The following is a 72,089-nucleotide window of genomic DNA, read 5'->3' as shown; positions in this document are numbered from 1 at the left end:
CTACCTACAAACATGTTATATTTCAGTTATCGATGGAAAAATCATTTGAAGAATTCAGTGAGGATATATATGCTAGGAAAACTTGATTAACAAATTTGATGTATTGGACATATATGTACACAACAACAAACAATGTATATATATATAAATTTAATTAAATATATACTTTTTATCAATTTTTCTCAGATTGGAATTCAGCTAGAATTCAACAACAAAAAAAGATATGTAGAAAATCCCCATGTGTTTTGAAGTTCAGCAAATACTTCTAAGTAACTCATGAGTCAAAAAGAACGCACAATGCAAATTAGAAATTTTGGAATACATAATAAAATAAGACAAAACATCTGTGGAAACCAGGTAAATCTTTGTTTAGAGAATAATTTAGAGTTGTAAATGGAAGTATTTAAAAAGAAGAAAGGCTGTTGGGAGCCACACAAAGACAACAAGATGGCCACAGTTCATGAGGTTCCTGCTTCACTTCCTGGAGATTAGCTGCGAGCCCGCGCGCGCCAACAAGAAAGCCCGCGCGCGCCAAGAGATACTCTTCTCCCCCTCCTTCCCCATTATCATATGCCAATCAGAATAACTCGCTGCGCCATCCCTGCTGTGCAGCCAATCCCCTGCTTACAAGTATCCTATGGCCCACTCTGCCCCTGAACATTAGTATATATGTACCCCCGTCTTACAATAAAATTTGAAGGCTTGATCAGAATACTGTCTTGCCTTCGCTCTTCTCTCGCCCCCATTTTCTTTCAGGTCGGATCCCCCTCGTCCCCACAAATAACTAGGTCCCGCTGGACGGGACAAGTGGCGCCCAACGTGGGGCTCGAGGCGCGGATCCTTCGCAGGCGGACCCCCGAGTAAGATATCGTCTGGCCAGACCCCTTCTTGATGAAACAATAGGAGACGCCTTTCGCCGCTCACGGAGGTCGTCGTCCCTGGTGAGTACCGGCCGCCTTACAAGAAAATGGGAACTAAATTAAGTAAAGAAGCGGTCTTCATAAGAGACCTAAAAAGTTCACTTAGGGAGAGAGGAGTTCGAGTTAAAAAGAAAGACTTGGTAAAGTTTTTTATTTTTGTTGATGAAGTCTGTCCGTGGTTTATCATTAATGGCCCCGAAATTCATCCTAAAAAATGGCAGAAAGTAGGTAGAGATTTAAATGATTATCTTATCAAAAACGGCCCTGACTCTGTTCCTGTTTCAGTATTTTCCTATTGGGGTCTTATCAGAGATATTGTTGAAAATACTGACCCTGATAAACGTCAACTCTTGTCAGTGGCAGAATATTGCCTCCGCCCCCTATCTCGGGCGGCCTCAAAATCGTCTCTTTCGAGTGATCCCCCTGCCCCAAAATCAGCTAAATCCCCCTCCCCTAGCCCGACACCATCTTTGCTCGGTGCCCTCCATGATACCCCTCCCAAATGTTGCATTTATCCGCCTCTCCCTCGAGATTCGGACTTTGTCGATACACAAAAGGTTTTTCCAGTCGTGACTAAGAGCCAAAATGGCGAGCCTTTAGATCCGGGAGACGCGGCTGAACTAGAAGACGAAGCGGCCAAGTATCACAACCCAGATTGGCCTCTTGCCGCCCCGTCGCTTAACCCCCCTTCTTACACACCCCCAGTTTTGAAAAGAGCCTCTTACACTCCCTCTATTCAGCCTCCCAATGTTTGCGCCCCGGCCTTTTTGCCCCCGTCGGCCCCTCCGCTACCCCCTCCGGCTCCCGGTCCTGTTAGCCCCCCTACCAGCACTGAAGACCTAATAGCACAGATAGTAGAACAAAGAATAACTTGCCATCTCCAAAAATTAGTTGTCTCCCAACCAGTTCGTCCCGCATTATATTCGCAAAGGGGCCTCTCTAAGAAACCGCTTACAGCCACAAAACCTAAAAAACAACCTAAAAAACTGCTCTTTCCTGTTCTTACCCGGGCCTCCGCCCGCTCTGGCCCCACCTCCACAACACATAGCCCGGAGGAGGGCGATCTTGAAAGCGACGGCGAAGACGCCCCTGCTGCTCAGGAAATAGAAAGTGAGGGAGAGGAGCAGGCTGAGCCAGAGCCGGCCGAGCCTGCTGATGGCCCTAGAGAATTTCACAAAATCCATTTCAAAAGCTTAAAAGAGCTGAACGCGGCCGTTAAAGCTTATGGCCCCAATGCCCCTTTTACCCTTTCTGTTCTTGATTCGCTGTCTCGAAGAGGACATTTACTCCCAGGTGAATGGCTGCGTATAGTCCAGGCTGTGCTTACCCGTGGTCAGTTTTTAACTTGGAAGGCAGATTTTGCTGACCGCTGTCAGACCATCGCTGCTGCCAATGTAAAAGACCCTCATTCCCCAACAGCGTCCTAGACTTTTGATAAGCTTACGGGACAGGGCAGATATATCTCTGAAACCAGGCAGCAGCGCCTTCCCCTTGGTCTTTTATCTCAAGTGAAAGATGCCGCTTTGGGCGCTTGGATATCACTCCCTGCTTCCGGGACTGCTAACACTCCTCTAACTAAGATCACTCAAAGCTCGCAAGAAGACTATAGCGAATTTGTTAGCAGACTGTTAGAGGCCGCCGAAAGGACCCTTGGTTCCGCGGCTGCCAATGATAAGATTGTAAAACAGCTAGCCTATGAAAACGCCAATTCGGCATGTCGAGCCGTCCTCCGCGGTAAGACTCGAGACAAAACTCTTGATGAAATGCTGAGAATGTGTAGAGATGTCGATCCTTTTACATCTAAAGTCCAAGCCCTTTTAGCTGTAGGTGCCGCTGTTCAAACTCCCCCGGTTTCTTATCCTCCTTCCTTCCCCAGGGGCGCACCGCCTATGCGTAACTGCTTTAAATGTGGACAGCCAGGCCATTTCGCTCGCCAATGCCCTACCACAGCTCCTCCTCCTAGAGTTGGGTCAGTCCCCGGTATTTGCCCTCGCTGCCATAAGGGGCGGCACTGGGCCAAAGAGTGCCGTAACAATCCAACAAATCCTTTTTACAGTACCACAAATCCTTTCACCCCCCCTTTTCAGGGAAACGAGCTGAGGGGCCAGCCCCGGGCCCCCCAGCCAATTCCATTTCAGCCGGCCTCGGGGAACAGCCTAGCTGTAGCACTCCCGCCCTCTATCGGGCCACACCCGGGAGTGCAGGACTTGACCTCTGTGCCTCCTCCTCAACAATATTAACGCCTGAAGAGGGAATTACAATTATTTCCACAGGAATTTATGGCCCACCTCCCAAAGATACTTATTTTCTAATTTTAGGGCGAGCTTCCACCACAATAAACGGCCTTATTGTCCACCCTTCCTTAGTTGACAATGACTATACTGGAGAAATAAAAATTCTTGCTAGTGCCCCCCAGTGCCCTGTCAGCATTATGAAAGGTCAGCGCCTTGCGCAGGCGCTCCCCCTCCCTTTAAGTACATCTCACCCTGCTATTCATAAGCAGCGAGGCTCCTCTACCCCAGGTTCTTCAGACTTATATTGGATCCAAGCTATTACTAAAGAACGCCCCACTCTTAAACTTAAGATCCAAGGAAAAGTATTTGAAGGAATTTTAGATTCGGGGGCCGACTCTACGGTCATATCTCAGGCTTCATGGCCCTCCAGCTGGCCCTTACACGCTTCCTTGACCCATCTACAAGGAATTGGGCAGTCAAGAAACACCTTACAGAGCTCACAGTTATTAAACTGGGAAGATGAAGAAGGAAATACCGGATTCATTCAACCCTTCGTAGTTCCTGGGTTGCCGGTAAATCTTTGGGGAAGAGATATCCTCTCTCAAATGAAGGTCATCATGTGTAGCCCTAATGAAGTTGTAACACAGCAGATGCTTTCACAGGGTTACCTCCCTGGTCAGGGGTTGGGCAAACTAAAACAGGGAGATCCCAACCCGATACTGGCCACGCCTAAGATAGACCGCTCAGGTTTAGGGTTTGAAAAACATTTTTCGTAAGGGCCGTTGCTCCTCCTGCACTCCAGGCAGACAAGATTACTTGGAAAAGTGATGTTCCTGTCTGGATCGATCAATGGCCCCTTACCACTACAAAATTAAATGCAGCCATAGAGTTAGTGCAGGAACAGCTGGCTGCTGGACATATTGAACCTTCTACATCCCCTTGGAACACCCCAATCTTTGTAATCCAAAAGAAATCAGGCAAGTGGAGGCTCCTACAAGACCTCAGGGCGGTTAATAAGACTATGGTCTCTATGGGCGCATTACAACCGGGAATTCCCTCTCCAATAGCCATCCCTAAAGGGTATGTCAAATTAGTAATTGATCTAAAAGATTGCTTTTTCTCCATACCTTTGCATCCTGATGATTGCAAACGTTTTGCCTTTAGTATACCCATTACCAATTGTGTAGGGCCTTCTCCCCGGTTTCAGTGGAGAGTTCTCCCACAAGGAATGGCCAACAGCCCCACTCTTTGCCAAAAGTTTGTAGCCCAGACTATAGACCCCTTTAGGTTGCTCTTCCCCACTTTGTATATTATCCATTATATAGATGATATTCTTCTTGCCGGTCCTGACCAGCAACAGCTCTATGCGGCCAGTCAACAGCTAGTCACTGCCCTCCGAGATCGAGGACTACAAATTTCCCCAGAAAAAGTCCAGGTCCACCCCCCCCAACTTTTTTTAGGCTTTGAATTATTTTCTAATAAAATCCTCACTCAAAAAATTCAGTTAAAGAGAAGCTCCTTAAACACTCTTAATGATTTTCAGCGTCTGCTAGGAGACATCAACTGGCTCAGGCCTTATCTAAAGCTGACCACCGGAGAGTTAAAGCCCTTGTTTGATGTCCTACGTGGAGACCCTGATCCTTCCTCCCCCCGCTCGCTTTCATCAGAAGCACAAAGGGCATTAACCATTGTAGAGCGGGCTATTTCTGAACAGACCATTAGCTACTTCTCTCCACATCTAAGTTTGTGGCTGCTCATTTTCCCTACCCCCTTCTCCCCTACAGGAGTCCTTTGGCAAAACCATCCACTATTTTGGGTTCATTTGCCAGCCTCCCCCCCTAGAGTCTTAGCTACCTATCCTCAATTAGTTGCTGCCCTCTTACGTTTAGGCCGAGAGGCAGCTCTCAAGTTGTTTAGGAGAGACCCTGAAGTTATAACCCTCCCATACAATACATCTCAATTACAATGGCTTATTCAACATGATGATGATTGGGCAATTAGCTGCACCTCCTTCCAGGGGACAATAGACAATCATTACCCTGCAGACAGATTAGTCCAGTTCCTTCAAAAGACCCCAGTTGTCTTTCCCAAGAGGACTAAAACCACGCCAATTGCTGGGGCCGTAATGGTGTTCTCTGATGGGTCCTCCTCCGGTATAGCCGCTTTCAGTATTAATGGGCAAGTTACTCGAATACAGACAGACCTCTCTTCTGCACAACTTGTTGAACTAACTGCAATAATCAAAGTTTTTGAGCTTTTAATAGATGCCCCCTTTAACCTTTACACTGACAGTGCCTATGTAGCAACCTCTGTTCCCCTATTAGAGACAGTGCCTTACATACGTCCCTCTACAAATGCTTCCCCCCTATTCGCAAAATTGCAAAAATTAATTCTAAACCGCGATGCCCCTTTTTTCATCGGGCACATACGCGCTCACACTGGCCTTCCAGGGCCGCTTGCCAAAGGCAATGACAGAGTTGATCTGGCGACTCAATTAGTAGCCTCTGTCACGTCAGACTCACCCTTGGCTGCAGCCCAACGGGCTCATGAACTACATCATCTCAATGCTCATACTCTTAGACTCAAATTTTCAATCACCCGAGAACAGGCCCGCCAAATAGTTCGGCAATGTCAAGGATGTCTAACTCTCCTCCCAGAGCCTCATAACGGAATCAACCCCCAGGGGTTAGTTCCAGGAGAGATATGGCAAATGGATGTCACTCATTACCCTCCCTTTGGTAAATTAAAATATATCCATGTGTCTATTGACACATGTAGTGGTTTCCTATGTGCATCCTTGCAAACGGGAGAGGCAACTAAAAATGTTATTACCCATGTTCTCTCATGCCTGGCATATCTACCACCACCTAAAATCTTAAAAACTGACAATGGGCCTGGATACGCCAGCTCTAGCTTTAAACAGTTCTGTGCGCAGTTAGGTATTAAGCACATAACAGGAATTCCCTATAATCCCCAAGGCCAAGGCATTGTTGAAAGAGCCCACTTAACCCTTAAAAACATGTTATTCAAACTTCAGTCGGGGGGAGAAGTACTCTATCCGAAAACAGGTAATGCAAAGACACTCCTAAATCATGCACTGTTTGTTCTTAATTTCCTTACTTATGACTCCGCGGGTAAAACCGCTGCTGATCGCCTTTGGCATCCCTCCACGGCAGATAATTATGCACAGGCTATGTGGAGAGATCCGATGACCAACACATGGCACGGGCCTGACCCTGTGCTCATATGGGGGAAAGGACATGCTTGTATATATGATGCTAAGGCACAAAATGCCCGATGGCTCCCAGATAGGCTCATTAAACTCCTAGACACAAATAGAGGCAAAAACAATAATAATTCCAGTCCAGGGCATATTAACCCCTGAGAAGCCTTCCCTTTCTGTTTAATTTCAGGAAGCAAGGCCAAAAGACCTCTCAGTGTCTCACCAGTTCCAAGCAAGAGACCTAGTCTCTGTGAAGAAGCACCAGGCAAGAAACCTTGAGCCACAGTAGAAGAGACCTTTCACTATCCTCCTGACCACTCCCACAGATATAGAAGAAAACGACATCTCTTCCTAGAGATACGCTCCACATCTAGAGGAAAAACCCCCCGTCAGACGCAGACTGGCGATTAACTCAGACTAATAATCCTCTTAAAGGTTCGCTTGTATAGTATTGATCATGTCACTAACAATTCTCATTCTCCTGACCCAGTTACGTCCCACCTTCCAGAACCCTAACCCCCATGAACCCAAAGTGCTGACATGGCAAGTTTTTTCTCAGACAGGAGAGGCAGTGTGGTCTGTTTCTAAGACTGCCCCCCCCAAGACCTGGTGGCCGTCCCTGCACCCTGATGTTTGCGCCCTAGTTGCTGGATTAGAGACCTGGGACATACCTAATATACCTTGGAGACAGGCCCACATAATTCGACCACCCGACCACGATTATTCTGCAGCCCAGAGCCAAGTTTCCTATGGTGACAGCGGGTGTAGTTATCCTCGAGCACGCAATAGAATAAAAACCACTACCTTCTATGTCTGCCCCCGTGACGGACGAACCCGTCAACAAGCCCGGCAGTGTGGGGGCTTAGAATCCTTTTACTGTAGCTCTTGGGGCTGTGAAACTACGGGTAATGTTTATTGGAACCCCGTGTCCAGTTGGGACCTCCTTACCGTAGTCCGGAACCACACATCCCCCAACTGTGAGCAGACAGGGCTATGTAACCCCTTAAATATCACATTCAGTGATAAAGGGCGCCAATATGATTGGGGGGCTTGGGTCACCGGACGACAGTGGGGGCTCAGATACTATCAATATGGATATGATAAAGGCCTCATATTTACTATCAAGCTCAAAGTCGAGACCCTTCCAGCTGCCCCAGTAGGACCCAACGCTGTCTTGCGAGACCAGCCGCGTCTCCCAGCCCCACCTGCGCCGACCCTAGCCCCACCTGCAGACGCTGCCACCCCTTCCCTCGTCTCCACTCTTAACCAAACCGCCTTCCTTCCTAGCACCGGACAGCGCCTTCTCAACCTCCTTGAAGGAGCTTTCCGAGTTCTAAATACCACCAACCCAAATACTACCAAATCCTGTTGGTTATGCTTTTCCTCTTCACCTCCTTACTATGAAGGACTAGGATTGTTAGGCAATTTTAACAATACGACCAGCCACGAAGCCTGTAGCTGGGGCATGCAGAAGTTAACCCTGACTGAGGTAACTGGAAAAGCTACATGTTTAGGAACAATTCCCTCAACCCATAAGAGTCTGTGTAATAACACCATACCCATAGTTACCTCGAGTGAATCTAGATATCTAGTCCCTCCCCGTCAAGGATGGTGGGCTTGTAACACTGGACTAACACCGTGTGTTTCCACCTCTGTTTTCAATTTCTCCCATGATTTCTGTGTTATGGTTCAACTAGTGCCGAGACTTATATATCATGATGATCCCTCATTTGTCACTGAGTTCGACCCTAAAAATAGGTACAAGAGAGAATTAGTCTCGTTGACCCTAGCCACATTAGTGGGAGTAGGAATTGCAGCAGGAGTAGGAACAGGGACAGCTGCCATCATCCAGGGGAACCAAAACTATGAAGGGCTGAGAACCGCCATTGACGACGATCTAAAAACCATAGAACAATCTATTACCAAACTTGAAGAATCTCTGACTTCCCTTTCTGAAGTCGTCTTGCAGAATAGACGGGGGCTAGATCTACTGCTCCTAAAAGATGGAGGACTGTGTGCAGCTTTAAGAGAAGAATGCTGTTTTTATGCAGACCACTCCGGAATAATAAGAGATTCAATGTCAAAGCTTAGAGAAAAGCTAGACCAGAGAGAGAGCGAGAAGCTAGCCAAGGTCCCTTTGAGTCCTGGTTCACTAAGTCCCCATGGCTCACAACTCTGATCCCCACCATCCTTGGACCCTTGGCAGGACTCCTCCTTTTAGTGTCTCTTGGCCCTTGGGCCTTAAGAAAACTAACAGCCTTTATTCGAGAGCAGGTTGACCAGCTCGTCAAGCCAGCGGTTGCTGTTCATTATCACAGACTTACAGCCTGTGATGAAGAGTCTGACACCGAACCAACCAGTGCTCCCGGCCTCCAGTTCTCAACCTTACAGACGCCTCAACCATGGTACCATCAATTCTGGCATCGTAATTAATGTGGCCCATATGCTGGTCGGCCAGAACCAGACAGACCCCTAACTATGAGGGTATGGGCATCGAGATGAGTGCGAGACAAAGTACCGCAAGGGAGGGTTCTTCCTAGAACCTCTCTGGTCCTCCCTGAGAATATGCCTGGCTTGCATAGAGGTTGGTATCCATATGTACATAAAGCCTTGATACATTAAGATCAATTTGGCTTTCAGCTCTGCCTCTCCTCCCTAAAAGATACCGAGAGCATTTGCGAAATGTTACCCTGCTGGAGGAGCCAGGCCTCTATTCCCTCACTCGATTAAGGCCCACCTTTCTGAAATAAATAGAAAGGGAGGAGATGTTGGGAGCCACACAAAGACAACAAGATGGCCACAGTTCATGAGGTTCCTGCTTCACTTCCTGGAGATTAGCTGCGAGCCCGCGCGCGCCAACAAGAAAGCCCGCGCGCGCCAAGAGATACTCTTCTCCCCCTCCTTCCCCATTATCATATGCCAATCAGAATAACTCGCTGCGCCATCCCTGCTGTGCAGCCAATCCCCTGCTTACAAGTATCCTATGGCCCACTCTGCCCCTGAACATTAGTATATATGTACCCCCGTCTTACAATAAAATTTGAAGGCTTGATCAGAATACTGTCTTGCCTTCGCTCTTCTCTCGCCCCCATTTTCTTTCAGGTCGGATCCCCCTCGTCCCCACAAATAACTAGGTCCCGCTGGACGGGACAAAAGGCAATATTCTAAGTAAAAATGTCAGTCAAAAAAGGAAAGTAATGCATAAGGAAAAAATCAATGCTTCAAAATACCTATTTCAAGAAATTGGAAAAAAGGAGGGAATTCAGAAGAGAATGAAGGAAAATGAAAGAAACAACAAAATTAAGAGCAAACAAATGCAAAATAGATAAAATCAGTAAACCAATATAGGCAATTCTTTCAATAGATTAATGAAAACAATAGAATTTTAGCAAGGATGATCAAGAAAAAAAAGAGGAAATGCAAGATTTCTAGTATCAAAAATGAAACAGAAATCACTATACAGATTTCCCAAATCTTACAAATATAATAGGTGGACACCATGAAAATTTTTATTTCAATACATTTGAAAATTTAGGTGAAGTGGACAGATTTCTAGAAAAACAACTTCCTGAAACAAATACAATAATACATAAAAAATATTAATATACATATTAAAGAAAGGGAATCTATAATATTGAAATCCTTTCCACAAAGAATTCTTCAGGTGTAGATGACTTCTTGTTAGGTGAATTTTATCAAACGTTTAAGGAAGAAATAATATCATTTTTACATACAATATTCCAGATGGGAGACTTTCAACACATTATATGAAGCCAGCATAAGTAGGATACCAAACTCTGCAAATCAAGGAAAAGAAAAGTTTCACCCAATGTATACATAGATGCAAAAATCTTTAAAATCCTAAAAACATTAGTATATTTTAATGCAGTGATATATATGTATATATAATGGTAATACATCATGAGCTAATTTGGTTTATTTTTTTAATGAAAGTTTGATTTTACATTTGAAAATCAATGTAATTCACCACATTTATAAAATAAAGGAAAACTGATATGTCAATACATGCAGCAAATGATTTTGGTAATAGTTAATATCCATTCATTATACATATATTTAAAAGCTTTGCTAGTTAGAAATAGAAATGAAGTTACTTAATCTAATAAGTGCTATCTGTAAATGTTGAAATCTTTCTGAGGTCAAAAATTCATTTTGGACATTGTACTGGAGATCATATAACAATAAGCCTGTGCAACAAGGCAAAAAATAATCATAAATAAATAAAACCTGACATTGTTGTCAAAGAAAACTTGCACCAGGAAGAGCTAAACAGACAAGGAAAACTATTCAGCTCAGAAGGCAGGAAGATCTTAGACTCTGGGTGAGTTGGTGGAAGAGCAGTGGAGGACTCTAGGGGGCATGGTCAGTGTGATTAGGCTACTGGGTTTGTCACTTGCTGCTTATTGAGGCTGGGCTCCTACCCTCTCACAGAGACTGAGAGGCAGGGCTTCTCTCTGGCTCGGTGATCACATTTCAAAGGGACAGCTCCCAGGTCCTTGAGAAAGACTTTCCTTGGTTATAAAGCTGGCAAGAGGCAAGGAGATTTACATCGCAAAGGTGTGGATAAATAACTTAAAATTGCAAGTTTTCTCAAGTGAATGCAGTAAGAAAAGGAGGCCAGGGGCCTGTAGTCAGGAAGAAACCTGTCTGCAGTTTAATCAAGCTCAGGGGAACAGGAAGGCCATCTTGGTCATTACGCATAGTGCGGCAGCATGCACAGAAAACAGCAAAGCATTCACACGTTAGAATGAAATATACATGTATCAAGGCCACAGATACAAGGGTTCAGTCTCGTGAGGGGTAATATATTTCTAGCTTGCCTTTACTTCTAATGTGAGTCATTGGGGAATCAACTAAAGCCTGATGTTTACCAGTCCCCCTTTCTTCTTGGCAAGCTCTGAACTCCCACAGCTTCAGCCTCTCAGTTTCTTAGCCATCACATTCACTTTCACAATCTGCAAATGCCTGGAGGGGATGTGTGTCCCAAATACCAGATTCATCCGTTTGACTTGTTTCCATTTCCATAGCTTGGCAGCACATGTTCTCACTGCCTTGGGGTAGGTCTAATTAAGTTTAAATTTCAGATAAATAAAGTGCTTTTTTTTAGGATGGCCTTTTGCTAACAACTGATTGACATGGTATAGGTCCCTTTCTCTATTTGAGACAAATTCTGAGAATAAAAAATCCAGACTCCAGAGTTCCCCCTACAGCTGCAGCTGCAGCTAATTTCCAGGGGACTTTGTATCATGTGAAAGAAGAGAGGGGATGCGAACTCAACAGTCCAAGCAGGTTTATTCCTGAACTGTCCTGGCCAGCAGAACAAAGGAAAGAGTCTCTAATGGGTCAAGAGGCTTTTTCTGGCCAGGGTATGTGGCGGGCTCTTTGAGGGGAAGGGTCAGGAAAGGGGGACTTGTGGCTTGCTGATGTGTCCTCTGGAAAATGCTTGTAGCGCAGGTAAGATGACACCTAGGTCTCTCTGAGATGGCGGGTGGGCTTTTCCAAAAGGCGGTACTCCTGTCCAGATTCTACCACTCCTGGCTCTAAAGGGTATAGGGAGAAGGGTCGCCATTCTTTTCTTGGCTACTTACTGCTGAGAGGGGGCAATGAAGGGGGTTTTCTGATATTTTGAAGCAGAAAAACCATTTGGAGGTGTTCTTGAGTAGTTGCCCAGGAGATGGCTGCCATTTGATCCTGTAAAAATCTTTGGAATAGGTTACTTAAGCAGGGAAGGAAAAGAAAGAGGAGGGTGATTAAGGTGAGTGGGGCCAGGAGGGGTAGAAGGTAAAGGCTGTAGAAGCTGAGAATGTAATACTTGGATTCAGGCCAAGGAGAGAAGGGTTAGAGCCCAGTGGCTGAGAAGGTCACAGAGGTTGTGTGAGGAGTGTACTTATAGGGGCTGGTGCAAGGCAATTTTTGACCTTCACGGATAAAGAGTGCAGCTGATGCTAGAACCTGTAAGAGAGCCAGCCTTTTATCATAAGGTCGAGTTGTTTGGACAGAGGGGCAACATGCTGGAGGGAGTCTCCAGCTGATTGTGCAAGAAGCCCTAATGTTTTTCCCTTTTTGCTGGTTAAGAACAGAAAGGTTTGTTAGGGTTACATCATGATGCTTATTCCATGTCTCTGCCCCACCTCATTCACCCCTCAAGGAATGTGGACCCTTGACATCTTTCAGGGAAAAGTGGTTGTCAGTCCCTCTTCTGTAACTGCTCTCTGCTGAGTAGGGGCATTGTCCCTGCCTGTGGGTCCAGCAGTTCCTTGCTGTCTGTCAGAGAGAGGAGGGTTCATGGAGCCATAGTAGTGAGACAGGGACCATGGGCTTAGACAGAGCAGGGTGATGGCCCCCAGAAAAAGCAAGGCAAGATATTTACAGTCAAAGCAACGTAACAGTGTAAAGTCCCTATCAAAACTCTGTGTTCTGCATTATGCAAAGTCAAGGTCACACTAAATCTCTAGGGTAAAGATACTAGACTAGGAATATAGATCTTCAGTGAGATCAGTTAAAGGTCAAAAGGCCAGGAGCAACTTGGTCTGGAATGTTTGAGTGTTCCACAAGAGTATCTCAGCATAACCCGTGACTTCACTGTAAACAGCCCTGGCACACAGACAATAGCCCAGCCCTCTTGAGGGTAGGGCAGGTGGTACAAGTCCACACCCTAAGCCCTCAATTCCCCCAAATCCTGTACTGCCTATAAATCCTCTAGACAACCCACCACCCTGGGGCCCTCTTGTTCCCTCCTGGCATGAGCCTGGAGCTCTGTCCTCTCACTTTATTTCTAAATAAAAGCCTGAACCTTGCTCTCGTACCTTGAGTGTTTGTGAAGCTCATTCTTCAGCATCGTGAACAAGAATCCTGGCATGAGTAGCAGAGGCAGACATGGACAAGGGAACATGCAAGAAGGATGCAGCTAAGTTGCAGAGCAGCGTTAGGGTGGGCTGAAATTCTCTTTTGCATCTTCTTCAGTTTACTTACTTGATGTAACTAATTTTTGCTCTGCTTGAAACTGGTTCTTTACTGGTTCAGGAGTAAAACAGTAACTATCAATGACAAAAGACTTAGAAATGACAGTGGTTGAAGATTTGATGAGAGCTTTAACACAATTGACATAAGGATGTTTGGGTATTTCTGTAACACCAACTTAGCTTTTAGCTCTTTTAATATTAAGATTTCATTTTCTTAAGTACTTAGACAACTCATTGAGACCTTAAGCATGAGAAGTCATTAGAAAAACCCTTCACAGTTTTTCAATATTAGAAGCAGACTAATAGTTCAAGAAAACTTTGTCCTTTTAACAAACAGAAAACAAAATTCTAATTTCACTGCTTACTTCATATCAAGACTCTTTTGCTTAAATCTCACACAGCATGACCACACCAAATTCTTCACAAACTTTCTACAACGTTTCTTTTACATTAAGTGTTCTCCCTCTTTAAATAAACAGCTGTACTTTAGAAGTTACCTTCTTTTACCCACAATAAAATGAATTTCCATTCCTCACACCTTCTCTTAACCAAAACACACGTCTTTTCTGTCATGCAGAGATGTTTTCTTTATTATTTTAAGTAGTTTTAATTAGAACTTAAAACCATCAGGAACTTAAATTTTTACTGAACACTGAGAAGTAAACTATTGTAAACTTACACTAGCATTCTTTAGATTGGCAATCAGCAATGAATGTTTCATTATTTTATCTTACTTGGGAGTGACTTAATTAACATAGCAAAATTTTAAGCTTTCAGGTTACTACAAAGATTCTTAAGCTGTTTTTAGGTATACATAACACAATTATTATTAAGAAGTTTACTTACTTCACTTATTTAGTTCACTCGTTCCTAACAAGCATGCTAGATTACTCACAAACCTTCATCAAGCATTAGACAAAGTCGTCTCCCTTTAAGCATTTTTTTCGAAAGATTTAACAGATAACATCAACTTAAATACTAGGTAAACCTAGGCAGCTGATAACTGACTGGAAGGACATGCCTTTTTTACTTAAATGTAAAGTAGCATTAATGCTGAGTAACTTTTATCAGAATTTCTGGAAGTTTTGGAATGCCCAGTTTTTATAAGTGCTTGTGTTTAAGTCAATTAATTTTTAGCAGTATTATCTGGAGGTAGAAACGTATCTTATCAGTCCTCTGGGTAATTCTGCAAAATTAGCATAAGAATTTTACTACTCTGGTCCCCTCCCAGGATAGCAGCTTCCCTCTGGGAGCATATCAGTCAAGGCCGGCCACCGTGCCCCCATGCAGTGGGGGCTATCTCCTCCCAGAAGTGGGGTGGGGCAGTGGGGGATTACTAGAAAGGAGTGAAGCAAAGCAATATCTACCAAGGAACAATATAGAGGAGGGGTTTGGGCTGGTGTTTGTTTCTGTTAAGCCTTTCATTCCAACAACCAAGATAGAGGAAGGGAGCAAAGGTCCCTTTGTATTTAGTAAGCACAGATGGGCTGGCCCCATGTTGACCCAGAAGGAAACCTGACTTCCTGCCACCACCATTGTTACCCGGGATCCGCTGGTGTCGTTGTGGAGGGGGCCTTGGTATCCAGGCCACCTCAATCGGTCTGTGAAGACAAGGCCATGAGTGCCAGGTCCTCTCTAGATGTGTCTGGTCTCCAGGAGGAGAGAGAACTCAAGGGAGGGGCTGACTTCCCTAGAGGGCAATCCACTCTCCAGTGACCCCACTGTGTGCAGTGTGGACACCGCTTTGTAGGAGGCCTGGAATTAGGGCAAGCTTTTGCCCAGTGGCCCTGACTGCCACAATGGGAAGAGTTGCTAGGCGGGTGTGGGGTGGTACCTTTTGCAGGTTTGTCAGCGGGTGGTCAAACTAGGGAGGCCAGGATCTGATATTTGGCTTTAGACTGTTTTTCTGAGGTTTTGTTTCTTATCCCTGTTGTTAAAAACTTTAAAGGCAAGGTCTACAAGCTCTTTCTGGGGTGTTTGGGTTCCATTTTTAAATTTTTGGAGCTTTTTACAAATATTTGGATAAGACTGGGAAATGAAGTGGAGGTGTAGGGGAGTAAGGCCCTCAGGGGAGTTAGGGCTGGTGTTTGTGTACCTCTGAATGGCGATTTAAAAAGAGGGCTGGGTTTTCGTGTGCCCTCTGGGTAATTTCCCTGAGGCGCTCATAGCTGAGTTTATCAGGGTTTTTTGAAAAGGGCCCATCTTTTGTTTTATATGCTCCAGATCATTAATTGAAAAGGAGATAGGAACACAAATGGGCCTTTCAGTGCCTGTTACCTCACAAAGAGGTAGGATAGGGCGAGACGTGGTCTGGGGAGGTATTGGGTGGGAAGCGAGAGTGCAAGGGCATGTTTGAGGCTGGCGGGGTGGGATTGGGTTAGAAGAGGCACACGTGTGGGCGGACATCCGCGAGGAGGCGGAGGGGTGGTCAGAGGAAGCCAACAATACGGAAGGGATTTGGATTTTGCTGAGGCTGTTGGGGAGGAAGAGGATGATAAGGTGGAGGGTGAAAGAGGAGGGAAGAGGGGGAGAAAGGTGAGATGCTGTCAGGGTATGGGTAAGGAATTTTTGTTCGGCGAGGAGAACTGTAGAGGGTTTTTGTTCAGCTCTCACCTGCGTTCTTAGAATCAGGAAAAGGCATAGAGTATGCGAAAGGCATGAGGGAGTGTTTTGGCTTGGCAAGTCTCCCAGAGATCCGGGGACAATAGGAAGTTAAGGTACCTGGGAGACTACTAACTAGTTAGGAGAGTTGCGTGGGCTGAGGCAGGCAGCTGTGACAAAAAAAGAAGAGAAGAAACAAAAGGAAGGTTGCTTAGGGAGGGGGTAGTCTTGGATTTAGGAACCTCTGACCTTTGCCAGTCCTCTAGAGGAAGTTACTAAGATTTTGGTCTGTGTGACCCATTATTAAGTTTATGTTGAGGCCACATGGAAAAAGAGTCAAAGACCAGTTTTTTGGTTTAATGTCTCCTTTTAATCCCAATTGGGAAAGATTACGTAGGAGAGAGCTGAGGAGGTGTCTCCCAATGTTTTTGAGGCAGAATTGTCCTTTGTGGGAGGGTGGCCAGGCTTTGGGGAGCATGCCGCTGGGACATCTCCCTGCAATCAGTTTCCCACCCGGAGGCTCCTGGAGCTGGACTGTCCTGCACACTGAAAGGAAGCATCCCCCCCAGTGAGAGTGCAGAAGGTCCCCCCTTGTGGTGTTCTCAACCGGAGAACAGATTGGAAGGGAAAGGACCAACTTTCCCTCAGCGCCAAGAGAGAGCCGATGAGAAGCCAAAACATTACCCTCCTGGGAATTGTGAAGGATTGATAGCCTGTGGTGGGTGTGTAGATTGAGGTCTGGCAAGATGGTCCCTGGACTGGAGTTTGCAAGGTGTGTGTTGGGTGAGGGATGGAAGGGAAACGGGGTGAGACACAGAAGGCTCTCAGGATCTAGGCTTAAGCTCATGATGAACTGTCGTTGCCCACTTCTTCCTAGGCTGCAAAAGAGCTCCTGCTCTCGGCTCCCGCCCCTGGGATTTGGCACCATATGAAAGAAGAGAGGGGATGTGAACTCAACAGTCCAAGCAGGTTTATTGCTGAACTTGAGAGGGCCCCCATCTATTCTGGCCAGCAGAACAAAGGAAAGAGAGTCTCTAATAGGTCAAGAGGCTTTTTCTGGCCAGGGTTTTTGGTGGGCTCTTTGAAGGGAGGGGTCGGGAAAGGGGGGGCCTGTGGCTTGCTGACGTGTCCTCTGGAGAATGCTTATAGAGCAGGTAAGATGACACCCAGGTCTCTCTGAGATGGTGGGTGGGCTTTTTCAAAAGGCGGTACTCCTGTCCGGATTCTATCATCACGTGTGGCCTCCTTCTCTTCCTAGTCTTGTTGGGAGGGGGCATTGTGTATTTTCCTCAGTCGTTATCCCAGCTGCAATAAGAATTGAAGGGCAGAGATTGCAGTGAAGCAGAGTAAAAGTTTTATTTAAAGTTACTTAAAGAAGGAAAAAGTACAGGCCACCTCAGCAAGGAGAGGTGCCCTGAAAAGTTGGAGAGAGAGTTTAAGATTAAAAGTTTACACACTTAAATAGTGTGGGCAACCTCAGAGAGAGGAGTGCCCCCAAAAGTTGGGTGTTCCCCCTTTTCAGAATTTGTCAGGAATGTAACAAATGGCTGGGGGTGCAGACTCATTAAGTGGTCCCTGAATATTTAAAAGAGGCTTAACACAAGGAATTTACTCTGATTTCTCCATGAGATAACCAGCATCCTGGTCTGGGAGCATATCAAGCAAGGCCGCCTGCCCAGCCCCCAGGGTGGGCTGAGTTATTGTCTGTTTGCTAAAAAGTAAGTTAAGAATCTTACTTCTTAACTTCCTGGGTATTACAGTGCAGTCTTTAAGATGGAATCCTTTCTGCTTTTACAATGTTGCTTACAGCTGGGCCTGAATGCTAAATTAGTTGCCTAGGTTACAAACTACTTGATTAAGGCTGAAGGAGAAAACAAAACAGCATATAGGTAAAGTTAAAAAATAAGCTGGACCTGCATGATTAACACAATAAAGACATGGGCTATATTGAGGTACCCTCCTTTTCTGGGGAATATGTGAACATTCCAGGCCAACTTACTCATGGCTTTTGAGTTTTAATTGATTAACTCTGGGTCTTTTTAGTGGAATTACTCTCTTTCCACTCTGATCATATCTATTTACCTGCCTAACAGTCTTGCTTTCCCCACTCCCTTCCAAGTTTCTTTTGAGAGTCCTGCCTGAAATGTCACTAGCACAGAAATTCTTGTCTTCAGGTATGCTCAGGGGAATCCCATCCAACACCATGCTCATACTGAGTGAATTTTATCAGCATGGTGCCATACTCTTTCAAGTGTTCCATCAGAATTATTCTAACAATTCTTGGATAGTATGGAGGAGAAGGAGGAAGGATAATTCTGATAATAATGGAGAGGAAGGAGGAAGGAGGCTCTTCACAGCCCACGGAGAGTATGAGCATGGGCCCGAAGGCAGCTGTCTGCAATGTGCTCCCTAGGAGCAGAGTGGGGATGTCAGGGGTATTTCCTGGGTCATGGGCTATGTGAGGAAAAATAATCCAATCTCCCTGTATTCCCATAATTTAAAGTTGTTTTATTTTGAGCACAAATTATTTTTACACTGTTAAAACTGATGAAAAGAAAACCTAAATGGAGGTTTTATTTGTTGGGTAAGCCCACAGGCAGCGGGCCACCCACTTAGTTCAGGAGGTGAACAGAGGCTGTAGCTGTTGGCCGTGAGGATGAGGGGGAGCAGACAACTGCATTGTATGCAGAGCTACTTGGTTATCAGGGTCTCTGTTCACTTTGAGTCTAGAATTTTCCCCTGAAAGATTCTTCTCAGCCTGACACTAAGGAGAATTGTCCTTGTCTCCATGCTGGTGCTTGAGCAACCTTTTCCCACATTCTCCTGCATCATGGGGCCCTGGTCCCTGAGGATGAAACTGGGGAAGGAAACACTGAGAGACTCTGGTCGGGTCCTGGGGGTTGCAGTCTTCTAACAATTTATCTTCACCTTTCATCTGTTCTAGGCCCGAGTAAGCAGAGAAGGCAATGGGGACGATGGCCCTAAGTTACGGCCTCCTGTGGGAGGCCTGGTTGCCTACATGGAAGCAGAATATTGGCCCACCCTCCTGGCCCAGTCCCTATGGCAACCCAGACCACTTTTCACAAGAAGACAGCAGAAGAACAACAGCTAACACTTACACAGGCTTCATTTGAGGATAGACACTGCTCTTAGCACATTACATATATTAGCCCTTTTGTCAGGGGAGCACTGTATATTTTCCTCAGTTCTTGTCCATACCGCAACAAAGATCTGAAGGGAAGAGACACAGTAGTGAAGCAGAGTAAAAGTTATTATTTAAGGTTGCATACTTAGTGAAGGTTTGAGCTTAAATCCAGAGGATTAGATTGACAAAGAAAAGTAACAAAAACATTTACACTGGAAAGGCACAGAGACAAAACGTTGTAAGTTGAGCAGTGAGGAGTTTACTTAAAGCAAAAAGGTGCACACTTGGAGAAAGGGGAGGGTGGGTTACCTGAGAGAAGAGGCACTGAAAGATTGGGGAAAAGCTGTGCACTTAGAAAGTACTGGCGACCTCAGAGAAAGGAGTGTGCCTGAGGGTTTACGGTCTGGGGATAATTTATAGGTGGTTAAGGATTTTCAGGAAAGCGACAAAGTGCCAGGTGCAGACTGGTCAAATTGTCCCTGAATGCTCATCTCTGATAAGATGTTTATTTTTCTAACTTAACACAAGAAACTTCCTGTTTGATTCCTTTCCAGGATATCAGTTTCTGTCTGGAAGCATATCAATCAAGACTGCCTGCCATGCCTGCAACGTGGGCTGAGCTAATTGTCTGTTTGATTAAAATGCTATTTTAGCTTTAAGATTGAATCTTCCTGAATAAGCTGGGCCTTTTAGCAGGCTAAAGTAAATCTTACATTGGTATGTTCTAATTGACACAGTGAAAACATAGGCTATGCTGAGATACTTTTCTTAATCTGGGGAGTATTGAACATTCTAGGTCAAGTAGCTCCTGGCCTTCTGAGCTTTATATTTTTAACCGGTTAACTCTTTGAGTCCTTTCTAGTGGGCTTTACTGGCCTTATTCACACAGCTAGTAAGTGGCAGAGCTGTACTTAACCCAGAGGTTTGGTCCTGAGTCTATGCTCTTAACCATCAGGCGATGTGCCAGGCTCTGCAAAGACATGTAAGCATCTGGCTCAACTCTTTACTGGTCCACTTTGTGTGGTCCAACCTGATATTGTGTACTTACTTGTTCAACAAGGATTTAGAAGAGAGAATGAGTTCTATGTTAGGGGAGTGTTTAAGAAAAAGGATGAATCATAATTCATTAAAGTAAACCTCTACAGTTAACTAGGAGTACATTCAGGACAACGTAGTGTGATCAAACAGCTCATTCTCAGTTTTACCTGCTTCCCCATTTCTCTCAGCAACTTAGACTCAGTCCTTTCTTCCAGACATACTCCAGTAGGTACATTTTCCTCTTTCATTACACTCCTGGTGATGTTTTTCTGCATCTTACCCAATGAAGCCCTAGGGAATTGCCCCACTTACCCACCCTCAGACACACCCTGCTTGTGCCCAGGGCTCCCCAGAGAAGGGCTGGCTGTGGAAGAGATGAGGGAGTGGCCAGGGCACCTTCCGAGTAGGAAATAGAAACTTCATTTTTTGCGAAGGTAATGGAGGAGAAGCAGAAATTTGTATATCTAGAAGGGCCGGAGTTAGCTTAAGACCTGTCAGCACCAGAACGCCAGTATGCCCGAGACAGGGAGCAGGAGTGGAAGAAGCAAACAATCCAGAGCCCTGGCTTCAGCTGCCCCTCAGGGCTCGCTCTCACAGTGGCCAGGCTCTGGGGGTGGCACTGGTGGAAGACGCGGGGCTGTGGGGCTCAGGCAGCCCCTGCCTCCCCCAGAGCTGCACAGCCCCACAACCAGGACACAGCAGGATGACAGGAGGGCACCTTGGGGGGCATTTAGGGGCAGGACACTTGGGTGTGTGCTTGGAAGGGGCTGGCCCTGCTGCTGGTTCTGCTGGCAGGACATATTGGCAGGAGTTCAACCAACCCGAAGAGAAATATCTGTTTTCGGTAAGTTAAATTGAGGGTTGATTTTTACCTCCTGTAGAATCAATCCATGGCATAAAGTATCTAGAACACGTGGGGCAAAGTGTGCAGAAAGAAACAGTATAAATCCTCCCTATAAAGATGGCAGCATGAGAGGAGAGACAGAGGCTTCCTCCTAAAACTGGATACAATTAGAAAATTTAACGGGCACAACTAATCCTTAGCAACAGGAAAGAGGACAGCATCAGACTGCACACATCTGGAGAAAAGAACAGACTTCAGTGAACGGGGTAACGTACCAGAGCTGTGGCTCCGTGGGACCCGAGCCCCTCCCCCACCCCAGCTCACTGGAGGGAGGAGGAGAAATGGAGCAGGGAGGGAGTGGAAGGCTTGGGACTGCTGAATACCTAGCTCTGGAGATCTGCTCTGGGAGCACAAACCTACATTTCATGGTGCTTTCATGAGACTCGCATGACTACCAGGTAGGAAAGTTAATACAGACAGAGATCCTGGGGACACTGGGATTCTGGCTGCTTGTGGAAAGCAGGGATTCATATCTGGCTGCTCTGGGACAAAAGCCTACCTGTGTGCCCGGCCCACTGGCTCAGGCAGTGGAGACAGGCACAGCAGCCAGGAGGCAGGGAACAGCCCTTTCCTCCACCCAAGCACCAGTACCACTCCCCTGAGACCCCCAACATTGTTTCAGGGGCTGAGCAGCTCCAGAATAGATCTTCTGGACACTAGAGGGCACCATATACAAACATGAAATGCCAAAGAAACCTTGTCCAGAGTAAAATTGTTAATACAACTCCCGAGAAAGTTTTAAGTGATATGGACCTAGTGACTCTTCCTGAAAGGGAGTCCAAAATAAAAATCATCAACATTCTAAGGAGGTACGGAAAGACATCCAAGAACTCAGGAATGAATTCAGGTCAGACATCCAATCGTTGAAGAACACGATGGAGGGTATTGAACGCAGGTTGGATACGGTGGAGGGGACAATAAATGAAATAGGAACTAGAGAAGAGGAATACAAAGAAGCTGAGGCACAGAGAAAAAAGGATCTCTAGAAATGACAGAATATTGAGAGAACTGTGTGACCAATCCAAGCGGAACAATATTCACATTATAGGGATACCAGAAGAAGAGAGAGAAAGGGATAGAAAGTGTCTTTGAGGAGGTAGTTGCCAAAAATTTCCCCAATGTGGGGAAGGAGATAGTCTCTCAGGCCATGGAGATCCATAGATCTCCCAACACAAGGGACCCAAAGAAGACAACACCGAGACACATAGTAATTAAAATGGGAAAAATGAAGGATAAGGACAGACTGTTAAAAGCAGCCAGAGGAAGAAATAAGATCACATACAAAGGAAAGCCCATCATGCTAACATCAGGCTTCTCAGTAGAAACTCTACAGGCCAGAAGAGAGTGGCATGATGTATTTAATACCATGAAGCAGAAGGACCTGGAACCAAGATTACTTTATCCAGTAAGATTATCATTTAAATTTGAAGGAGAGATTTAACAATTTCCAGATGAGCAAAAGCTGAGAGAATTTACCTCCCACAAACCATCTCTACAGTCTACTTTGGAGGGCCTGCTATAGATGGAAGTGTTCCTAGGGTTGGATAGCTGTAACCAGAGGTAATAAAACCATGGTAGGGAGGGTGGAGCAGCTGATTGCAAGGCAAATGCAAAATTTAATTAACTATCCCCAAAGTCAATCAAGGGATAGACAAAAAGTACAGAAATTGATACCTAATATATAAAGAATGAAGGAGGAAGAAAAAGAAGGAGAAATAGAAAAGAACTTTATATTGTGTTTGTCACAGCATACACAGTGAGTTAAGTTAGACTCTTAGATAGTAAGGAAAGTAACCTGGAACCTTTGGTAACCACGAATCTAAAGCCTGAAATGGCAATAAGTACATCGATAATCAGCCTAAATGTAAATGGACTGAATGCACCAATCAAAAGACAGAGAGTAATAGAATGGAAAAAAAGCAAGACCCATCTATATGCTGCTTACAAGAGACTCATCTCAAACCCAAAGACTTGCACAGACTAAAAGTCAAAGGATGGAAAAATATATTTCATGCAAACAATAGGGAGAAAAAAGCAGGTGTTGCAGTACTAGTATCAGACAAAATAGACTTCAAAACAAAGAAAGTAACAAGAGATAAAGAAGGACATTACATAATGATAAAGGGCTCAGTCCAACAAGAGGATATAACCATTCTAAATATATATGCATGCAACACAGGAGCACCAGCATATGTGAAACAAACACTAACAGAACTAAAGGGGGAAATGGAATGCAATGTATTCATTGTAGGAGACTTCAACACACCATGCACTCCAAAGGACAGATCCACCAGATAGAAAGTAAGTAAGGACACAGAGGCACTGAACAACACACTAGAACAGATGGACCTAATAGATATCTATAGAACCGTACACCCAAAAGCAACAGGATAAACATTCTTCTAAAGTGCACGTGGAACATTCTCCACAATAGACCACACACTAGGTCACAAAAAGAACCTCAGTAAATTAAAAAAAGATTGAAATTTTACCAACCAACTTCTCAGACCACAAAGGTATAAAACTAGAAATAAATTGTACAAAGAAAGCAAAAAGGCTCACAAACATACAGAGGCTTAACAACACACTTCTAAATAGTCAATGGATCAATGACCAAATTAAAATGGAGATCCAACAATATATGGAAATAAACGACAACAACAACAAAAAGCCCCAACTTCTGTGGGATGCAGCGAAAGCAGTCTTAAGAGGAAAGTATATAGCAATCCAGGCAAATTTAAAGAAGGAAGAACAAACCCAAATGAATAGTCTAATGACACAAATATCAAAATTGGAAAAAGAAAAACAAATGAGGCCTAAAGTCAGCAGAAGGAGGGACATAATAAAAATCAGAGAAGAAATACATAAAATTGAGAAGAATAAAACAATAGAAAAAATCAATGAAACCAAGAGCTGGTTCTTTGAGAAAATAAACAAAATAGATAAGCCTCTACACAGACTTATTAAGAGAAAAAGAGAATCAACACACATCAAAAGAATCAGAAACGAGAAAGGAAACATCACGACGGAAACCACAGAAATACAAAGAATTATTAGGGACTACTATGAAAACCTATTTGCTAAGAAGCTCTAAAACCCAGAAGAAATGGACAACTTCCTAGAAATATACAACCTTCCAAGACTGACCCAGAAAGGAACAGCAAATCTGAACAAACAAATTACCAGCAAAGAAATTGAAACAGTAATCAAAAAACTACCCAAGAGCAAAACCCCTGGGCCAGATGGATTTACCTCGGAATTTTATCACACATACAGAGAAGATATAATACCCATTCTCCTTAAAGATTTCCAAAAAATAGAAGAGGAGGGAATACTCCCAAACTCATTCTATGAAGCCAACATCACCCTAATACCAAAACCAGGCCAAGACCCCACCAAAAAAGAAAATGACACATCAATATCCCTGATGAACGTAGATGCAAAAATACTCAATAAAATATTAGCCAACCAAATTCAAAAATTTATCAAAAGGATCATACGCCATGACCAAGTGGGATTCATCCCAGGGATGCAAGGATGGTACAACATTCGAAAGTCCATCAACATCATCCACCACATCAACAAAAAGAAAGACAAAAACCACATGATCATCTCAGTAGAAGCTGAAAAAGCATTTGACAAAGTTCAACATCCATTCATGATAAAAACCCTCAGCAAAATGGGTATAGAGGTCAAGTACCTCAACATAATAAAGGCCATATATGATAAACCCACAGCAAACATCATACTGAACAGCGAGAAACTGAAAGCTTTTCCTCTGAGATCAGGAACAAGACAGGGATGCCCACTCTCCCAACTGTTATTTAATATAGTACTGGAGGTCCTAGCCATGGCATTTAGACAAAACAATGAAACACAAGGAATCCAGATCATAAAGAAGAAGTTAAAGTGTCACTATTTGCAGACGACATGATAATGTACATAAAAATCCCTAAAGACTCCACTCCAAAACTACTAGAACTGATATTGGAATACAGCAAAGTTGCAGGATACAAAATTAACACACGTAAGTCTGTGGCTTTCCTATACACTAACAATGAACCAATTGAAAGAGAAATCAGGAAAACAATTCTATTCACAATTGCATCAAAAAGAATAAAATACCTAGGAATAAACCTAACCAAAGAAGTGAAAGACCTATACCCTGAAAACTGTAAGAAACTCTTGAGAGAAATTAAAGAGGACACTAACTAATGGAAGCTCATCCCATGCTCTTGGGTAGGAAGAATTAATATCATCAAAATGGCCATCCTGCCCAAGGCAATATACACATTTGATGCAATCCCTATCAAATTACCAACAACATTCTTCAATGAACTGGAACAAATAGTTCAAAAATTCATACGGAAACACCAACGACCCCAAATAGCCAAAGCAATCCTGAGAAAGAAAAAAAATTAAGTGGGGGGGATCTCACTTCCCAACTTCAAGCTCTACTACAAAGCCACAGTAATCAAGACAATTTGGTACTGGCACAAGAACAGAGTCACAGACAAGTGGAACAGATTAGAGACTCCAGACATTAACCCAAACATATATGGTCAATTAATATTCGATAAAGGATCCATGGACATACAATGGGGAAATGACAGTCTCTTCAACAGATGGTGCTGGCAGAACTGGACAGCTACATGTAAGAGAATGAAACTGGATCAAAGTCTAACGCCATACACATAAGTAAATTCAAAATGGATCAAAGACCTGAATGTAAGTCATGAAACCAGGAAACTCTTAGAAAAAAACATAGGTAAAAATCTCTTGGACATAAACATGAGTGAGTTCTTCATGAACATATCTCCCTGGGCAAGGAATACAAAAGCAAAAATGAACAAGTGGGACTACATCAAGCTGAAAAGCTTCTGTACAGCAAAGGACACCATCAATAGAACAGAAAGGTACCCTACAGGATGGGAGAATATATTCGTAAATGACAGATCCAATAAAAGCTTGACATCCAAAATGTATAAAGAGCTCATGCACCTCAACAAACAAAAAGCAAATAATCCAATTAAAAAATGGGCAGAGGAGCTGAACAGACAGTTCTCCAAAGAAGAAATTCAGATGGCCAACAGACACATGAAAAGATGCTCCACATCGCTAGTTATCAGAGAAATGCAAATTAAAACCACAATGAGATATCACCTCACACCAGTAAGGATGGTTACCATCCAAAAGACAAACAACTACAAATGTTGGTGAGGTTGTGGAGAAAGGGGAACCCTCCTACACTTCTGGTAGGAATGTAAATTAGTTCAACCATTGTGGAAAGCAATATGGAGGTTCCTCAAAATGCTCAAAATAGACTTACCATTTGATCCAGGAATTCCACTTCTAGGAATTTACCCTAGGAATGCAGCACTCCAGTTTGGAAAAGACAGATGTTCCCCTATGTTTATCGCAGCACTATTTACAATAGCCAAGAAATGGAAGCAATCTAAGTGTCCATCAGTAGATGAATGGATAAGGAAGAAGTGGTACATATACACAGTGGAATATTATTCAGCCGTAAGAAGAAAACAAATCCTACAATTTGCAACAACATGGATGGAGCTAGAGGGTATTATGCTCAGTGAAATAAGCCAAGTGGAGAAAGACATATACCAAATGATTTCACTCACCTGTGGAGTATAAGAACAAAAGAAAAACTGAAGGAACAAAACAGCAGCAGAATCACAGAATGCAAGAATGGAGAGTAACAGTTACCAAAGGGAAAGAGACTGGGGAGAATGGGAGGGTAGTGAGGGATAAGGACGGGGAAGAAGAAAGGGGGTATTATGATTAGCATGTATATGTGGGGGGTGGGGAAAAGGGGTTGGCTGTGCAACACAGAGAAGACAAGTAGTGATTCTACAACATCTTACTATGCTGATGGACAGTGACTGTAATGGGTTTGTGGGGGGGACTTGGGTAGGGGAGAGCCTAGTAAACATAATGTTCTTCATGTAATTGTAGATTAATGATAACAACAAGAAAAAATTTTTTAATGGAAATTAAATAATAAATAAATAAATAAATCCTCCCTCTAGTTAAAAGTATATAGATTTAAATACTGATGTAGGAAATATTCTGTTCCTCTGCACGCAGTATTCAAAAGTCTCTGAAAGGCCATAACCTTAATATCAAATAAGGCCCTAGTCTAAATGACATCAGCATATTTACCCTCGAGCCCAGGGCCATTTCAAGAGTGACAAAGTGTTGATACCGGGAGTTCTTGATCAAGAAGCCGAAGAATGAGCTACACAAACACTCAAGGTAGGAGAGCAAGATACAGGCTTTTATTTAGAGATAAAGTGAGAGGACAGAGCTCCTGGCTTATGCCAGGAGGGGACAAGAGATTCCATGGTGGTGCGTTGTCTTGGGGTTTTATAGGCAGCTGAGGATATTTGGGAACGTGAAAAGAGTTTAGCGGTGTGGACTTGTTAGGTGGTCCCTGAATATTAGACATTAACATGAGGAATTTCCTGCTTTGATTTCTCTCTGGGATAATGGTGTCTTGGTCTGGGAACATATCAAAAGGCTGCTGCCGAGCTCCCAAGGTGGGCTGAGGTATTGTCTATTTGCTAATGAATCCTGTCTCTTGAACTTCCTGGGTGTTAAAATGCAATCTTATCTTTAAGATGGAATTCCTCTTGTCTTTTACCATGCCGTCTACAACTGGGTCTGTATGCTGAATTAGTTGCTCAGTTTGCAAAATCACCTCACCATATCTGAAGGAGGAAAGATAGCAGGCAGGCCTGGGCCTTTTAGTATCCTAAAGTGAATCTTACACATGATTGCAAATGATTAGCATAATAAAACATGTGCTACTCTTCTTTATCTGCAGAACATTAACTGATCTCACTGAAGAATCATTCTAGAGCTTAATGTTCAAAATAGAGTTTTAGTAGGGGGGATTTCCTTGCATGTACTTTGCTCTGACTGCAGATATCCCACCGTGCCCCCTCCAGAGGCCCTTGCCCTACTCTGACTACATCATTGGTCCCTGACTCATACCCCCTCTACAGATAGAGACCCTAGCTGCTGCTAGGGAAAGGGGGTGATAACCACTCATGCTGATAGGGTGTGCAGTAAGAGGTGCAGATAGGTCTCAATCAGTGGTCGGTCAGGAGGGCCTTGGAAGATGGGAGTTTCCATCCTGGGTTCTATTGCCATCACTCTCTGTAGTTTCATGGCTTCTAGGTGAGATAGAATACATCGTGTTATTAGATTAGGTAAACAGTGGCCAAATATTAACATAAGGAGAATGATGAGCTCAATAAGTAGAATAGATTTCCACCGAAAGGATTTAGAAACTCAGTTCTATATTGTAGTAGTCCATGGGACTTCTGGGTCTCACATAGCTTGGACTTGCTTTTGGAGGTCCTGGAGTGAATCAGAGACATTTTGTGAATAATTTGGAATATACACACAACACTCAATTTTGGTTACGGCACAGGTCCCTCCTTGTGCTGCTGTTAAGATGTCTAGTGCTGTTCTTTAGATAGTATCATTTAAGGCCTTTTGTCTTTTAAGGTATTAATAATGGGCCAGAATTTTACATTCCAATTAGTTATTTCAAAACTTAATACTGTGTGGGCAGTGTACACATCATTTTTAAGAATTTGTAATTGTAACTAATTATGTCTCTGAAGAGGAGACACCCACTAAGGGATTCCTGAGGTACTAGAAACAGGAAGTAATCTGCATATCCAACAGGATGAACTTCCATTTACTTTGCTAAATCTTCAGCTTAAGTTAAAAAGAAGTTAGATTCATTTATTATGAAAGGAGTATTAGAGAGTAGCAAATGGAAGAATAATATAGACTTCATATTGATTTTACAGGAGGAGATTTCTAATAACTTAAAGAGATGAGCATGCTGTATTTATGAGTACAGAAAAACTATGTCATATTCAGAAGTCATGGGGTGCTTATCTTAAGCATCTTTTGTTCGGGTTTTTTTCTTTTTGAATAGTAGATTCAAGTCTTTTAAAGGTTTGCAGGCATATTCAGGTTCTTGAGCTTTAGTGCTCTGTGCAATGGGTTCTTCTTTATCTGTGTTGTCTGGGAGGTCTTGGGAAGAGCTTTTCCAGGCCTTTACTCTGGAGTGGTGAATCCAGGCTTCGATACCTGTGACCTTGACAGCAGTAGGAGAAGAGAGTATAACAGTGTGGGGCCCTTCCCAGACTGGATTAAGAGTTGGAGAATTAGTAGGAATTGACTTAATTAGGACTTGATCTCCTGGTTCAAAGAGGGGTACACCAGGGGTTCTATTTTGTCCTTCAGATAGATTTTGAAGGAGTGCCTGGAATTTAGCAAGGTGTGTCACATACTGGATTATTTCTGTGACTTCTCTGTCCATGATTAAATTATTCTTTAAGAAAGGTCTTCCACAGAGCATTTCAATGGGGCTTAACCCCGGAATTTTGGGAGTGTTTCTTATTCATATTATGGCTAATGGTAGTAGGTCAGGCCAGGGCAAGTAAATTTCTTGTGACAGTTTCCTTAAACGTCATTTTATGATGTTATTAGTCTTTTCCACTTTGCCTGAGGATTGTGGCCTCCAGGCACAGTGTGAATTATACTGAATACCAAGGGCCCGGGACACCACTTGAGTGACAGGCTGCTTTAAATGCCAGGCCATTGTCACTTTGTAATCCTTGGGGCATCCCAAATCGGGGAACAATTTCATGTAAGAGGACCTTTACTACTTCTTTTGCTTGTTCAGCTCTACAGGGGAAGGCCTCGACCCATCCTGTGAATGTATCTATCCACACGAGGAGATCCTGGAGTCCTTTTGCCTTTGGAATATCTGGAAATCTATTTGCCAGTCTTCTCCTGGGTATCTGCCTGCCCGCTGTAATCCAGGAGGAGCGGCTTTTTTATTTAGTCGGTTATTTCTTTGACAGATCTCACAGGCTTTAGTGATTTGCTCTATTGTCTTTAATAGACTACTGCCTGCAAAAAATACTTTTGGCCATCTGATAGGTATTTTCTATACCTAAATGGAAAGTCTGGTGTCAAGTTTTAAGAACTTTCCATTCTGTACTCTGAGGTAAATAAACTTCCTCATCTTCTGTCTGAAGCCAACCAGAGGGAAGGAGAGAACCGCCTTTGGAGAGACCATCTTGCAGCTCCTTTTTACTTTAGCTGGGGATAATATTAGCCGGCACACCTGTCCATAAGAGAGGGCTTGGATAGGTGCCTTATAAGTTTCTCGAGCTGCCTCTTTGGCTTTTGTATCAGCTTGCCTGTTTCCTTCTGTTATTTCATCTATTCCTTTCTGGTGGCCTCTGCACTGAATAACTGCTACTTCTTTAAGCAAATGCACAGCTTGTATTAGCTGGCTAATTTCATTATGGTATTTGATAGGGGAACCTTCAGAATTTAAAGTTTCTTTCTTTCCATATGGCTGCATGGGCATGCAGCACTAGGTAGGCATACATAGAGTCAGTATATATATTGACTCTTTTTCCTTTTCCTATTTCAAGGGCCCGAGTGAGGGCTATTAATTCTGCCAGCTGGGCACTCATGCCTGGTGGAAGTGGTTGGCACTCGGTAGTATCCCAGAGAGTGACAACTGCATAGCCAGCTTTCCACTGGCCTTGTTCAGTAAAGGAGCTGCCATCTGTGAAGAGGACAAACTCTGGGCTCTCTAAGGGGGTGTCTTTTAGGTCTTCTCTGGCAGAATAGTTTAGGGCAAGGACCTGCTGGCAGTCATGCTCAGGTCCTTTACTCATGGATTCAGGTAGAAAGGTAGCTGGATTCAGGGTGGAGCATGTCCGAAGCTGGGTGACAGGGCCCTCAAGGAGAAGCGACTGATATTTTAGTAGCCTGCTATCTGACAGCCACAGCCCCACCCCACCCGGTGTTCAATAAGCTGGTGGTGTTATGGGGTGCATGCACTATTAAATCTTTCCCCAGGGTCAGCTTTGTGGCTTCAGGTACTAGCAGGGCTACGGCTGCCACAGACCTCACACAGTGTGGCCAGCCCTTAGCTACTGGGTCCAGCTCTTTCCTTAGATAGGCTATGGGCTGCTGCATTTCTCCTCAGAGGTTGAGTCAGTATTCCCAGTGCCACTCCCGATTCCTCAGTAAGGAACAGGTTAAACCGGTTTCTGGTGGGCAGGCTTAAGGTGGGGCCTGAAGTAGGGCTTTCTTCAAAGCTTCATAAGCTTTAATGGCATCAGGTTCCCACTGGAGTTTTATGGTGCCTTCCTTTGGGGCTTCTTTAAGGACTTGGTAGAGGGGTTTGGCTAACTCTCCATATCTGGGGACCCGAATTCTGCAATATCCAGTGATGCACAAAAGTCCCCACAGTTGTCTGATAGTAGAGGGTAATGGGTGGCAGAGAATGGGTTATATTCTCTCTTCTCCCAGGGCTCTGGTTCCCTGAGAGAGGTTAAGGCTCAAATATTTTACTTGCTGCTCACAGATCTGTGCTTTTGGGATACTTTATAGTCACAATCAGCTAGAAAGTTTAGTAATTTCTGAGTACCTTCCTGACGCTATGCTTTAGTGATGGCACAGAGCAGTATATCGTCCACATATTGGATGGTTTCTGCTTCCCCTGAATTAAAGTAAGCTGGGTCTTTAGTTAAGATTTGCCCAAATAGATGTAGGCTATCTCTATATCCTTGGGACAAGACTGTCCAGGTTAATTGGGCTGAGGGATTTATAGGATCTTCAAAAGCAAAGAGAATTTGGGACTCAGGTGCAAGAAGGATACAAAAGAAAGCATCTTTTAGGTCTAGCACAATGAACCATGCTGCTCCCTCAGGAATTCTGGATAATAGGGTATAGGGATTAGGTACTAAAGGACGTCGGAGCACAACTGCCTCATTAATGGCTCGCAGGTCTTGTACAAGGTGCCACTTTTGTACTCCTAATATGGGAGTATTGCAAGGGCTGTTACAGGATATTAAGAGGCCTTGAGCCCTTAAGTCGTTAATAATTGGCTTTAAACCTTCATGAGCTTCTGGTTTTAAGGGATACTGCCTTTTATGAGGGAAGAAATAAGGGTCTTTAAGATGGACTTGTACTGGTTGGGTTGATTTTGCTTTTCTGCCTGAGTCCAGCTCCCATGGGGGGTTGTTGCCTGAAAGAAGAGAAAGGACACAGAGTCAGATGGAGGTGGTCTCTTGACAAAGTGCCAATGACATCTTTATTTATACCATTTTGCACAAGGATATGATTACTTTTTATTTGTTCTTTAGATTAACAAGCATAGGCAAGCTTTTTTCTTTCTGTTTCTTTCTAATCTATACATGGTTAGTCAAGTGTTAGACAGGTGATCTTTTTTTTGGTTTCTTGCCCTAATGGTTTCGTAGCAACATGTACAGTATCGTGTTTTATGTTTCTATGCAATGCAATTTCTAAGTAGTGCATGTGACCACAGGAGCATGCAGTATGTAGCAGTGACTATGGAGTCTATCAGCTCAGGGTGAAATACAGGTAACCCACTGCCACAGTTAGCTAGGCAGGTATCATCATCTATATTTTTAATGCAATGGGTACATTTTATCCCCTCATAGTATTTATTCTATCGTAGGTGGATGCAAGGTAAAGATAGAAAGCATGATTTAGTGCTGTAAGAGGGCAAGTGTAGATGATCAGGTCTGTGCCTGTAGACTAGGTATTAATCTAAGTTAGATAAGGGCAACAAAACATCCACGGGTGTAGATAATTTCTCTCAAAACTGGGGGGGTGGGTGAGGTTCTAAGCCTGACCCCTGTTGGCCCCATTTTCTCCCCTGATGGCCCACCTGTGACTGTGCCTGTCTTAGGTTGTTCCTCCCTTGAGGAATCTTACACGTCTCTGGTTAACCAGCCATCTTCTGGGGCCATACAGGGAGATGTAAAGCTGGTAAGTGAGAGAGAAGTAATATTCGCTGAAAAGGTTAGCTTTTCACTTCTTTACAGATTTATGCCCTGTGGCTTCTATGCCCAACACTTGTCTTGAGGTATCTTTACCACTTGGAAGAATTATGGTACTTGATAATTTCACATATGAGGCACGAATTCTAGTAAAGGGCTGTAATTAGGAAGGAAGAAGAAAAGCTATAGAAGTAGCAGATGGAAGAAAACATGGGAAGATGGATTAAGTGTCAGACAGGGTTATTCCATTCAGTATTCCCCCATAACTCTATTTCTCTAATTTTCCTATAAAACTCTTCACCACTAATTTCACTAGCATTGCAAACAAGGGGGGCATTCCCACTTAGGTGGAGATGGAGTAGTCAATGATTGACTACCTCCCTGCAGGTTTTGGTATCCATGCCAAGATCACCATCTGGTCCCTGCGTGTTCTATTCTTCATGTTCACTGTCCTGAAAAGCTTTTGGGAAGTTTATGTTCTCCTCCTTTCTATGCTGCTTATCAAAGGTTAGCTTAGCCCTTGGCAACAATGCAAGCAAAGGCAAAGCCAATAGTATAATGGAGAATAACAAAATCAAGGTGGGTAATAGGGGGAGCCAGCTGCCAAGGCCCCTGCTTTGAGGGGGTCTTCCTCCAGCCTGAGCTTTGCTACACAGCTTGAGCAGCATGGCTACCACCACTTTTCCAGTGATTCCATTAGTTGCCCAGACTTCAGGGTTAAGGTCTACATCCACTAGGGAAAGATTTTGCTTATCTTTTTCTGCATTAGTATGTAGAGAGGCTTTTACTTTAGAAAGTATATCATGGCCTATAAGCGGTGTCAGACCATCTGGGATTACTAGGAAGGCATGTGAAAATAGCACTGAGTCCCATTCACAATTTTAAGGCTGAGTAAAATATTTGGTCCTGGGCTTCCCAGATATGCCTCTAACAGTAGCTGACTGGGAGGAAGGAGGGCTGGGATTATGGAGGAGGCCCGAATAGGCGGCTCCTGTATCGATCGAGCAGGAAATTGATGGTGTGGCCTCCTACAGAGAGAACCACCCGGGGCTCCTGTGGGGTTATGATGGTGACAGGAGCCAGGATGGTAGCCCCGGGCCCTTTCAGTCCTGACCACATGGTTGGAAGTCTGACCCCAGTTGCCTTTGCCTCTGAGGTCAGTCCTGCTTCCAGTGGTCTCCTTGAAAGGGTGGGCAGGGCATTGATGGTTTGGAGCGCCAACCATAGGGTACTCTCACTTAAAATGCTCCTCTCTGGCACAGAGTTAACAGGCTGCCCTGGGCCCAGTCCGTGGGGCTGGTTTCCTTTTCTCTAATCTTGGAGGCCCAAAGTTGACTCTCTATAAGGCTATCACTAATGCCTCTGCCTTTCAGTTATCTCTCCTGTCCCAGTCCCTCTCTTCATCTTTGTCTCTTTTATAGAAAACTTATGTGGCAACATTCAGGAGGCTTTCCAGATTTTGTTCTGGGCCATATGCCAATTCTTGTAACTTCCTCCTGATATCTGTGGCCGATTGGGTGATGAATTTATCTTTGAGAATGACTTGGCCCTCTGGGGACTCTGGGGACATATAAGTGTGCTTCACTAGTGCCTCCCTGAGCCATTCCAGAAAGGCTGAGGGGCTTTCTTTTTCTTCCTGCATCATGGCTGATAATTTAGAGTAATTTATAGGTTTTACTCGTGCTCTTTTCAGCCCTTCTAAAATACAAGTTATAATGTGGTTCCTATACCAGTTATCAGCATCGTCTGTATCTTGGCCCCACTCTGGGTCAGTGAATGGCACTGCCTGACAGCCAGTGGGGACTCAGGTGAGCTCTTCTGGAGATTTGCCACTCACATTTGTAGTATACCATTCATCTCCAAACTCTAAGGCTCCTCTGAATACTTTTTCTTTCTCTCCTCCAGTGAGGATTTGATTTAATAGAAGCATAACATCCTTTCAAGCCAGTTCAAAAGTTAAAGTAAGCCCTTGGAAGGCTTCTATGTATTTGTCTGGGTCATCTGAAATTTTAGCCATGTCTTGTTTAATTTGCCTCAGGTCTTGGAGGGAAAAGGGGACATGGACCAAAGCCGGTCCCCACTCTCCATTGGCTACTTCCCATAAGGGCAATAAGGATGGGTATAACTGTCTTCTCTTCACCCCCTTGGAAGCCTGGAGGGGTGATTGGGGCAATGATGCTTGGGGTGGTAGTTCTCCTGTGGTCTGACTTTTGAGGTTCTCGGCAAGTGGACTTAGATTTGGATAAGGTGGTCATGGCAGAGCTAATGGGGGACAATTAGGGTTTGGAGTAGGGTCTGGAAATAATCCACCTTTTTGGCATAGTCTTTTACTTTCCCTAAGGGACTTCTGACTGTTAGGGTTCGGGACTCCGGGGCTTCTCCAGAGAACAAACCACACGGGCACGGAGGTGTAAATCCAAGCAAAGTCTTTATTCAGCCAGCTAGCTGGGGCCGACAGCACCTCCCCTGACACGCAGGTCGAGTCCGAGCTGTCGACCCCCAAGCAACTTTAGGTATAGATTATATAGGATTTCCACAGCCGTTGCACCAAAGCCCACACATTACCACAACCAATGAATTTAAAACACATCCCATACTTTAACCAATAAAGTTGAAACGGGGACCCGCCGCTTGCCTGACCTTTGCACAAGCATTCCTTAACGTCTTGTCACGAGTTTTGTCCCCCTAGGGTATGGAAACTGGGTAGCTCTCGCTCTAGGGTGTTTCCTGCATTCCTTTACATTCCCCCCTTTTCTTGACTAAACTGAGGAATCTTCCACAGCGGCATCTAGGGCCTGATACCTTTGACGAAGGACTAAAAGTTGGACAGTGTCAATCCTTTCCCGCACAAACCTAACAAGCCTGTTAATTATGCACGGGCCAATTGTAAGCAGCAACAGCAGGATGACCAGTGGCCCTGCAATGGCCGAGAGGAGGGTAGCGAACCAAGGTTTGTATTTGAACGAAGACTCAAGCCTTCCTTCGATACTTTCATATTCTCTACGTCTCTTCTCTAGATCTTTCTTCAGTTTGGCCAGGGAGTCTCTTACTGCACCTGTTTTGTCTACATAGAAACAACATTCTTCTTTAAGGCTGCGCACAGCCCACCTTCTCTTAATAACAGGAGGTCCAGGCCTCTTCGGTTCTGTAGAACTACCTCCGACAAGGAAGTGAGGGATTGCTCCAGGTCTGACATTGTCTGTCGGAGTTGTTCTAGGTCCCTATCAATTGCCAGCCTCAGGGCTGTGAGCTCCTGTTCCCGAGTTACAAGGGCTGTGACCCCAGTGCCTGCCCCTGCTATCCCTAGGGAGAAGAGGGCCCCAATTGTCAGGGCAGTAAAAGGCTCCCTCTTTCTCCGGTGGGGGATCAGCACTTCTTCCCAAAATGAAAGGAGGGATTCATGAGAACGATATATTAGGCGAGGTAGAATGGCCACAAGTACACAAAACTCACTGCTAGCATTGAACACAAGGGTGGATAGGGCCGGGGTGAGGCCTGTCTTTGAACAGAGCCACCAACCCGAGGAGGGTATAACCCACTTTCCCAGCTCCCACGTGGTGTTATTATAGGAGGAGCATAACTGACTCTGGGCCGTAGGGACTGTGCCCACACATGTGTCAGCGATTGAGACCTGAGCGATCGTAAGTCCCCTCAGTCCCCTGTCCCAAGGAGTGGGATAGGAGTCATTGATAGTGTAGGAGCCATTTATCCTGACTGCCTCATAGAAGGGGGGTGAACCTGGGTAGCATAACCAAAAGGGATCAGTGAAGGAGGGAGTGGTGTGGTTCAGAGTTTCTGCTACTGCCTGCACCATCTCCCACAAGGGGTTATCTAACCCAGACGGACTCAAACCCGGTCTTCCTGCGGGTTCTGGAATCAGCTTCACAGATGTGGTTCCCTCGAAAGTCCATATTAAGGTGCTTATCAGCAGGATCCCCTTCATCTTTGGCTTAGGTGTAGTTTTAGAGGATTCACAGGATGCTGCTGCACCTTCCACTCTTCCTCGCGGGCTCCTGGATCCTTATGAGGCAGGACCTTCCGAACGTGGGTGTGATGCACCCAGGGAGCGATACCATCTACCTTGAGGGCAGTGGGGGTGGTAAACAATACAACGTAAGGACCCTTCCACCTGGGCTCGAGTGTCCTCACTCGGTGTCTCTTGACCCACACCATGTCCCCTGGGACTATGCCATATTCCGGGCTCGGAATCTACCCACCCTCATAATATGCTCTAATCAGGGGACAGATTTCCTGTTGCACTTTAGCGAGAGCTTGCAACACATTCAGGTAGTCAGGGGCCGGGTCCCCTGCCTCGGAAAGCTGTACTCGCCGAGTTATGGGTGGAGGAGCTCCATACATTATCTCAAATGGAGTTAAAGCATGTACATAGGGGGAGTTTCGAGCATGGAAGATGGCTAAGGGAAGGAGGGTTACCCAGTCCCTGCCAGTCTCTAATACCAATTTAGAAAGGGTCTCCTTCAAAGTCCAATTCATTCTGTCTACCTGCCCAGAGCTTTGTGGGTTGTAAGCACAATGTAACTTCCAATCTACCCCCAAAGCCTGGGCCAGTTCCTGCAGGATCTTGCTAACGAAAGCAGGGCCGTTATCTGAACCTATGGCTTCAGGGACCCCATATCAGGGGATAATTTCTTCAATTAATCTTTTTGCTACTACCTGGCTTGTCTCATGCTTGGTTGTAAAAGCCTCCACCCACCCTGAGAAGGTATCTACCATAACTAGCAAATACTTGTACCCATACTTCCCTGGTTTTACTTTGGTGAAGTCTATTTCCCAGCTCCTCCCGGGAGTCCTCCCCCTTTCCCGAGTCCCTGTCGGGTGGGGCCCTCTTGGGGCTGGTTTCAGCATTGCACAGCTGCAGCATTCTCTCGTGATCTGACGAGCTGCCTCATTCTGGTGGGGAAACACCAACTGCGCAGACTGGAAAAGGCTGAGTAGTTTTTTCAGCCTAGATGGGTGGACTTATGCAGATTAGCAAGCATGTACTGTCCTAATGCTTCTGGCAGGATCAATCTACCTTCTTGGTCCCTACTCCAATTTCTCTCCTCAAACACTCTACCCGAGACTTGTTTCCTAATCCACTCAAGATCCTGAGGGGAATACTCAGGTTCGGGTGGCAAGGCGGGCAGTTCAGGTATGGGTACCTCGAGGGCTGCAAGTACAAGGGAGTCCGAGAGGGCCGTCCTCCTATTTTCCGCATCAGCATGTTTGTTGCCGATGGCCTCAGGCGTCTTCTTTGATTGGTGGCCCGGTACATGTATAATTGCTACTGCCTTCGGTTTTTTTATAGCAGCCAGTAATCTTTGGACTTCTTATAGATTCCTCAGCTCCTTTCCTTCTGCGAAGTGGAATCCTCTTTCCCGGTAAATGGCACCGTGGACATGGACAGTGCCAAAGGCATATCTGCTATCTGTGTAGATGTTGGCCCGCTTGCCTTCTGCTCTCTCCAGGGCCTCAGCAAGAGCAATGAGTTCTGCCTTCTGTGCTGAGGTGCCAGGGGGCAGGGCTGCACTCCAGACAACCCCACCATGGGTCACCACCGCTGCCACTGCTCTCCTGACTCCCTCCTGCACAAAGCTGCTCCCATCTGTGTACCAATTTAGCTCACAGTTTGGTAATGGTGTGTCCTTCAAGTCTGCTCGCATCTGGATAATTCCGGAGAGGATGTCTCTACAGTCATGGATGGGGGTCGACAGATCTGGGTCCGGCAGAAGGGTGGCAGGATTTAGGGTCACCGAGTCAGAGAAGACAATTCGTGGAGAATCTAGTAGGAGCCCTTGGTAGTGGGAGAGTCTTGCATTCGTCATCCATTTTCCTGGAGGATGCCTGAGGATCCCCTCCACAGTATGTGGGGCTGTTACTCTCAAGTTCTGGCCAAAAGTGAGCTTGTCTGCCTCTTTTACCAGTAGAGCAATGGCTGCTAGGGTACGCAGACAAGGTGGCCACCCGGAGGCCACGGGGTCTAGTCGCTTGGACAAATAGGCCACAGGTCTTTTCCATGGGCCTAGCTGCTGAGCCAAGACTCCTTTAGCCACTCCTTTCTTTTCATCTACAAACAGGATGAAGGGTTTTTCTGGGTCTGGCAAAGATAAGGCGGGGGCCCGGAGGAGAGCTTCTTTTAGTCTGTCAAAAGCCTCTTGTTGTTCTTGAGTCCATTGCCAGCCCCGCCCTTCTTTGGTCTCCTCATATAGCAGTCGGGCTACTTCTGCGTACCCTGGAATCCAGAGCCTGCAGAACCCGGCTGAGCCAAGAAATTCCCTCACTCCCTGGGGTGAGAAAGGGACGGGAATAGTCAGAATAGTTCGTTTCATGGCCTGCGTTAGCCACCTGGCTCCGTTAGATATTTTGTACCCCAGGTAGATCACTGACCTTTGACAGATGTGGGCTTTCTTGGCACTGGCTCGATATCCCAGTTCACCCAGTTCAGCTAACAAGTTCCCTGTGGCTTCTTCGCACTCCTCATGGGTTTCTGTGGCCAGCAACAAGTCATCCACATACTGCAGCAGTGTCACGCGGGGGTGGCTCCTGCGAAAGGGCTCCAGGTCCTGGCTTAGGGCTTCATTGAATAGAGTGGGAGAGTTTTTGAAACCCTGTGGCTGTCTAGTCCAGGTAAGCTGCCCGTTTCTTCCTCCCCCTGGTTCCTGCCACTCAAAGGCAAACAAAGGCTGACTAACTTCAGAAGGGGGAATACTGAAGAAGGCATCTTTCAGGTCCAGAGTAGCATACCACACATGTGAGGGTGGCAGGTAGCTGAGCAAGGTGTAAGGGTTGGGCACTGTGGGGTGGATGTCCTCGATCCTTTCATTAACCCTTCGCAGGTCTTGCACCGGTCAGTATTCTCTGCCGCCAGGCTTCCTTACTGGAAGCAGGGGCGTATTCCATGCAGATTGGCAGGATTTAAGGACTCCAGCCTCTAACAGTCTGTGGATATGGGGTGCTATCCCTTTCCTAGCCTCTTCTGGTATTGGATACTGCCGGACTCGGATGGGCAGGACCGCGGCTTTGAGCTGAACAACAACTGGGGGCAGATGTTTGGCGAGACCAAATCCTCTGGTTTCCGCCCATGCAGAAGGGAACTTCTGCAACCAAGAGTCTATTTCTCCCTGGCCCCCCTTTTCTTGATCTGCCTGAAACAGGCGATGCTCGTCGGCTAGGGATAGAGTTAGCACATGCACCGGTTGTAGGGACTGCCCTTCTCTGTCCATGATCTTTATCCCTTCAGGTTCGAAATGAATGCGCGCCCCGACCTTGGTCAATAAGTCTCTGCCCAGTAACGGTGCGGGGCTTTCGGGTACAGCCAGGAATGAGTGAGAGACCTGATGTCTTCCTAGGTCCACTTTTCTATTAGTAGTCCAGGCACATTTCTTGGACCCTGTTACTCCCTGGACTACACTTGTGTGTCTTGGGTTTAGGGGACCATGGACTTGGTTGAGAACTGAATACTGTGCCCCCGTATCTACCATGAACCTAATAGGAGACCCCTCCACACACACGGTTACCCAGGACACGGGGAGGGGTGCCAAGTCCCGTCCCCCATCAATTCTCCTCTCCTAGATGCAGGGTCTTAACGGGGTTCCCTCCTCCTTGTTCCTTCCTTTTGGGGCACTCTCTTTTCCAGTGCCCATATCCCTTACACAGGGTGCACTGATCTTGTCCTAGCTGGGATGGGCGGGGTCCCTTTCTTTGAGGAGATCTAGGGCTCCCCTTTACTCCAGCTAAGAATATCCTAGCCATCTCCTCTCTCTGCTTCTTGTTCTCCCTCTTCTGAAATTCTCTGTCTTCTTTCCTATTTTTCTCCTGCACTTCCCATTTCTCTTTCTTCAGCCTTTCTTCCCTATTTCCGGAGTCTCTCTAGCATTGAAGACTTTCTCCGCTTGCTGCAGCATTTCTCTAATAGAGATCTCTCCTAAGTCATCCCGCTTGTGGAATTTCCTCCGGATATCGGGGGCTGCCTGGTTGATGAATGAGAGGACTACATCTGATCTGTGTTCCTCTGCCTCTGGGTTTATGGGGGTATATTGCCTGTAAGCATCAAGCAGCCTCTCCAGATACGCGGCCAGGCTTTCCTTTTCTCCCTGAACAATAGATTTTACCTTAGCTAGGTTAGTGGGCCGTCTGGCGGCCGCCTGGAGACCAATCATCAGAGTCTTGCGGTAGACCCGGAGACGCTCCCTACCTTCTGCAGTCCTGGAAGTCCCAGTTTGGGCGTGTAAGTGGAAACGCCTCGTCAATGATGGGCTGGAGGGTAGTAGGTCTTCCATTTTCTCTGAGGACATTTTTCCTGGCTTCATTGAGGACGCGCTCTCCCTCTTCCGTTGTGAAGAGGGTGTGGAGCAACTGCTGGCAGTCGTCCCATGTGGGACAATGGGTGAACATAATGGACTCTACCATACCTATAAGACACTTGGGATCTTCCGAGAAGTGAGGGTTCTGAGTCCTCCAATTATAAAGGTCACTAGATGAAAAGGGCCAATACTGATATTGCTGAGCTCCGCCCGGACCGCCTGCACCGATGGCACGCACGGGCAGAACCGGAACTGCTTCTTCTGAGGTGGAGGAGGGGGCCTCCCTTTCTTGCTCCCTCGCCCCTCGAGGCTTCAACTGCATTCCTCCCGCTCTACCTGGCGCCCAGCGTGGAGCCAGGGCGGGAGAGCGTGAGGAAGCTCTTTCCGGCCTCCTGCCTTTTAGTGCTGAAGAGTCTGGGGAAGCTGTGGCCGCCAGATCCCTGCTGGGCTCTCCAACCTCGTTCTCTACTCCCCCGGCAGCTTCACACCCTTCTCCTGCATACGGGGGTGGCCGCTCAATTGACAGAAGGGGGTAGAGGGGGGAACTGTCAGGGAGAACAGGCGGCACACTCGGGCGCACAGCGTTTCTGCCCCTATGATCAGGGGGTTTTAGATCTTCCTGGGCAACTAAGATGGACGTTTTTAGCGGGTCAGTGTGAAATTTCCCCACCAAAAAATGCCTCAGCCGGGAAGGGAGATTCTTGGCCAAATTTTCCCAGACAAGAATATAGGGAAGCTGGTCAGGGTGGCCCTCAGGGTCTGGCCGGGAGATGATGGCTTTGACCTTGCCAATAAGGTCCAGGGAAAGAGACCCCTGGATCGGCCAGCCTACTCCAAAGGAGGGCCACTCGGCTGAACAAAAGTTATCAAGCTTACTTTTCTTGATACTAAGACTCATGTTTAGGGCCTGTTCCTTGACCTTCGGAAAGTGGGAAAGGATCAGACCTTTAGGGGTAGCCTGAGTCTGGCCCATGGTGAATAATGCAAGGAAGACAGAAGGTGAAAAGTAGAAGTGCCACTTTAAACAAGATGATGACTGGTGTATGTGCTTGTGGACCGGTGCCTGTCGTTGCACAGTTCTTCTTCTGCTGGGGACGCGAATTTATCTGGGATTCGCGGCTGTGACCCCCTTATCCTGTCACGGGAGTCTTCCAGCGGCGGACGCCCTAATGGCTCTTAACTGCCCGACCCGTGCCTGCAGGGGAATGATTTAGTGGCAGAAAGGAGAAACGGAGAGAACAGGAACAGGAGAGCCTCAGAGTAAGAGAAACTTAAAGGGAAAAGCGCAAAAAGAAATATAAACCTATACACAATAAAACAATCAACAATAACACCAAACACACACACCACATTTGATCGCACTCACTCGGACTGGTCCTTCTCTCACTCTGGTGTGCACCACACTCACCACTTTCAGGATCCTCAAAAACTCTCGTGATTCTCCCAAAAGGCGTCCACTCGGACTGCCGCAGGGTGACGAGCTCGATCCTTTCCTCCTCGGGCGCCAGGTTCCTGCCGATCGGACTTCCCTTCCTAAGGCCGAATCACTCGGACCTTAGGGCCAGGACTGGTTACCTGGGCTTCACCCAGGGTCACTAACCTGGGGGCCGGGACTACCAACCCGGACTTCCTTACTCAGGATCACTAACCCGAGACCAGACACGGGATGGCGACTCCCGCTTTATACTGAATTTATGCAGACACGAGGGGGCGAACCTCGAATTACACTGCCCCGTCCGGACAATCAGACCTTGCCTCCAGCCGTCCCTTGTTCTCCAGGAAGTCGCTCGGTTCCAGGACGAGCCCCCAAAATGTTAGGGTTCGGAACTCCGGGGCTTCTCCAGAGAACAAACCACACAGGCACGGAGATGTAAATCCAAGCAAAGTCTTTATTCAGCCAGCTAGCTGGGGCCGACAGCACCTCCCCTGACACGCAGGTCGAGTCCGAGCTGTCGACCCCCAAGCAACTTTAGGTATAGATTATATAGGATTTCCACAGCCGTTGCACCAAAGCCCACACATTACCACAACCAATGAATTTAAAACACATCCCATACTTTAACCAATAAAGTTGAAACGGGGACCCACCGCTTGCCTGACCTTTGCACAATCATTCCTTAACGGCTTGTCACGAGTTTCATCCCCCTTAGGGTATGGAAACTGGGTGGCTCTCGCTCTAGGGTATTTCCTGCATTCCTTTACATGACCATTTTCCTTCTTTGTGGCAAAGTTAATCTAGCTGCATAACTTTATTATATAGTGTATTTCCCTCAGAGGGCCAAGTCTCTCCATCAGAGAGTTTGTATTGAGGCCAGGCTTGTGTGCAGAAGAAGATGAGGCACTTCCTTTTCAGGGTTTGGGGATCAAATTGCTCCCAGTTCCTCAGAATGTATGCCAGAGGCATGTCTGGCTTTAACCTTGAAGAGGATGCTCCCATCTGAAAGAGAGAGAGAAATATGGGTGTCAAGCACCTGATCAGCCTCTCTCTCCGTGATGGCATCCCCTCGCCTTGGAGCTTTGGTGACAGTGGTCAATCACCCCCTCTGCCAGGCCTACTGGATTTAACCACCCCTTACCAGCATGGCCTGCACCTTGCCTTGATTCCACTCTTGCCTTCCCACTAAGCAAGAGTCACCTCGGAGCTCTGGATTTAGTGGGACCTTACCAGTGTGCTCCTACTTATGCCTTTTGGGAGTTTCCCTAGTTTTCTCTACATGAGTTTTCCTTGAGAACCCCCTGCCTGTCTGATAAGCGCAGGGACAGTGTGACTTCTTGCTGCCAGAGCTCTGATCTAAGTCACAAGCCTGTTTTGCTTTCCCTGGAGCTGAAGAAAAGGAAATGCCTAGCCCCAGGATGACTGCCTCTAAGGATAGGAGATCAATAGAATAGAGCCATTTACATGTTGGTCTCAGGTTTCAGCTTGATTACTTTGCAGACTTCATTTACATTACACAGGAGAAAGTGGCACAGGCCTAAGAGGACTGCTTTGAATGGGGAGCAAGGGAACTTTTGTTAAGGCCAGAAATAAAATTCAGGGACTGCCATGGACACTTATGGGGGGAGGGTCTATAATCTCAAACAACAGTTTCTGCCACTGCCTGGGAATTATGCCGCTAGTCACCCAGTGTAAGAAATCTTATCTCTGAGACAAGAGGTCAGGTGTCATCTGCGACTCTCGCATAGGCAGCAGCCAAGCAGGAGGTTCACTCAGTGCCGTCGGATCAATTGGCTGGAGCCAAGATCTCAGGACCACTGTCTACTAGTCCAGTCTGCTGTCAGAGTCCCCAGATTAGGGTAGGAAAGTAGGAAATCCGCTCAGCCACTCCCTGACAATCCTGTCCATCCAGAGGTGGGGGATCAAGGAGCAGCAGACACCAGGAAACCTTTCACCTGAGACTTAAGACTGGTAGCCAATGCTAATCACCTTTTAAGTGGCTAACGGGTGCCCAGGCACATTTTTATGAGATAAAAAGCACAGCATTTAGTCAGGAATAAGAGTGAAGTGCAGGTCTCCTACCTTGTGGCGGTGAGCATCAGGTTCCATGAAATTGAAGAAGTTAGAAGGGAGTTACAGAATTAGGAACGCCTCCTGCCTCACTGAGTCCAGGGCGGCCTGAAGAAGCAGGCTGGAAGTCAGAGACAGAGAAAGAGGCACTCCTCACAGATACCCAGTTGGGCTGTCGGGGTCTGATTCCAGACACGTGGGCCTTTGTAAAGCCGCTGAAGTGTAGCCTCAGCCTAGACTCTCACAGTTGCCCATGGCTTTCCTCAGTCCCTCGCATCCTAGGAGATGCCTCTGAAAGGGAATCCTGGCCTCCACTCAGCTGACATTCCTGGCTCCCAAGGGAGGTGGGGGATCCACTGAGGGAGATGCAGGGGAACCTGTCGCTCGAGACTTTGAGATCAGCAGCCAGGCTAGTCCCATTGAAGTGGCTGGTGAGCACCTGATGCTGTGTGCCACAGACAGCTTCCTTCTATAAGTACAATGAAAGAAAGGGCAGGCTTGGATGCTGATACTCATCTCCAAAGTTATCCCAGAGAAGCCCCCAAATATGATGCCGGGTTTCTTGTTCATGAAGCCAAAGAATGACCTTCACAAACACTCAAGGTAGGAGAGCAAGATACAGGCTTTTATTTAGAGATAAAGTGAAAGGACAGAGCTCCCGGGTCACGCCAGGAGTGGACAAGAGAGTTCATGGTGGTGCGTTGTCTAGGGGTTTTATAGGCAGCTGAGAATATATGGGAATGTGAAAAAGAGTTTAGGGTTGTGGACTTGTTAAGTGGTCCCTGAATATTAAAAATTGACTTAACATAAGGAATTTTCTGCCTTGATTTCTCTCTGGGATACCGGCTTCTTGTTCCAGGAGCACATCAAAAGGCTGCCTGCCCAGCCCTCAAGGTGGGCTGAGGTATTTTCTACTTGCTAAAGAATCCTGCCTCTTGAACTTCCTGCATGTTAAAATGCAATCTTATCTTTAAGATGGAATTCTTCTTGCCTTTTACTATGCTGTCTACAGCTGGGTCTGCATGCTAAGTTAGTTGCTCAGTTTCCAAAATCACCTCATCAGATCTGAAGGAGGAAAGACAGCACATAGGCCTGGGCCTTTTAGTATCCTAAAGTGAATCTTACACACGATTACAAATGATTAGCATAATAAAACATGTGCTAATCTTCTTTATCTGGGGAACATTAACTGATCTCACTGAAGAATGATTCTAGAGCTTAATGTTCAACATAGAGTTTTAGTAGGGGGAGTTTCCTTGCATGTAGTTACATTGCTCTGACTGCAAATATCCCACCCTGCCCCTGCGGAGGCCCTCGCCCTACTCTGACTACATCAGTGGTCCCTGTCTCAGTGTCAATGACCACTTAGGTCACAGTACAATCTTTTCCTCTTTGTAATTTTTTCCTGCTCAAGTGTGGCAGCAATCAAATACTTCACCCTCTCTGCTCAGCCTCCCTCCTCCTCCTTACCATTTTCTGCTCTTCCTCTCCCAGCTGCCTATTCCTCCCTTATCCTGTTCAGTGCCCCCTCAGGCTCCGCTTCCCACTCACCCTGCTCACAGATGGAGCACAGAATTGTCCTTGGGGAGTCAGAGCAGATGGAGATGCTGCAGCAGGGATGTCTTTTATAGGTCCCAGGCTGGCTCTGGGAGGTGTGGGAGGTGGCGCTTGTACAACTGTTAGGAATAAAAGGACTTGGCTCGGTGTCACAGGGAACGCAGATATAGTGAGACAAGAAACTAAGTCAAGAAAGCAAAGTAAGTTTTAATACACTCCACATAGAGCAACAGAGCGGGCCTGCCTAAGATAGGCCCAGATGCTCATACTGAGGCTGCTTTTCTGTGGTGTTGGCAGGGCAGAGAGGTCCTTGGTTGACAGCTGTCAGTTCTCTAGACTGGTGAAATGGGGACATGGGCTCTGCTGTGCCTGTGCTTCTGATGTTGCTTGTCTGGGGGGACCCTGGACATTTCCTGAGTCACTCGTGGACCCTGTGGCTTCATCTGATTAACTCTCGGAGTCAGTTCTGGCTTTCTGGCTCTACCTGATCAACTCCCTGAGTCATCTTTGGGGGACCGTCTCTCTTTTTCGTCCCGCTCATTTCTGTCTATTAGGCAGGAAAATAGATAAGCAGGGTGGAAAGAGAAAAAGGCCAGAAAGTCCACTAAAAAGACCCAATATTAATCAATTAAATCTCAAAAAGCCAGGAGCAACTTGGTGATGCTGGGGTTCTTGTCCACGAAGCCAAAGAATGAGCTTTACAAACACTCGAGGTAGGAGAGTAAGGTACAGGCTTTTGTTTAGAAATAAAGTGACAGAATAGAGCTTCTGGCTCACACCAGGAGGGGACAAGAGAGCCCGTAGTGGTGCATTGTCTAGGGGGTTTTATAGGCAGTTGAGGATTTTTCAAGAACATGAAAAACTTAGGGGTGTGGACTTGCATCACCTGCCCTGCCCTCAAGTTGGGCTGGGTCACAGTCTGTTGCCAGGGCTGACAGTGGTGTCACTGGTTATGCTGATGCCCTTGCAGAACACTCAAGCATTCCAGGTCAAGTTGCTCCTGGCCTTTTGACCTTCAAGTGATCTCACTGAAGATGTCTATATCTTTGCCTTACAGAACTAGTGTGACCTTGACTTTGCATAATGCTTAGCACAGACTTTCAATAGTGACTTCTTTGCCCATTGTTACATTGCTCTGACTCTAAATATTATGGGCTGCTTCCCCCACTTCCCCCCAGGCCCTCACCCTACTCTGACTACACCCACAGTCCTTGTCTCATTGACCTGGAATGTTTGAATATTCCCCAGATACTATCTGAGATAATATCCTCAGCATAGCCCAGGTCTTTATTGTCTTAATCATGCAGGTGCAGCTTATTTTGTTACCTTTACTATATGCTGTTTTTTCCTTCTTCCAGCCCTAATTATTTTCTAACCTAGGCAACTAAATTAGCATGCAGGCCCAGCCATAAACAACATACTGATAGGCAGGAAGTATTCCATCTTAAAGATTGTATTTTAATACCCAGGAAGTTAAAAATGTAAGATTCTTAACTTACTCTTTAGCAAACAGACAATACCTTAGCCCACCATCGGGGCTGGGCAGCCAGCCTGTTTGATCTGCTCCCAGACCAAGACACCCAGATCCCAGGGAGAAATCAGGGGAGGATCTTCCTTGTGTTAAGTTGGTTCTAAGTATTCAGGGACCTCTTAACAAATCTGCACCACCAGCCCTTACTCACATTTCTAAAGAATCATTAAAAGGGGGAACCCCCAACCTTACAAGGTGCTCCTCTCTCTGAGGCCGCCCACACTTTAAGTGCACAACCTTTTAACTTGAAACTCTTTTCAACCTTTCAGGGGGTGCTCCTATCTCTGAGGTCACCCACACTTTCTAAGTGTGTAACCTTTTAACCTTAAACTTTCCCTCTCTAACCTTTCAGGGCACCTGTCCTTGCTGAGGTTGCCTGCTGCACTTCTCTCTTTAAGTAACTTTAAATAAAACTTTACTCTGCTTCACTACTGTGTCTCTGCCCTTCAATTCTTTGTTGCAGCGGGGCAACGATCGAAGAAAATACACAACGCTCCCCTAACATCTCTTCCTACCTAACGACCATGGGCTGGGTCATTTCTGCATTCCCTGGCTCTTGGCCCCCATCCCCGGGGGTTGGCATCAACCGGGACTTTACAAGTCACAATGTTCCATAGGCTGAAATCCTGGAGAATTGACTTGGTACACTACCTAGACAAAGACTCTTTGTGTCCTCTGGGGAATCTAGGATTAAAGCATTTTTATTTTTCATTTGTTATCATGGGAATACTCCATTTGGACTATTTTCCCACAATCCAGGCTTATCTTTTAGGTCAGTTTCAGGTACCTGCCATCCCCAGGCTGGTTGTGTAAGAGACTCGAATTGGAAAGAATCTCCTCCATCCATCCATCCCTCTGGGCCTGCCTTTCAGTGGGGCCTGAGTATGATTCTTCCTCTGACAGGAGAGAGGAGTGCTATTAAATAAGGGGTTGAGTTCAGTTTGTCATCAGAGAAGAGTCTGGATTAGATAGATTACTTTAATTTATTCACTGTCGAGAGCACACTACATGCCGCTCATTGTCTTAGTGTCAGGGGTAGAACCACAAACAAAACAGACATGACCGCATCCTCACACAGGTCCCAGTAGAAGGAAGGGTGTGCATGGCCGCTAAGTCCCCCTTAGCCCAGAGGTGCCCCATCTCCAATTTACATATCATCTGTTTTTAGGGGTACAGTCTGCCCGCCAAGAGCTTTCAGGTAAAAGGTGAAATAATTTAACGCATGAACAAAGTATTTAGCTAAGCAGACATTCATTTAGCACATTGCATGGTGTCTCTGCTCATCTGTCAGGAATTTGAGATTCAGAGGTGAATCAGACACAATGTCTTCTCTGAGAAGCTCATAGTCCACTGGACTTTTTGAAATTCTTTGCATGAGACCAGTCCACCTGATCCAAAGAAGATGGCATTGAATCTCATCTCCTGATTCTAGTTTCCAGTGGGATCCGTGGGCATTTAGTCCACTCTATCTTGGCTGTTGGCATCTGAGTTTCATCATTCTCTGAGAAGAGGTGCTTGTAACCAAGATGGAATGAGAGTAGGGTAGGTGTGTACATGTGTTTATGTGAGAGTGTGTGTGTGCACATGCATGCACACAATTATATACTTAGATTGGAGGTTGGATACACAAGCACAGAAGAGCTAATTGCCCCAGCTGTCAGGGCTAGGGATAGGAAAGCACTTCACCATACGTTAGGGTGTCCAAGTTCCTTCTGGCATGCTCCTTCTCCATCCTGGGACCAGAAATGAGTGCCACACACCATGCTATGTCATAAGTGGTCTCTGCTCTGCACACCCTGTCATGAGTATTTACAAGTGGTCTAAGTATTTGTATCAGTCTCCACAGTTTGGATCCCATCAGAATGGGAGAGCCACTGAGTAAAAAAAAACCCTCTTCTTGTCCTCCTGGGGTCCTGCAGAACACATGGTACACTTGGCTATTCAAACAAATGTATTCGATGTACATACAAATAATGGTGAATGCCAGGTGAGCTTGCCTCCTAGTCTCTTTGGCTCAGGCACTGATAACCTCTGGCTGGAATCTCTAAATGTCTCCTGGATGTCTTCACTGGAAGGTCTCCCTCGGACCTCAGATCTATGCCCCCCAGTGGATGTTCTCTCTCCATCACATGATTGTTTCCCTGGCACAGGGTTTGATATCTTGGTAGAATCCTTGACTTGTCCATTTTTTCCACTGTACACATAAATGAGGTACCAATTCTTATAGATTCTTCCTGAGAATTTCTCTTAATCATCTCTGTCCCTTCATTCCTGCTCCTCCCATCCTATGCCCCACCTCATAGAGCCTGGAATGAAAAGTGTGATCATCCATCTCCAGAGAACAGACTGGCACACAGTGACCCAGGGCTTTGGGGCCTCAGCCCAGCAACCAGCTTCTTGGAAATCTCAGGCCATCTGAGTCTCATGTCAGGACAGGGTGTGACTTGTTGAAGTCCCCTCCAGGTCTTGGGCACCAGTGAGAAGCATGGGCACCACTGTCGCTTCCTGGGAAGAAGAGGACTTGGAGATGGGGAATGTTGGCAGTGGCCCCTCTCATTCCTCGGCTGCATAAGAGCTGCTCCTGCAGCTCGCAGAGACAGCCTTGGGGATTCCCTATCAAAGGTTTCCTGGTCCTTCTTTCTCATCCTTTCTGACACCTCAGGAACTTCTTCAAGCTACCTTTGGAGTCTGGCCCTGATAAGTGAGTCTGTGCAAGCCCAAGGGAAGGCTCTGGGTTTTATGGAGAAGGGTCTGGAGAATATTCCGGATGTGGCAAATGACAGAATAGGACGGAGTAAGTAGGAGAGGTCAGGGGATGAAGCACAGTGATATTTCTGGGGACCACAAGGTTCAGCCTTGGGGAGCACAGTCCTTGAGGCCAGAGGGAAAGGAAGCAGCTCCTCCAAGTCTCTATTGATTGTTCCCTGGGCATCAGATTTCCCACATATGCTTGATGCCACTAAAAAAGATGGTCCTCTGCCTAATTGTGAGTTCATTTCACAGGCATATGCATAAAAATAGTGCCAAACTGATCTTTGTACATAGCAGACTTTCTGTGCACAGAACTTAAATGCCAATTGCACACGTTTTTGGGACTTTTGTTCTGGAATGGGAGTACATTTCACAAACATGTTACTAGCACAGTGATAATGGTTTGAAAAATTCTTATTCTATGCTTGATGCATTTTATTTGGTTTTAATTTTATTTTAACTGCTTTAACTTGCTTGGACTCCAGTTGAGATGTCCTGTCAGCAGTGGGACCCTCCCAAGTGCCTATCAAGGTGCCCCACCCCTAAATCTTCTTTCAAGTGTGCACCCAGGTGCCTGACCTAGTGCCCAGACCCACGTTCCCCTCCAGTCTCTTCCTGCTGTGGCCCCAGCTCTGGGTGCTGCTGCAGCTCTGAGGGAGGTGGGGGCTACCTGAATCCCCACAGCCCCACCCCTTGCACTGGAGCCACCACCATTCAAAGTGCTGAGTGCTGTGAGAGTGAGCCTGCTGGGGGCCCCGCGGCTGGGATGTTTCCGGGGACTGCTGCAGCTCAAGGAGTGGCGGACTACAGTACAAAAGGTGGGTAATATTTTCTGCTTGGGACTGGACAGGAGTGGTGTGAGTAAATCCCTGACCTGATGAGTTGAATTTCTGGCACCTGAACTTTATAAAGTCGGGCTCACTGTGTACCATCTGGCCTTGACCTCATTTGGACTTTGACAGACTTGGGTCTGGAGCATTTCCTCCATAATCTCCATTCAGAATCTCTAATACTCACCAGGGGAATATGAACTCAGAGGCCTATATAATCAAGTTTTTTCTTCTTCTTAATTTTGCCTGACAACAGAATTTTATTCCACCAATTTTCTTATCAAAGATGTTTCAAAATATATTAGGATGATCATGCTTTCCTTATTGGTGCAACACATAAGCACTTCATTTACAAAACTGCTTTCATTCCATTATCATTATAAATTTTTTAAGTCAGATGGACCTTAGATGGAGAAGCAGATTCTCCAGCAGTGAAATGATTTGTCCAAAATCGAAGATGACCATGCTGGCAAACCCAGAGCTGGAACCCAATCCTTTTGATTCCCAGTCTACTGCTGGACCCTAAACACTCTGAGGCCTGCACAAAACCGTGTGGCATCTCCTTGATATTGATAGAAAGAAACCAATGAAGTAAAACTATTGCACTAATCTTTAGTTTCATCTGCTGACTATGACTTGGTTTTCCCATAGTATCACACCCCCACTCCCATTTTTCAGCTATGCAAACCCTCAGTTAGAATCATACCTATCTACTTACTCTTCATCCTCTGACTTCTGTTGCACTTTTACAGCACGGAGTTTTCAGGCACATTCCTTTGCAGGTGTCTCTTCTCTCCTAGCATGTCTGCCTGAAGCACTGTCCTCTTCTCCTTCTCCCACCTTGGCATTCTCTCTTGATTATTACAATTTTGTCTTTCAGCTCCACACCTACCTTTCTACACTCTCTATTATCTCTGTCTATATCATCTATGCATATATCCTATATACATTGTGTTCTCTATGTTCTATAGATTTATATTCACAGTCTATATTCTGTTTTACATACAGAACTAGCCTCTCCTTGTTCCCTTGGGAACACCAACACCACTAGCAAGTGCCCCTCCTCACATGGCTGGGATTCAGCTCCTTGATTTCTGGGTTCCAAGAACCCCAAGCTCTTTGCCTCGATCCCCCAGCCTCAGGTTGTTGCAGCTTCTCTGGTTATAACAGAATTCCCCATTTTTTTTTTGAATGCTCCAATCCCAATACTGTTTTTATTATTTCCATCAAAAAAAGCCATGTTTTCTGTTTTCCTGCATGGACACAAGTTGATAACATCTCTAAGAGGTTAATGTGATGGAACAATAGGGAAAAAAGAAAATCTTGAAAGAGTCATATTCTCATTCCCTATTATAAACTAGTAATTTCACTGGCAGAAATATGACTGTTATTAAATGAAAATAGGGCTATGTATTTCAAAAACAATTGCACCTGATATATTTTTAAATATTGCAATTCTGAATTTTCCTTTTTACTTAATTAATTTTATTAACTGCTAGCACTTACCAACAGAGAGCCACTGAAATGTTAAATGTTTAAGTAAGATACAGTAGCAAAACTTATAATTCCTTAAAGTTTGGAAACATTTGTAAAGGGACAAGACTATAAGTATCCAATTCTTATAGATCCCCTTTGATAGACACAGAGACAGTATTCAGTGAATGTAACAAATCTTCTATCTTGAGTAAAAAAGAAGTACTTTTTAAAAAGCTACACTTTTTGTTGCGTGTATGTGAGAGAGAGAGAGAGAGAGACAGAGGGGAGGAGAGAAGAGACACCTGCAAAGGAATGTGTCTGAAAACTGTGTGAGCTCAGAACTGTCCCAAAAGTCTAGAAGGGCATTTCCTGGAGGGCACAGGAAGCTGGGTCATGGGCTGAACTGGGACGAGAGAAGAGTCTGTTTCATTTGTTTGTTTGTTTCCAAGAAAGAACAGGATCATAAAATCATGAGAAACCAGATTCTCAGCCGCGGGCCAGGAATCCTCATGCTACTTCATGGAGTCCGAGCCTAGGGAGGAATACAGTTTGTTGAGGTTCATGTGTCCAGCCTCAGAAGATAACTCAGGATCTCCCTGGAGAGGGCTGACTGAAGAGGCACCGAGAGGAATGTCACCCTGCAGGTGCCCGGGTATGGGCGGAGCCACTGCCTGCTCCTGACAGAGCCAAGGCTCACCTGCTGCCTAGTCCGGCCAGAGTCTATAAAACACCTCTCAGACACCCACTCTTCAACCACCCTAAACCTCCAGCACTAACTCATCCACTTCTGGATCTGACAGGGTGAGTGGGTCTTTCAGATGAAGGGCTGTTGGGTTTCATGGGGAAGGAAAGGAGGGAGCGGGAGGAGTGATTTCTGCCTTGGGTCTAGCGGGATCCAGTCCTTGGATGATAGCCCCTATAACTGGATGGTGAGTGACTGTTCAGCCTAAATTCTTGCTGATGTCTGACCTCTGGCAACTGAGACAGCTGGTCGGGGAGGGTGTAACCTAGGCCATTTACTCTCCCAGGCACATTTGTGGGGGCTTGGAGAGGATGGCAGATGCACACAGAGAAAATGGGGACAGCCAGTATGATCATGGAATACCACCTGGCATCCTTCCCCTCCCTGAATATAATTTCTTTCTTTCCTTCCTTCCTTCTTGACTCCCTTTCTTTCTTTTCTTATTCATTTATTTATTCACATGTTCAACGATTATTTCTTGAGCTCTTACCAATTACCTGGTGATGTTCTAGACATTGGAACATAGAAGTGTGCAAAAGACTTCCATTTTAGTGGTGGATCAGCATTGATTGGACATCTTCCGCATAAGAGATATATGTGCCATACCTCAGAGATATAAAAATGAATAAGATGGAAGCTTTGGCTTCATGTGTGTGCGTGTGTGTGTGTGCATTTATGATTATTCCCAGATATCATCGGCCTTGGGGTAGATTCCAAAGAAGGACACAGAGAATGACCTAAGATTTCACAGGATTATACAACTGTATTGGATTTCAGGTTACTTGAACTTCCACTTAGATGTCCTGCCAGCAAGACCAGCGGCTGTGCCAGCCTCCTCTGAAAGGGCTCACGACTGAGTGCCCCCCAAAGTGTCCCCCTAAGAGTCCTCCCAAGACACCCTGCTCCAGTTTCTTCCTGGTGAGGCCCTAGCCCCAGGGCCTTGTGGCCTCAGGAGTCCAAGGCATCAGAGCTCCAGCTGTTATCCCCACTTTTGGCTGCTTTCCACCTGGGCTCTGAGCATCAGTTGAGGGACCAAAAGGCCAACAAGAACCAGCATGTCTTGTGCTTCTTGTCTCCCAGCCCTTTTTCATCCTGCTGAGTGTCAACTGCAGGACATGAGCATGCTGGAGCTATGCCTTGGGAATAGCCATTGGCACAACTTTGGGACTGGGCTCAAGACTTGCATCCTGATACTTGGATGTGATTGCTCTGAATGAGCTACTTTGCTACAATAAATATCTTTAAAATGCCCTTGGTCTTGTGATTTTTTTCATTCATGTTTCTACTTTCCCTACCTTGTCCTCTTGACATAGATGTCTCAATAGATGGCGGGGTTCTGAACTTTGGCTGAATAGAAGAATAATCAACCTACCAAACAGGAATTAACTTTTAAAAGGAAGTGGATACTTTAACAAACCTAAAATGTGGACATATTACTGAAATAAATTTATTCTGAGTACACTGATTAGGGAGAATCTTACTAAAAAAATGTGTTCAAACTGTCCCTTTAAATAAACACCTTTTAAGTGACTATGACAGAAAGTGTCCTTCTATGTAAAAAAGACATGAATTTAGACATTTTATAAGGGCCCTTTCAATAAAATATGATGTTGATTGATAAGTTTGTGGCCAACCTTTGATGTTGAGTTGATTGTTACTTAAAAGAGGATTTGTGTAGAGGAATGCCCTGGTCCTGAAGCTCAGATGAAGGAAACAGAGCCACCAGTCCTGATTCTCAGGCCCTTCTTGATGCACGGAGGAGGTTAATTGGATTAGGCCCTCTTGACATCCACACACTGAAATAGAAGCCCATTTCAGGAGTGCAGTGATCAGGAGAGGATGCTTGTGTGGCCCTTCATTGTCATCCCTCTCTCCAACCTCAGAGAGGGAGTGCTCCCAGACCCAGCTTCTCAAGCTTATACATCCCCCCATGGAGGAGGTGGAATTAGCTGTGCAGCAATCTCAGTCCTTGCTGGATACGGAACTGTCACCCAGGGAAAGCCTTGAGGAATAGGGTTCAGTATCCATGGGAGTTCCCAGCACCATCTGAAGACCCAGCAGAATGCCCCTACCCACCCAAATGCCTATAATCAGTAATTGCATATTTACTCTTACTTGTCAGATTTCTGTCTCCCCACTGGAATTCTGTCAATATAGGTGGAGATTGTATTTCATTTACATTATGTTGTGTCTGCAGAGTAGATCACCTAGACAGTAAATAAATGCTTGCTGAGTGTGTGTGGCTGTGAGTTAATGAACTCTATTCTTTACCTTACAAGTGGGGACAGTCTAAGAAAATCCTTGAATTCTTCCCCTTGGAGAAGCTTTGCTCTTTACTTCAGCCTAGTGTATCCTTCTGTCTTTTACTCACATGAGATGTGCTGGATCATTTTTTTTTTGGGGTTTTATTTTTTACTGAAGTATAGTTGATATGCAAGCTTATATTAGTTTCAAGTATACAACACAGTGGTTCACCAGTTACCCATATTATTAAATCCTCACCCCAACTAGTGTAGTCCCTATCTGGATCTTCATTCGATTTGCTCAGCACAGAGTCTTTGGGGAAGAGTGCCTTGGTCAAGGGCATTCCAAGGTACAGATATGTGGTGGTTGGCAAATGTTTCCTTAATGCTGACCTGTTCAGCAAAACCATCTTCTTGTACCCAGTGATTAAGAAGATACCAATACTGATATGAATGGCCATAGGTCATTGACCATTGACCATAGTGACAGCATCTAATTGAGATAGTTTAATTCCATAATAGCCTATGGAGAGCGCTGTCTGGTTATGATAAACGATCAGCTCCATCTTGTCTTAAATGAGAAGCGAGTGCACAGATGTTGCATAAAGCAGGGCTGAAGCAGACAGTTAAGTTGTCAGACTTCATATGAGGGAGGGACTTAGAAAGTGTGATTACCAGGGATCTGGAAACCCCACCAAACAAAAGAATTGACAATCCAGGCCATACAGGCAGACTGACATTCTGGGACTTGCTGTGACGGTCACATCCACAGTGCTTAGTGGCTTTCAGTTTCCTCGTAGTATTATTACAGATGGGTTTTGGGGATATTAGTGTATCTACTCTGAGTGTCAGTTTATCATTGCAGATTGAGAAGCCTATTGGTATTATATCGAAATGATTGAAAATGAGTTGTTGTAGTTTCATTCTGGGGATCCAGTTGTCTGAAGTTCATTCCCAGCTGTGTGAACTTGGAGAATCTGCTTCCCCGTAGGAGCCTGTTTTCTCATTGGTGTTGTGGGGCTATGAATAGCACCCACAGCACAGGATTGTTACGAGGATTACTGGGATAACATGTGTAAAGCACTTAAAATAATATATAAACAAAACAAGTGACCAATTGTCATTAGTTATTATATTACTATTTTCTGTCACCTGTGAGGTAAATGCATATAATATATATGTTAGGTATATGTATGTGTAACCCCCTCGACATCTATGTCCAATCTATATCATCTGCCTGTTCTTGTTTTAGTAGCCTTCCGGAGGCCCAACAGGGGAGGATGCTGTGAAATCTCCCAAGTGCTAGATGATGTTGCTCTCTCAGGGAACAGAGTGAAACTGTGAGGGGCTGAAGCAGTTTCAGACATAAAAAAAAGGACACAAAGCTCTCTGTAAAGTTAGCCTCAGACCCTAGTCATGTACAAACTTCTGAGAAACTAAAGGAAAATATATAAATCCCACGAGAAACAGGATGTTCAACTGACGCCAGGCTATTTTTGCTTCTGTACATCGCTTTGTTAGAGACCAGCAGTATCACACGTTTCCTGCAGCAGGTGGGCAAAACAGGATGCTTAAGCCCCTCAAGCATTAAACAAGGAATATAGCTTGCTGAATTTAGGCGAAGGCAGAAAAGTTGCAAAAACTAAGCCGGATGTGGTAAAAATGCTTAAAAGGATGTTCTAACAGGGGCTCTGGCTGCACTTGGAGAGCTTGCTCCTTGGCTGTCGCCAGCTGGCTAAAATAAAGGCTCCCTTTTTATAATCTGCTTTTCTGTGAGGACCTGTTTCCTGCCTCCTGCTCTGGCATGCCCGATCTGAAACCCATAACAAAACTACAGGTGGATGGTGAAGAAAAGCCAAAAATACCAGTGGATGGTGAACACTGTGAGAACCACTCAGCGTTTCCAGCCAAGTGTGAATGCTGACCTCAGTCTACCTTGAGGCTGGGAAGACGGGTGTGGAAGACATTGGGGAGCCCTCGGATGGATGGACCCTGGCACCCCATTGCTCTGAAACCCTGAGGAGGAGGTTGGTGTCCAAAGTCTCATCTTAAAGAGTCAGGAAATGTGGAGGAGGCCCTTGTCCCACTCGACCTGTGCCTTGGAGCAGACATGGAGGAGTGGGGCATATGCACTGGGGACTAAAATACCATGCAGAGGTCATTTGAAATAAGAACCAAGAGAAAGAAGAGAGACTGACAGTGACCGGAACACCCTGGGAACATGAAATGAGTTTTATGTCACCTGGGGTGAAGACCGATTTCTGGACAGGCCTTTGGAGACCATCTGGGGGACACAGGCACTTCACCCAACAAGGGACCCCTCTCCCAACAAGGCTGCGGTCAGGAAGGCAGAAGCAGTCCCGAGGCTGGGGTCCCTTGGTGCACACCGTGGCCCTCAGAGCTATGGTTGGGAGCAGCCACAGCCCGGACTGTGGACTGCCACCCAGGAGGGGGTCTCTGGGACTTGCGCTGGCTCAGGCCTTAGCTCTCACAGCAAGTGATGGGGGAGAACGTGGGTGGGCTGGGCCCTGGGTGGCCTGTGAGGAGTATTGTGAAGGCACAGGTGTTGCTGGGGATGTTTGACAAGGCATAGCAGCCTGAGAGTGAGTTGGTAAGTCCGGTGAAGTAAACGCAGGCTAGGGATCATTCTGCCGATTAAGCTATGTGCCATGTGCTGATAAGTAATTTATACGTAACATTGGTATCCATGAGGAAACTTACTCCACGTTCAGAGTTTTAGGATTAGTATTCCTGCTCATGGAATGCATGCTGAGTCAATGCCAGTTTTAGCCTGTCAGCATTTCATTCACATTTCCTGCCTACACACCCATCCTGTCATATATGTGTCGCACTAGTTTGTGCACTATGAAGACGGAAAAAGCTGCCAGTTCCATTATGACATGCCGCCAAGCTTATGGTGCATCCTGATTTCAGAGCTGTTAAAATGTAAAACGAGTGTGTCCGAATTGGTGAATTACAGTGAGGACAGGGCCCACCAATGCTCTCTGGGTAATACACTGTGTCTGTGGACCTTGGCCCTCCCCCAAGTCCTTTGCCCCCAGCTGGCTCATGCTATGCTGTGCCCAGAGCACGTCTGATAGTCTCTTTCCCCTCCCTTCTTCTCCCTGAGTGCTCCACGCTCGTGGTGGTGCTCTTTAGAACCCATTTCCTCAGCTCCCACAGGTAGAGTCACCCTGGTAACCAGTCCAGGACAATCACAGGTCCTGGCTGAGGCAAAGCTGGTGAGGGGTGGTGCCAGGACATCTCTTAGGCGGTGTGCTAATGCCTTCTCTGGCCCTTGTAATTACCTATTGATATGGAGATGGCTACTTCTCTCCACCCCTGCACTAAAGCCAGGCAAGAGATTCTGGAAATACTGCAATTTTACTCACACCCTGGCTTTTGGAGGGAGCAAGAGATCTGCCCTATACTGAGCAGGAGTTCAATAAACTTTCCTTTTCTCCTCTGTTCTTCCTTGCTCTCTGCGGCCTGCATGGCTGCTGACATTCACTTCTACTCTTGCTTCAGTGAATCCCTTCCTTGCTGGCACTTGTCCGACCTGACGGAAAGTCCTTTCCGTATCACAGTCAAGAGCCCCTTCACTCCCCATCTGGGTCGAGGTTTCACTTGGTGTGCAGGGAGAGACCTTCCCAGACGGTGTTGCCCAGCAAAAAGAGGATGGAAAGGGCTACATACATGGTGTAAGGAAATATGGATTAGTGACTCTACAAGATGAACAAACAGATCTGAGAGGAATACAGGAAAGAGGGGTAAGTTTTCCATCAGTATGGCTAAAATAAAGTTCCAGCATTTTGTGGGGAAGAGTTTTCCAGGATATATTAAGTTCAAACTCATAGGAAGACCTTCAGATGGACAAATCGAGAAACTACAAATTCAGACCAGCTGGCCACTTAGTGACTTTTCAGGTAGGGTGAACTTCAAGTGATGTTTCTGAAATCAGCCCCAGGCCATTGTATTGTGACATTTATTTACCAGTACTGTCTATCTGCCACCTAAGAAGGGGTATGGACCCCCTCACTATTGTCCCATGCTGTTGTGGGACTCGGTGTAAGTCTGGCTGAGAGCACACGAGGCAACCCTCTCTGTGGGCTCAGGGTCTCTCTTTGGCCTCCCTGGCCTGCAGGGCTCCAGCCAGCAGCAAGGAAGCAGGGCAGCAGCAAAGCCTGTGGCTCAGGCCATGGGCTGGGGTCAGCACGGCCAGCAGTGGTGGGGGCACCTCCTTGGCCACAAGAGTGCAGACACATGTCCCTTCATGTGAGCACCACTTCTCCCCCATCATCATCTCTAGGGGCAGCCCTTCCAAAGGTCACAGCCATTATGACAGATTTCAGGTTCAGAGGTCCTGCTGACTGCCTCCAGATGTAACTCTAGGGAGAGGAAATCCTAGGGCAAAATACCTCTAAAACAAAAATCAGTCAAAGGGAGAAATAAAGTTTAAAACCTGTTTTCTGCTTACAAACTGCAGTCCAGGGCCATCTCTCTCTCCTTTTCCAGCAGAAGCAAGCAAGACCTCTCCCTAACATCTCAGTTTCAGATAAGCCCTCAGTTGCCCAGGCAATTATCCATTGATACAGAGATGAACTGCTCTCCACCCCTGAGGAGTGCCTGTTGCAATGCAGATGCAGTAAAACCAGGTGAGATATCTGGGAATATTACAATTTTAACCACATGTGCTAAGCCCTTTCCCACTTTTCACCTAATATTCAAAACAACTCAGTGAGAGACACTATCCTGCCCATTTTACATATAACATAAGGTTCAAGCAGTTTTTCACGATTGCCCATTTGGTGAATGGCAGGTTTAATTGCCGTAGTCAACCTGCAGTTCCTCTGAGTAAACCGCAGTTCAATGCCTCTGACTATAGGATGTGCTCAGATTTTAGGGCGAGAGTTCATTTTCAGTCACCCTCCCTAGCCCAGACTGCAGAATAGACTCCAATCTAATCCACTGAATCAGCTTTTCAAGGTGAATCTGAGAAGAGGCCGAGACTCAGAGGACCAAATTGAGGGGCAGGGAGGAACTGCAGAGATGAGTCCTGACTCCCGGCTGGTCCCTGTGAGTCCCAGTCACCTCTCCAGGCTTCCAGCCTCACTGGAACCTCCCCCTGGAGTTACATCTGGAAGCAGTCAGCAGGACCTCTGAACCTGAAATGTCATAATGGCTGTGACCTTTGGGAGGGCTGCCCCTAGAGATGATGATTGGGGAGAAGTGGTGCTCACATGAAGGGACATGTGTCTGCACTCTTGTGGCCATGGAGGCGCCCCCACCACTGCTGTCCGTGCTGCATCTCAGGCAAAGCCCCTGAAGCTGCAGCCCTCGAGGGTTCCTGAGAGCTCCTAAGACCTCCTGAGAAGCAGGAGGCAGGGGAATGTCAGGAATGACCCAGCATGTTCTTGGTTGTGGAAGAGCCACCTCCCACCCCTCCCAGAACCAGCCTGGGCCTACAAAAGACATCCCAGCTCCAGCATCTCCCTCTGCTCTGACTTCCCACGGACGAGACTGTGGCCCCACCCATGATCACGGCAAGTGAGAAATGGAGCCCAAGGGGGCTCTGAGCAGGACAAGGGAGGAGGAAGTGAAGGAGCCCAGGGGAGGCTGGGAGCAGAAGGCCAGAACAGAGGAGTGTGGGGAGGTGCAGGCTGAGGAAAGAGCTGTGTTTGCCACGTGCCACCTGAGCAGGAAGAGGAACTACTCTGCCCTGCATCTCTGGCGCTGTGTCTGGGCTTTACTGGAGCGGCTCAGAGCGGCCGGGGGCATTAACCGCGCCCGTCTTTCCCAGCTGTGCTCCATGTCTTTGGGTCGGCAGCTTGAGAACAGCCACACTGGAAATACTTACACCATAAAACTTGGCAAGTGCTTCAAACCAGGCCTTTTTTTCTTGAGTGCTGCTTATTGCATACTTTCTGGAGCACCCCTAGTGTGTCCTGCACATCTGGTTGGGGGCCTATGGTTGTGCTGCGAGGATGGGCATGTCAGGGGCTGTGAATACTTTAAGTAGTCTTGTGAGGGCGGAGCGTGCCCATTTTTCCTCTGAAAAGAAGGGTACAAAGCTCATCTTCTGATTTGTTAATTCATGCACCTTTAGCTGGAGGAAAGGCACAGTTGTTTCTTTCACGTTATGGTTGTAACTGATCTAAACATTGTTTCTCCTTCACATATACATTGATTTCAAAAGAAGTATAATCATGACTTTTGACTTTGAGTGTGTAGAGTTTCATTGTCTTTTAGGTTGACCAAAGTCCTGCTGAGATGTCCTGCCAGCAGAACCAGCAGCAGGAACAGCCACCTCCCAGGTGACCCCAGAGTGCCCTCCAGTCTCTTCCTGCTGTGGCACTGGTTCGGGGACTGCTGCAGCTCTGGGGGAGGTGGGGGCTACAGACCCCTGCTCCCACCATCACCACCCCCAGAGCCTGGGCTGCTGTGATTGTGAGCCATGTGGAGCTGACTGCGGCCAGGGCTCTGGGGGCTGCTGCTGACCTGGGGGCCCTGGAGGAGCTACTGGGGAACCCAGTGATCAAGACCTGCTGCAACCTGATGCCTCCCTGTTGCCACTTCTCTCACCCAACAATGGTTCCAGGGGCCAAAAAGTCTCAGAGCGATTCCTGGGAAGAGCTGTGTGTCTAATCAGGCAACCTGTAACTCCAGAGATGGAGGGGGTCAGAAATTCCAGGCAAAATATCTTTGAAACTGAAATCAGCCAAAGGGAGGAATAAAGTGGAAGAAACCCTTTTATTTCTTACAAGCAGTGCACTTCTGCTCTCCCATGTCTCTTGCCACCTTTCTGCAGAAGAACAGCCCCACCCAACTTCTCTGGTCCAGATAAGCCCTGGCTCACCCTAGGAATTACCTACCGATATGGAGATGGACTACTTTTCTCCACCCCTTGGAAACACCTATTGTACAGAGATGCAGTAAAGCCAGGTGAGAAATTCTGGAAATATTGAAATTTCACCCACACAACCCAAGTGTTCAGCCTGGATATTCATCTCCTGTCCTCCTTTTTCCATGTGGTAATAAAGCTCTGACTGCCTTCTCACAAACTCATGTCACTCCCCTCCTTTCTGTGATCTCCAATGTCCCCCAGTATTCAGGGCCTCAAAGCCCACTCAAGATGCAAAATCAGGACCCAAGAAGTGGTAAGGAAAAGATGCTCCAGGATGACAGGGGTCTTAGGTGTCATAAAGGAAGGGTAGGCAGTAGGTGAACTGAGAGCTAAAGCTCTTCAGGTTCAGGCTGGAGGTGTCTATGTAAGGCAGAGAGGTTCAGCTGAGAGGTTCACTTGGTGAGGTGGGGTCTCTAGTTCAGATGCTTGGTCCCCTCTCCACCCACCCTGTTCCAAATATAAGGTTGTCTAACTAGTTTGAGTCCCTGAATCTCTCCCATTGTAAATCACCCTCTTTGTTGAGTAAGTTTCTTTCCTTTATGCTCTTCATTATTTTTGCCAGTCTCACTAATATTATTTTCAGTAGGAATTTTGACCTTTTGTGTTTACTGGCCATTTCTACAAAATTTATTTTACTGTCTTGTTATTTTATTTTCAATTTTTAAGAGATTGCTACATCATGGATTATTAACCTTGATCTGTCTTTATTAAAATATTTAATGTATCAGATTCTATTGACTTTATTAATAATGTCTTGTTGCAGAAAACATTTTTATATCATGAATTATGTAATTATGTCTGAGTTTGCTTTAGTAGCTATAGGACTTCTTAGCTGGTCAAATTTTCTCTTGTCTATAGTTTTTACACATCAAGGAACAAAGCAAACATGCCCCCACCCCCACCCCAAACAAAAGAGGGGGCCCTAGGTTACACTGGACTTGAAGCACTTCCCCTAAGGTGACTGTCCACCATTCACTCCTCTCAAATGCATGAAAAGTCCAAAGATTAAATTCCACATATAAGTGAGATCATACAATATTAGTCTTTCTCAGTCTGGCTTATTTCACTTGGCATAATGTCCCCAAGGTCTATCCATATTGTTGCAAGTGGCAAGATTTCCTTATTTTTTATGACTAAAAGATATTCCTTTGTGAATATATATACATATATATACACCACATTTTCTCTATCCATGATTTCATTTCATTTGGATATATACACAAAAGTGGGACTGTTGGGTCAGATGGCAGTTTTATTGTTTATTTTTTAAGAATCCTCTATACTATTTTCTATACTGGATATACCAATTTACATTACCACCAGTAGTGCATGAGGGTTTCCTCTCCTCTACATCCTTGCTAGTACTTGATCTCTTGTCATTTTGACAATAGTTATTCTAACAGCTGTGAGGTGATATCCCACTGTGGTTTTGATCTGCATTTCCCTGATGGTGAGTGGTGTGAGCATCTTTTCATGAACTTGTCCATTTGTGTTGTTTCTTTAGAAGAATCTCTATTCAAGTCCCCTGCCCATTTTTTAATCAGATTGTTCTGTTCTTGTTGTGTTGTGATATCCATATGGGCCTAATCTAGCTTACATGGGTCCTTAAAATTGAAGAATGTTTCCTGACTGTGTTCAGGGAGGGAGGTGTTAATACAGAAGATTGGTCAGAGAGATGTAACATTTGTTGGCTTTGAAGAAGAGGAAGTGACCATAAACTAAGGAGTGCGGGCAGCCTCTAGAAGCTGGAATCAGCAAGGAAATAGATCCTCCCCTAGAGACTCCAGAAAGGAATGCAGCTCTGCCTGGACCTTGATTTTAGCCTGATAGGGAAGATTTACATGGACAGCAACCCAGCAGGTGACTCCACTCTGTCTTGCACCCCTCTCTTCAACACAAACAATACTATAAGGACAGTAATTTAGAGGTGGCTCCCCTCTGCCTCACCCCCCTCCTCAACACACACACAAAACAACACTCCCTTGGTTTCCCGCTCTGCCAAGGACGGTTCCCATGGTTCACTCCCTAAACTCCCACCCCCTTGCCTGCTCACTTGCTGTGCATGTAGGAATGTTACAGATAAGGAAGCAGAAAGATATAGATTGCTCCCTTTGCCTTTGTTCGGGGCTCAGACGTTTTGGGAGATTACTCACCTCTGAGCCCGCCGGTGTGAAATAAAGCCTCAACACTCCAAGACCTCCAAGTGCCACTTGGTTTTTCCATCAGTGATCCAGTCCAGTCCAGGGTTTTTTCAGTATTTTCCGTAACATTTGGTTCCCTGACAGGGAAACCCAACCACGCTGGCCCTTTGTTGCCACCAGTTTGGGGCAACGGTGGGGCGGTGATGGAACAGGAGATTGCAATGGAGAAGGTGAGCCCTGCCTGACCTTTCAGCAGTCTCCCACCTTGTCACCCTGGGCCAGCCCCGCTCTACTGTTCCCGCCGGACTCAAGGAGGCTTGGCAGGTGAGGACCTGGTTCCGACATCGAATCTGGTAAGGCCCTGGGGCATCTGACTCAGCCAATCCCACCTGTTGAGGTGGCCTGATCACCTCCCAGAGACTTCTTAGAAGTCTCACAGGTAGACATTCCCAGGGGGGGAATGTTTAAACTCAGGTCTGCCTGGGGGTGTGTGTGTGTGAGTGAGTGTGCAGGGTGGCTGAAGTCATTCAATCTGCACTGAATCTGTGATTCCAAAGCCTACACTATGGAATCTGAGTGGGCCCTCATCCCCTTTCATGGTCAGCCATCATGGCATATCGGTGATTCCGCTTCTCCTGACGTGGCCTGGGACTTATACAGGTGCACCTTAGCCAAGGCTGGCCAAAGTCTCCACGAGGAGTGTGAACGGACAGGCATCTGACTGGTCTCCTCTCTAGAGGAGGCACCCCTCCCTTGTCTGTTGTCATGGCACCATCCACAGACATGTCATGGGGTCAGGGCATAGTAAACCCACAGTCCTTGACACTATGATCAAGAATTTCAGAAAGGGATTTTCAGAAAACAACAGTAAAATTAACTCCTGGCAGGTTGAAAACCCTGTGTGAAACTGTATTGCCCACCTTTAGTGTAGGGTGGCCTCCAGAAGGAACCCTAGGTGTCCCAACAATTCGGTGAGCCTGGCGGGTCATCCCTAGAGATCCAGATCATTCTAATTAGTTCTCATACATTAACTCCTGGTTAGAAGTTGCCCAGACTCTTCCCCCTTGGGTGTGACTCACTTGCAACAGGCAAGGACAGGGTAGGGTCTTAGTTGTCTCAACAAAGAAACCTGCAAAGAACCAACAGAAGCCTGAGCCTCTGAAAATTTTTACTAGTGACCCAGAGGAAGAGCTAATATTTCCCCCACCTTATGTGCCTCCAAGGCCATCAGCACAAAGCCCCCTGGTCCCTGATACCCCACCACAGTCAGCCTCCCCGCCAACTCCAGAACCAGTGAACACACTCCCCACCAGACCAGCAGCCAGACTGCACCCTCAGCCAGGAGGAGGTGCCCTTCAGATGCCAGTGCAAGAGATGCAGAAGCCTGAAAAACATAATAAGTATGAGACCATCCAGTCCAGCCAGTCCATGTTTTACTATCCACAACTGACACCCCATCATAAAAGCCACAAGCCCTGGTTGATCTTATATAATACCTCTTCCAAATCCATCAGCCAACCTAAAAACTGTCAACAACTTCTCTGCACCCTGTTCACAATGGAAGAGAGGAGGCAGCCAGGGTCTTTGGTTGGGGTGCATAGGCTGAAATTGCTGTCCCTGAGGAGCACCCCAAGAGGGACTTCACCACACTTGAGGGACAGCACCAGATCCACCAATAGCAGGACGCCCTCCTCCAGGGGATCAAAGGTGGGTCCAACAAGCCTATGAACATGACTAAAGTTTCTTCAGTCACTCAACAACCAGAAGAGTCTCCTGGAAACTACTATGAGAGACTGTGTGAAACATCGCATCTACACCCCTTTTGACCCTGAGTCACCAGGGAGCCAGCAGATAGTAAACATCACATTCATAGCCCAAGCTACCCAGGACATCAGATGAAAGCTCCAAAAGCTTGAAGGCTCCACTGGGATGACTGAAATTGCCAACAGAATATATCTAAACAGAGAAGGTCAGGCTGACAGAGAGGCTGAAAGAAAAATAAAGAAAAAGGCAAGTCTCCTGGCAACTGCCCTGAAAGAGAGAGATCGGCAGAAGGCAGAGAGAAGCCAGCCACTTACAAGGGGGAAGCCCAGGACACCCCTAGCCAGGGACGAAGGTGCTTACTGTAAAAAAATGGGGACATTGGAAGAATGAATGCCCCAAATGAGGCAAAGTCCCAAGGCCCAGTCACTGCTGGGAGGAGCCCCATGGGGAAAGGCTCACTGGCCTGGCAGGAGCAAACTCAGCCTGACAAAGACCAGGCTCTCTCACACTCAGCCCCCATGAGCCCACAGTCAAATCGAAGGTGGGGGCCAAAACATGACATCTATAGTTGACACGGGGGCAGAACACTCTGTGGTCACTCTCTCTGTAGCCCCCTTTGGTGAAAAAGACTGCAACTATTCTCAGAGCCACAAACACAGCAGCAGTACCCCTCTCACAAGAGGTGAGAGCAGGCATCCAGGAACACCTGATCAGACTCAGAGAGGCAGGCATTCTAACCGAGTGTCAGTCACCCTGGAACACCCTGCTTCTACCAGTTAAAAAGGCCAGGAGGATGCAGAAGCCAAGATGGCAGGCATGAGTAGAGCAGTGGAAATCTCCTCCCAAAACCATATATATTTTTGAAAATACAACAAATACAACTATTCCTAAAAGAGAGACCAGATGATACAGTACAACAGCCAGAACACATCTATATCTGTGAGAACCCAGCACTTCACAAAGGGGGTAAGATACAAGCGGTGGCCCGGCGGGACCTAAGCATACCCCTCACCCCAGCTCCTCAGTGGGAGGAGAAGAGTTGAAGCAGGGAGGAGAGGAAGCCCAGGACTGCTAAATAGCCAGCCCTAGCCATCTGCACCGGGAGTACAGACACACAGTGTGTGGTGTGCTGGGTACTAGGGAAACAGGACAGTAAAACCTATGAGTGGGTCCACACAGCTGGCACCCTTAGGACAAAAGGAAAGTGAGTGTTTTTTGAAAGTCTTAAAGGGACAGGTGCCTCACAGCTGGACAGAAGCATCCCGGTGCACAAAGCCCAGCAGCTGGGAATCCTGGGGATCCCTGGGTGCCCTAACCCCCTGGGCGGGAGCACAGCTTGGAGGGCCCTCATGGCAATAAACAGCCTCCTGCCCATTCCCCTTCTGGTGTAGCCATGCCATAGTGGAGCAGCAGCCTGAGGTGGGCCACACCCACAGCAGCCATGCAGATCTCCCTCCACAGCAGACAGGGCAGGAATCAGAGACCCCGTCTGTGCACAGCTGCCCAGCACAAGCCACTAGGGGTCAACATTCTCACAGGAGAGGAATGCCACAAACTACCGAGAAGGGACGTTCTCCCAACTGACATGCCCCAACTCCCCACAACTACATCTATTGATGTGAAAAGGCAGAAGAATTTGACTGAGACCAGACTAAAAGAGACAACTCCTGAGAAGGAGCTTGGGGAGATAGACCTAGCCAATCTTCCTGAAAAAGAATTCAAAATAAAGGTCATAACCATGCTGATGGAGCTGCAGAGAAAAATGCAAGAGCTAACAGACAAAGTAGGGAGGGAGACTACAGAAATAAAACAATCTCTGGAAGGACTTAAAAGCAGAATGGACAGGCATGCAGAGAAACTGATGCAGAGAGAGATAAAAGGATCTCCAGAAATGAAAGAATATTAAGAGAACTGTGTGACCAATCCAAACAGAACAACATCCGCATTAGAGGGGTACCAGAAGAATAAGAGGGAGAAAAGGGGAGAGAAAGTGTCTTTGAAGAAATAATTGCTGAAAACTGCCCCAAACTGGGGGAGGAAATAGTTGCTCAGACCATGGAAGCACAAAGAACTCCCAACAGAAGGGACCCAAGGAGGACAACACCAAGACACATAATAATTAAAGTGGCAAAGATCAAGGACAAGGACAGAGTTTTAAAGGCAGCTAGAGAGAGGAAAAAGGTCACCTACAAAGGAGAACCCATCAGGCTTTCATCAGACTTCTCAACAGAAACCTTACAGGCCAGAAGAGAATGGCAAAATATATTTAATGCAATGAAACAGAAGGGCCTTGAAACAAGAATACTATATCCAGCACGATTATCATTTAAATATGAACGAGGGATTAAACAATTCCCAGACAAGCAAAAGTTGAGGGAATTTGCCTCCCACAAACCACATCTACAGGATATTTTAGAGAGACTGCTCTAAATGGGAGCACTCCTAAGGCTAAATAGATGTCACCAGAGAAAATAAAATCATAGCAAAGAAAGCACACCAACCAAATACTAACTAAGGGCAAAAAATAAAATCAACTACCCACAAAAGCAGTCAATGGAAACACAAAAGAGCACAGAATAAAACATCCAACATAAAAAGAATGGAGAAGGAGGAATAAGAAGGAAGAGAAATAAAGAATCATCAGACAGTGTTTATAAAAGCTCAATAAGTGAGTTAAGTTGGACAGTAAGATAGTAAAGAAGCTAACCTTGAACCCTTGGTAATCACAAATCTAAAGCCTGCAATAGCAGTAAGTACATATCTTTCAGTGATCACCCTAAATGTAAATGGACTGAATGCACCAATCAAAAGAAACAGAGTAATAGAATGGATAAAAAACCAAGACCCAGTTATATGCTGCTTACAAGACACTTACCTCAAACCCAAAGACATGCACAGACTAAAAGTCAAGGGATGGAAAAAGATATATCATGCAAACAACAGGGAGAAAAAAGCAGGTGTGGCAGTACTAGTATCAGACAAAATAGACTTCAAAACAAAGAAAGTAACAAGAGATAAAGAAGAACATTACATAATGATAAAGGGGTAAGTCCAACAAGAGGATATAACCATTATAAATATATATGCACCCAATAAAGGAGCAGAAGCATATGTGAAACAAATACTAACAGAAATAAAGGAGGAAATAGAATGCAATGCATTCATTTTAGGATACTTCAACACACCACTCATCCCAAAGGATAGATCCACCAGACAGAAAATAAATAAGGACAGAGAGACACTGAACAACACACTAGAACAGATGGACCTAATAGACATCTATAGAACTCTACATCCAAAAGCAACAGGATACACATTCTTCTCAAGTGCACATGAAACATTCTCCAGAATAGACCACATACTAGGCCACAAAAAGAGCCTCAGTAAATTCAAAACGACTGAAATTCTACCAACCAACTTTTCAGACCACAAAGGTGTAAAACTAGAAATAAATTGTACAAAGAAAGCAAAAAGGCTCATAAACACATGGAGGCTTAACAACATGCCCCTAAGTAATCAATGGATCAACGACCAAATTAAAATAGAGATCAAACAATATATGGAAATTAATGACACCAACAACACAAAGTCTCAACTTCTGTGGGACACAGCGAAAGCAGTTTTAAGAGGAAAGTATATAGCAATACAGGCATATTTAAAGAAGGAAGAACAACCCCAAATGAATAGTCTAAAGTCAAAATTATCGAAACCAGAAAAAGAAGAACAAATGAGGCCTAAAGTCAGCAGAAGAAGGGACATAACAAAGATCAGAGAAGAAATAAATAAAATTGAGAAGAATAAAGGAATAGATAAAACCAATGAAACCAAGAGCTGGTTCTTTGAGAAAATAAACAAAATAGATAAGCGTCTAGTCAGACTTATTAAGAGAAAAAGAGAATCAACAGAATCAGAAACAAGAAAGGAAAAATCACGACGGACCCCACAGAAATACAAAGAATTACTAGAGAATACTACGAAAACCTACATGATAACAAGCTGAAAAACCTAAAAGAAATGGACAACTTTCTAGAAAAATATAACCTTCCAAGACTGCAGGAGTCCAGCTCCAGCCGGGGTGGGTGTGAGGCCCAAAAGGATGAGACGGAGTTGGCGCACAGAGAGACTGGACACAGAGTCAGATGGAGGTGGTCTCTCGACAAAGTGCTGACGACAGCTTTATTTATACCATTTTGCACAATGATGTGATTATTTTTTATTGTTCTGTTGATTAATAGGTATAGGCAAGCTTTTTACTTTCTTTTTCTTTCTAATCTATTCATGGTTGGTCAAGTGTTAGACAGGTGATCTTTTTCTGTTCCTTGACCGAAACTTTTCCTAGCAACATGTACTCTATTGTGTTTCTTGTTTCTATGCAAAGTGGTTTCTAAGTAATGCATGTGACCACAGAAACGTGCAGCATGTAGCAGTGACTATGAAGTCTATCAGCTCAGGGTGAAATACAGGTCACTCACTACTACAGTTAACTAGGCAGGTATCATCATCTACATTTCTAATGCTATGGGTACATTTTATCTCCTCATAATATTTATTCTATCATAGGTAGATGCAAGATAAAGATAGAAAGCATGATTTAGTGCTGTAAGAGAGCATGTGTAGATGATCAGGTCTGTGCCTATAGACTAGGTATTAATCCAAGCTGGACAAAGGCAACAAAACATCCACAGGTGCAGAAGATTTCTCTCAACACTTGGGGGGTGAGGTTCTAAACCTCATATCTGTTGGCCCCCATTTTCTCACCTGATGACCCCTGCGACTGTGCCTGTCTTAGGTTGTTCCTTCCTTGAGGAATCTTACCTGTCTCTGGCTAACCAGCCATCTTCCGGGGCCATACAGGGAGATGTAAAGCAGGTAAGTGAGAGAGAAGCAATATTCTTTGAAAATGTTAGCTTTTTACTTCTTTGCAGATTTATACCCTGTGGCATCCAGGCCCAGCACTGGTCTTGAGGTATCTTTACTTCTTGAAAAATTATGACATTTGGTAATTTCACAGATAAGGCATGAATTCTAGTAAATGGCTGTAATTAGGAAGGAAGAAGAAAAGCTATAGAAGTAGCACATTGAAGAAAACATGAGAAGATGGATTAAGTGTCAGACAGGGTTATTCTATTCAGTAATTTCTCATAACTCTATTTCTCTAATTTTCCTATAAAACTCTTCATCACTAATTTCACTAGCATTGCAAACAAGGGGGGCATTCCCACTTAGGTGGAGATGGAGTAGTCAATGTTTGACTAACTACCTGCAGGTTTTGGTATCCATGCCAAGATCGCCATCTGGCCTCTGCATGTTCTATTCTTCAGGAGCACTGTCCTGAAAAGTTTCTGGGAAGTTTATGTTCTCCTCCTTTCCATGCTTAGTTTCCAAAGTTTAGCTTAGTCTTTGGCAAAAATGCAAGCA

General features: G+C 45.8%; 3 long non-coding RNA genes across 3 annotated transcripts; 1 reads left to right on the top strand and 2 right to left on the bottom strand.

Annotated features, from left to right (window-relative positions):
* Nucleotides 1-28,976: 28,976 nt before the first annotated feature.
* On the bottom strand, nt 28,977-71,634 carry LOC130683424 (uncharacterized). The gene is made up of 2 exons (XR_008997133.1): nt 71,487-71,634; nt 28,977-32,146 (listed from the first exon to the last, which is right to left on the bottom strand). It is a non-coding gene; the product is annotated as an uncharacterized LOC130683424 (long non-coding RNA).
* LOC130683422 (uncharacterized) lies at nt 32,843-47,069 on the bottom strand. Its single transcript, XR_008997131.1, has 3 exons — nt 46,203-47,069; nt 44,745-44,853; nt 32,843-32,910 (listed from the first exon to the last, which is right to left on the bottom strand). It is a non-coding gene; the product is annotated as an uncharacterized LOC130683422 (long non-coding RNA).
* Nucleotides 51,375-55,351, top strand: LOC130683421 (uncharacterized). The gene is made up of 4 exons (XR_008997130.1): nt 51,375-51,389; nt 53,327-53,678; nt 54,397-55,293; nt 55,337-55,351. It is a non-coding gene; the product is annotated as an uncharacterized LOC130683421 (long non-coding RNA).
* Nucleotides 71,635-72,089: the final 455 nt, after the last annotated feature.

Source organism: Manis pentadactyla, chromosome 4 (genome assembly GCF_030020395.1).
Source record: "Manis pentadactyla isolate mManPen7 chromosome 4, mManPen7.hap1, whole genome shotgun sequence".
Taxonomy (NCBI): Eukaryota; Metazoa; Chordata; class Mammalia; order Pholidota; family Manidae; genus Manis; species Manis pentadactyla.
This window is presented reverse-complemented; position numbering and strand designations above follow the sequence as displayed.